This window comes from Archocentrus centrarchus, chromosome 16, assembly GCF_007364275.1.
Source record: "Archocentrus centrarchus isolate MPI-CPG fArcCen1 chromosome 16, fArcCen1, whole genome shotgun sequence".
Classification (NCBI taxonomy): domain Eukaryota; kingdom Metazoa; phylum Chordata; class Actinopteri; order Cichliformes; family Cichlidae; genus Archocentrus; species Archocentrus centrarchus.
This window is the reverse complement of record NC_044361.1, coordinates 14064407-14127826: the sequence shown is the minus strand read 5'-3', so window position 1 is coordinate 14127826 and position 63420 is coordinate 14064407. Positions and strand designations below refer to the sequence as shown.

General features: G+C 39.2%; 3 protein-coding genes across 6 annotated transcripts; 1 reads left to right on the top strand and 2 right to left on the bottom strand.

Moving 5' to 3' along the window:
• Positions 1-19831: 19831 nt before the first annotated feature.
• On the bottom strand, positions 19832-22917 carry LOC115795020 (uncharacterized). Of its 2 annotated transcripts, none has more exons than XM_030750773.1 (6): positions 22750-22917; positions 22355-22413; positions 22013-22146; positions 21754-21837; positions 20477-20529; positions 19832-20224 (listed from the first exon to the last, which is right to left on the bottom strand). In XM_030750773.1, exons 1-6 carry the CDS (start codon positions 22888-22890, stop codon positions 19853-19855), a joined length of 843 nt encoding a protein of 280 aa, XP_030606633.1. In that variant the 5' UTR covers positions 22891-22917; the 3' UTR covers positions 19832-19852. The 2 variants fall into 2 exon arrangements, with proteins under 2 accessions (XP_030606633.1, XP_030606634.1); XM_030750774.1 differs by having other exon boundaries at positions 20486-20529.
• Positions 22918-28633: 5716 nt separating this feature from the next.
• ccka (cholecystokinin a) lies at positions 28634-32664 on the top strand. The gene is made up of 4 exons (XM_030750355.1): positions 28634-28765; positions 30835-30914; positions 31224-31407; positions 31955-32664. The coding sequence occupies exons 2-4, from the start codon at positions 30837-30839 to the stop codon at positions 32086-32088; spliced, it is 396 nt and encodes a 131-aa protein (XP_030606215.1). The 5' UTR covers positions 28634-28765; positions 30835-30836; the 3' UTR covers positions 32089-32664.
• Positions 32665-38850: 6186 nt separating this feature from the next.
• Positions 38851-61593, bottom strand: mroh1 (maestro heat-like repeat family member 1). Of its 3 annotated transcripts, none has more exons than XM_030749982.1 (45): positions 61456-61593; positions 59351-59453; positions 59063-59208; positions 58353-58484; positions 58031-58193; positions 57386-57484; positions 57057-57208; positions 56179-56319; positions 55873-55965; positions 55023-55101; positions 54545-54658; positions 54207-54280; positions 53920-54042; positions 53358-53465; positions 52995-53139; positions 52763-52803; positions 52266-52407; positions 51979-52031; positions 51630-51737; positions 51129-51248; positions 50896-51018; positions 50647-50793; positions 49868-49894; positions 48594-48716; positions 48418-48497; positions 47958-48099; positions 47707-47802; positions 47314-47418; positions 46976-47111; positions 46568-46680; positions 46319-46471; positions 45130-45186; positions 44758-44855; positions 44416-44581; positions 44000-44169; positions 43757-43894; positions 43511-43625; positions 43177-43323; positions 43014-43080; positions 42775-42896; positions 42206-42355; positions 41928-42062; positions 41584-41686; positions 41316-41381; positions 38851-41222 (listed from the first exon to the last, which is right to left on the bottom strand). In XM_030749982.1, the coding sequence occupies exons 2-45, from the start codon at positions 59370-59372 to the stop codon at positions 41146-41148; spliced, it is 4911 nt and encodes a 1636-aa protein (XP_030605842.1). In that variant the 5' UTR covers positions 59373-59453; positions 61456-61593; the 3' UTR covers positions 38851-41145. The 3 variants fall into 3 exon arrangements, with proteins under 3 accessions (XP_030605842.1, XP_030605844.1, XP_030605845.1); XM_030749984.1 differs by having other exon boundaries at positions 59351-59431; positions 61456-61585; XM_030749985.1 differs by lacking the exon at positions 49868-49894.
• Between the last annotated feature and the right edge of the window lie 1827 nt (positions 61594-63420).

The following is a 63420-nucleotide window of genomic DNA, read 5'->3' as shown; positions in this document are numbered from 1 at the left end:
TTGGATGGGCTTTTTGGGGCTTTGTTAAGACAGAAGCTATAAATGGATGCACACATGATTAGAATAGTAGAAACATGCACAAATGAATGTACTGATGATGATGATGACTGCCCTAAAGATTAGTTCCACACAGATGGATTAGTAGAGTAAATCTATTTAAAGAAACACTGGCAGGAATCTTTACTCATGGGTAATGAGTCCTCAGCCTCAAATGTATGACAACTAAGAAGAAAATAATAATTCAAAACTTTACTAAAATTTTTTTCCAAAAGACACAAATATGTTAAATAGTATATTTGATGTATTAGTTGTATTATATATTACATAATAGATTAATACTTTTTGAAGCACTCCTGTTACAGAGGTTAGGGTTACTTTTGATGTGTGATGTCAGCTCATTTGTGCAAAAATATTTACAAATCACAATTTAATTTAACTGCAGATATTTTCCTGTCAGACATGATTTTGACTGATTACTAAGCACATGCACCCTTTCACAGCTTCTCTGAGAAGACTGCACAGGCAGCCAGTTAAGCTGCCAATGGCAAGTCACAATATGTCACTGAAGTTTGAAAGTGGTGAAAACCTAATGGAAGACCAATTATTTGCAATTTCTCAAGCCTTATCTAGTGACATCACCGCCCGGCCAATTAGTGGCATGCAGTCTGTTGACATCACATTTTCGGTTTGAGCCAGCTCACTTCGAACCCCGGCTGAGTATGTTTTAAAAAGTACCTGGTACAGGTACTACCACCTAGTGGAAAACAATAAAAACCAAGTTGAGCTGAGTAGGTAATAGTGGTCTCATCCAGCTGGCACACAACTTCACATCCCCTCCCCTCACTAGCAGCTGAACAATAGTCCTTATCTTTGATTTTAACCTGATTGGTGCACATGTTAACGTCAGCTACTTAATAATGAGCAATCATCTAATTGCCAAATTAGCCATCTGTTATCATTAAGGTAGTGGCTAGTAGCGATGGCTAATAACAAAACACTAGGCAGCCCATTTGTAAAATTAACAGAGTTCTTTTTTTTTCCTGCCGGGAGGTGTGTGGTTGTTTTTCAGGAGTTGGGCTCGGCTCCTTCGTTCCAGTGAAAGGAAATCTTAATGCTTCAGCAAACCAAAATATTTTTGACATTTTCACACTTCCAAATTTGTGGGAACAGTTTGGAGATGGCCCCTTCCTGTTCCAACATGACTGCACACCAGTGCACAAAGCAGGTCCATAAAGACATGGATGAGTGAGTTTGGTGCAGAAGAACTTGACTGGCCTGCACAGAGTCCTGACCTCAACCCGATAGAACACCTTTGGGATGAATTAGAACGGAGACTGTGAGCCAGGCCTTCTCATCCAACATCAGTGTCTGACCTCACAAATGTGCTTCTGGAAGAATGGTCAAAAATTCCCATCAACACTCCTAAACCTTGTAGAAAGCCTTCCCAGAAGAGTTGAAGATGTCATAGCTGCATCATATTGAACCGTATGGATTAAGAATGGGATGGCACTCAATTTCATATCCGGGTGAAAGCAGATGAACAAATCCTTTTGGTGTGTTTGTGTCTAAAAAATTTTTTTTTGAAGTGACAGACTGAAACTTAGAAAAGTCTAACAATAGCTACACTTTTCTCATCTTCAGTCTGGAACACTGAAACAGTCAACCTACCTTACTGTGATCTAACCCATGAGAAACACAGCACTACCTCAGAAAATCTAAGATTGTCTTTCTTTTTGTTTTTTCATTACTTAAGAGAATCTTAAACCATTTGTCATATATACACCTTACATTTGTGTAACTGTATTTTTGTATGTCAGACAACTTAAAAATAGTGTTGTTATAACAATAACATTGTTATAATGTTATTGTTTGTATTAATGTTCTGTTAACAGCCACTTAAATGTTTGTCATTCCTATACCTGTCATATAGACTTTTCTTCAGGTTTGAAGCTCTAATATTGTGGCAAACCAAGGTTAGAGTGGGTTCCACTAAAACACGGTTTCCTCAGATTTTTCTGAGGAAACCATTTTCCTCCGTGTCCTCTTGAGGAGTACACACAACTGGTGCATGCTTTACTTCACTGAAAATCAGTTAGAAATGTATTTCAGAGCCTGGAAGCAACACTCACTGTAAATCTCATATGACACTCTCAGTCTCTGGGTGTTTTGATATGATGACTGGAGTGTGGACCACACACAGATTCATCAGTACCACCCCTGTACCTTATGGCCAAATATTCTTTCCTATTTTTAGCTTTAGACAACATGCAACTTTGTATTCTCACTATCCTGATGGGAAAAGCCCCTAACGGCTCCTGATTGTTAACCCTAAGCATTAACATTCGTGTGGTACTTTTAAGTTCCCGTGATGCCACTTTGTGAGTCATGCCAGCAGATTGGTTCTGGTAGAGCCATCAGTCCACTGCTCTGGTGCATAATTATGTAAAGAATTATAACATGGATTGACATTTTATTTTGTGCAGACACCATACCTGAACTTTCACAAGATGTGTGAAAATCTTTATTTATGCCTCCCAGATGATTCATCCTATGGAGTATGACCCTTAACTCTTCCTCTAAATACTTTTGGTTTTCAGTATCACATATATAATGTATAGTATATATATGTATAGTGGTCTGTACAGAACTGTCTCTGTGCTAACCTTAATTGATTTATATATATAAAAATATCTATAGGCTCTCTATAAGCTTTTCTTCTGGTGTTTTTGACTATTTTTGGTCACTTGGTATTCTGGCTTTAAGCTTCTGGCTAGTGAGCCCCCTGTTTGCCTTGTTACTCGCTCCCACCCTGCTGCTCTGTTTGTCTCCACTGAACCAGTTAACAGCTAATCAGTCGCGGGTTATTTGAAGGAAAGCTGAATCTGACCCAAAATGCTGAAAACCGAAACTGACAACTTTTACCCTTTCCAGTAACTCAAGGATGATTCTCTTGCAAACTGCTTTAACATTCTTAACATTCTTGTCTGTCTTCCAGTGTTACAAACACTGGAAGACAGACAAGGTCAGCACACGACACCCCAAGTGAATGCGGCAGCACAGCGATTATACCACAGTGTGTTTGTCTTTTTAATGAGTATCACTGTCAGGGTGTATGTCAGATGAGTGTTTCTTTGTTCTCGGTGAAACACAAATGACCCTGCAGAGTGACTCAGACCCAATTAAGCCTCTCGCTATCTCACTGCGCCTTTCTTCTCCAAGCCTTCCCGATCATTTGTGTCTCCAATCACAACCTGAGACGTGCCCTGTAACTCCAATCATCCCTCTCTTTGACCCTCTTTCACAAATGTGTGGGAAAAATAGAGTATTTCAGCTTATTAAAGACTGCATTAGCGCTTTGATTAGCCTTTGGTTAACTGTGAGAAGAAGCATCATATAGAGTTTGAGGCACATAACAGCTGAGTACCTGATGCCCACGAATGTCTGGAGATTAAGCAGTCCCAGTCGTGACACAAATATGTAAATCTGTTTTGATCCAAGGAGAGAAAGCCAGATGCTGTCAATTTAGCCAAAAGCAATCAAGAGTCAAAGTCTCAGCTCTTCTTTTTTACTTTACTTTTTACTTTAGGAAATGGCTCACTCCCAAGTGTGAATCATTTATGAGATGCAACATGCCAAGTTATAATGATGGGCACTAAAAACTAACTGAACCAGCAATTTGCATGATGACAAGTGATACACTGATGACTGTTACATACGCCTGCTTACTATGTACTCTTAAGTGCAAACACTCACTGAGCACCAGTGTCGGGCCGTTATTCAAAAAAGTAACATAGTACACATTACTCTGTACTTTTCTTAAAAGTAATGCAGTTCGTTACTTAGTAACCAGCTGGAAAGAGTCATCCATTATGCCACTCGTTACATTAATTTCACATAATTCTGTAAAAGGACCTTAAGTGCATTGTTAGATACTTACCAGATAACAATATAATCTTATAGACACACACGTCAACACAAATCCCTCTCCTTATGAGGATGCAAACACAAATTTTAGTGTTTACACACAACATGAGTCATTCCACAGAAATATCTGCTTTTGTCTTTAAGTTCATTTCTTTATCTAACAGTTAAACTTAGATGTTAATGCCTAACTTGCTGACTTCATGTATACACACAAGTTACAGCTTAATGACTTTTATTGCGCATTTACTTAAAGACCACTTGTGCCATCATTTTGTGCCTGATGTTACCGTACTCCTTTGGCAGTTTTAAAGGTTTTCATGAAATATTTCTCCATCTCATGTAGTCAGAGCCACAGAAGAAAAATGATGCAACAAATCAGGAGATGTTTTTTTTTTTTTTATTTAAATCAGGTTTGTTAAAAGTGTGATTGTATGATATTTGTTCCTTTGCACAACCATTTATTTGCTATAACAATGAAAATTTTTGAAAAACAGTGGTGCGGCTCAGTGGATATCATACAAAAGTTTGGGTGGTTTTTGTATTGTGATTCAAATCCATTACTGAAAAAGTGCAGCTTTTGGACATCAAAGCTTTTGGACTTTTTGCCAGGAGCTGAAGAATAGATTGGATTGTATTGCCAGCGAATATTAAAAAAGGGGTTTCCTCTAGTTAAAGAGCCCATCCTGGAATTGCCACAAGCTCCTTCTCCTCCATTGAAATATCTTTTTTAACCATGATTGTACTTACTCTTGTCTTGCCACCTTGCGCTGAGATATCCACTTTCTCTTGGCACTACTGGGTTACAGGCACCACCCTACTTGAAGACCTCTTTAAGGGATAAGCAGACCATTTGCAGTCCAAACAATCAGCATAAGCACATGTCTTGGAGATGCTGTCACACATTTCCTCAAAGTTTTTGGAGTTTGAAAGGTTGAAATTAATTTGTCTGCCATGAACGGCAAGTTTTCGTTGGTTTCACTTACGTTAGCATGTCTCTTGGCCTCTCTCTCATTTGCTGTAACCACCCAAAATGGTCTCTGATGGCAGAGGAAAGCATAAGAAATCTGTGGTTGTTCTGACACATTTTTCTTGTGGAGGTTGAGCAAAGAATCAGACAATAGCCTCCTCTGTCTCTTAATCTTCCTGAGAGTTATTGTGTTCCTCTTCCCTGTAGTCAGTCTGCTGACGTTATCCTTGCGGAAAACTTGTATGACTGATTTTGCAATTTCCTTCTGTCTGCCGCTTTCATGGACTTGCTTTGTTTTTCTGGTGGTTTGAGAATCACAAGTGTCTCTTGCATTTATGTTGTTTGATCGCCTTCACAGAGAACAGCTGTCTAAGACTTTGTTTTAACTTTATATCTTTAAAAATGTTTGTACTTATGTTTCAGTGTTCCCAAAACAGCAGAGTAAAATTTAAGTTTTTTTCAGATTTTAGGTGTTGACTCACTGACCTTGAACAATTTTTGTATGTGAATTTTAAATAAATAAATAAATGAATAAGCCTTTTTAGCAATAGAGTAGTAAAGTATGGAGACACACAGCAAATGGTCTCAGGGCAGATTCAAACCTAGGCCTCCACGTTTACCTTAGAGCATATGGGTCACCTGATCAATCCAGTGAGCTAAACAGGTACTGTTTTTTTTTTTTTTTTTTTTCTTGAACTCTGGAGAGTTCAGAATTGCACACTTCAGTCATGTTTTCTCTGGAGCTTGAAAAAGGCGACTGGACTTCTTTTTGTTTCTTGAAGACGTTTCACCTCTCATCCGAAAGGCTTCTTCAGTTCTCAACCAAATGGTGGAGAGACCCAGGTATTTAAACCCCTGTGGGCGTAGTCCCCTGGAGGTGGTTATGACCCTCTATTGATCATGTGCTTGAACACATGTGTCATAACCACCTCCAGGGGACTACGCCCACAGGGGTTTAAATACCTGGGTCTCTCCACCATTTGGTTGAGAACTGAAGAAGCCTTTCGGATGAGAGGTGAAACGTCTTCAAGAAACAAAAAGAAGTCCAGTCGCCTTTTTCAAGCTCCAGAGACTACTATGACCTGGATAACTGAGAATCTACACAGACATACTTCAGTCATGTTTTTTTTTTTTTAAAACAAACGAAAGAACTTTTTCATATCTTCATTTCTGACTGATGAGCTCAGCTTTCTTTTTTTTTTTAAATTTCTCTGTTTCCTTTGTGCATCTCTCCGATGTTGTCTTCTCCCCTCGTGCAGTTGTCTGTAAAACTCAGTGTTTTCATTAAAAAAGTTCAGTCATGAATGAAACAGCCCATGCAATGCTGTTTCATTGCATGGGCGGTTTCAGACAGTAGGTACAATAAACCAATATAAACGTTTAGTTGGAGGACTGGCCAGGACGCTGCAGCCCGCTGAAGTCTGAACAACACATCCTGCATGAAACAACCAGATATCATATCTACCTTCTTATTTTGAATGCAGCCATGTGTTATATACATCTTTTCATCTAACCCTTAGCTTGACTGAAAATAATAGTTCCAAAAATAAGAAACTTTTACTTTAAATATACACATTTACTTCTATTAATGCTCGTAACCAACAGAAGTTAAAAATAGATTACTAAGTTTAAAATCCATGACTATCTAAACTGTTGACTAAATATAGCAATGCTGTGATAAATAAGTGATACTCAGAAATAAAAACTGGGGGTTAAAAGGTGAATGAGAAACTATGACCCTATTAACAAAACTGATACATCATGAGAGCGTGGGATCATTGAGGAATCTTTGTGCTGCTGATCCAGCTGCTCTCTATCAGATTACATAGAGAGCAGAGTAACAATAGCCTGTTGATCCACCAAGTCACACGCAATGGTCGTCTACATTATGAAGACTAATCACTAAACCAACACTGGTGACCACACTGTTTGATTTTGTGTGTGTGTGTGTGTGTGTGTGTGTGTGTGTGTGTGTGTGTGTGTGTGTGTGTGTGTGTGTGTGTGTGTGTGCGTGCGTGCGTGCGCCTGCATATAAAATACAAGTATGAAGTGCCTCTTGCCTGTCACAAACATATCTCACCTTTGTGGTTAAACAAAACTGAGAGAAACTATGTGTACGCCAGGGGTCTCAAACTCCAGGCCTCGAGGGCCGGTGTCCTGCAGGTTTTAGGTGTGTCTCTGCTTCAACACACCTGAGTCAAATATAGAAGTCATTAGCAGGACTCTGGAGAACTTGACTGCATACTGAGGAGGTAATTCAGCCATTTGATTCAGGTGTGTTGGTTCAGCGACACATCTAAAACCTGCAGGACACCGGCCCTTGATGCCTGGAGTGTGAGACCCCTGGGGTACGCTGTTCTAAAAAGTACAACTAAAGCTACTCGATAACAGGTGATGCACATTTATATAAGTGTATGATTTTTTTTAAAGACCAAAGTGCTGGTGTCTGCTGTTTGATAATAATACAAGTTTGACCACTTCAAAATGTGGCCTGGTTGATCCAGAAACACCTTTATTGTTGATTGGATATACCTTTGTAGATACTAGTACATGCCCATGCTACAGTATTGTGTTGCCTGTTTGTGCACTTGGCAAATTAATATACTTAATCATACTTCATCACATTGAGAAAAATGCTAAAAATAAATTAATTTAAAAAATGGGGGTGGTAGATGTTATTTATACACTAAAAGTTGGTCATCTTAGCCCAGTGGTTCTCAAATCCAGGCCTTGTAGCACAGTGTCCTGCAGGTTTTAGATGTGTCTCTGCTTCAACACACCTGAGTCAAATATAGAAGTCATTAGCAGAAATCTGGAGAACTTGACTGCATACTGAGAAGGTAATTGAGCCATTTGATTCAGGTGTGTTGGATCAGGGACACATCTAAAACCTGCAGGACACTGGGCCACGAGGCCTGGATTTGAGAACCATTGTATTAGCCCATTGCCAGGAGGTTGCTAGACATGCATAATTAGTTTTTAATTAAAATGATAAAATGGTTTCATATGGTGTGGTAGGTGCATAAAGGTTAAAAATAGGCACTTTTAGAGGCACCACTATAGCTCATTTGGTTGCACAGCCAACCCATAAGCTGTAAGACTGCAGGGGCCTGGTTTTGATTCTGCTCTCTACTGTTCATGTCCAACAAAGGCTAAAAATGACAAAAACAGTGGGTGATTTTAACCTGCTGCCAGGTAGTATGATGTGTCAAAATATACCATGAATAACTCTAAATAGCTTTTGTGGATATAAATGACATGTTATTGCTATGAAATAAAAATGTTACAATGCTTTTAGAATTTGTCGTAGGTGCATAAATGCTACAAATGTGTCATTCTAGTCTGTTGCTAGGTGGTTGATAGGCAGCCTGGTAACATCATAATATCAGCCATAAACAAAAACCTTTAAGGGGCTCGTGTGCCAAGTTTGGTTGCTCAGCTGCTGATGCCGTAGGAGGAGTTGATTGACAAAGAAACGAACAATCAGAGACTGAGAGACCTTGTTTATTATAGTGAGGTACATTTGCCGCTATTGTAGTCAGGTGACTCAAGACACAGCCTCAGTAGAGTAGGAACTAACAACCTTTATGGTTATTCAGGTTGGAGAATGTGTTGGTTCTCGAGAAAAATAGCAGAGAGAGAGCTTTATTCGTCACATACATATACATGCAGTGAAATTCATTCTCTGCATTTAACCCATCACACACATGGAGTATGTAGTACACACAGCACAGCATGGAGCAGGGGGCAGCCAAAGGGCGCCTGGGGAGCAACCTGGGGGGGTGGGCTTGCTCAGGGACCCACAGTGATGCCAGCCCGAGGATTTGAACCAGGGTCCTCTCAGTGATGAACCCTCTTCTTCTCCCCTAGGCCACCACTCCAGGTACAGTCTATATAGCACAGTCTATATTAAACTTCCTCTAACCTGCTCACAAACGTGCAAACCTCAAATGTGCATCATTGTTGAGGTAAATGTGTTGAACATTGATCTGAGTGTTCCGTGGCAGCCTAAAACCTGACAAGGGCTTCCTTTCAAAAATCAACAGCTATTTCACTACAATTTTCCATGTTACACTTTGAAACAATGATGAAATTTCAGATTTCATGTGGATGTCATCATTGTCTGTAACTCCGTGTCAAAACACAATTTAAACTTGTTTCCAGTTGCTGATGTTTTAGAAATGATGGCTTCGCGATAGCAAAAGCATTTCCTTAAAGTTTCTGGAGCATTCAGGAAGTACTACACACTGAGCAAGTCTCTGGGGGGCAAACCATCAGCCATGAGCTTTAATTACACCAGCTTCTAAGAGAGATGTGATTTCTGTTTCGTCTCTATTTGCCCTAGCTCTCCACAGTTATTGGAGGCATTTAAAACAAAGGAGAGCATAACCCTACATTTCTAACAAAGTGCAGCAATAACAGTGATACCCTTCTCTTCACGCACTTTGTAATATTACATGTATGCCTTGCTCTTTCTTCCTTTGCCTGGTGCACACAGGTGTGATGCCATCATTTCCCCTTTTCAGTCCATCTTTTAAATGGTCTGTCTCTGTCACCTTTTTATTGGTGTCATGCTTGCCTGGAGGACCACACAGACAAAGACCATTGCACAAAATACAGAAGCACCCACACACAGCCGTGCGTCACGCACCCTATGGGAGTGAACAATATAGCCAGCCCCTGCAGGTTAATCACAAAATGTTGTGATCGTTCTGAAGTCACTCCCTCCTGCACCTTTTGGTGGGCGTTGGGACTCGTATTGATTTTACACACACAGGGTGCTGTAAGAACAGATAGAAGGCAGTAACAGAGAATGTGTATGTTTGTGTGTGAGTCAGTGTCCTTGTTATTATTTCATTATCCAGCTGATGATGGCTCATGTACTGAGCCAGCCTACAGAGATCAGTCAGTCCTGTGGTGTTGCTAGCAGTCTCATTTGTACTGTTTTCCAACAACGCTAACAAATGACATGCAGACTGCCGTGTTTTTGAATCCCATTAACATTTACCTATGAGAGCTAAACAGGGAGCAAAGATACATCTGCTCTCTGCAACATACCGTAATTAAGGTGCAAATGGTATACCTGGTCTATTCTTTTTGCAAGAATAATGAGAAATAACGAAAGAGTAACAAAATCGGTCGGTCAAGGATTCATCCTACAACGAGCTAACAATCCAAAGCAGAAGAAAATAACAGGGCTGACTTCAAATCAAAGACCAGGATCCCAACAGGGTTTGGGATGAACTGGACTGAAGAGAAAGCATCCTTGGAATGAAACGCATCTGTGGGAACTACTGCGTCAGGATTACAGGAGTTTCATTAACATTACAGCAGTGGCTCTGACTGTGGGCCAGGCCCCACATGTGGGGCGCAGAGCCGCAGTAGGTGTATTGTGGACAATCAAGTGACAGATATGAAGGGAAAATAAAAACATATTTATTTAGGTAAAAGTTAGCATGGATCCTTTTTTTTATTGTTAAAGATGGGTAAAAACTATGGGGTGCAACAATATGAATAAATATGAGCCACAATGGTGGATGTCATCTCTTTTCCAGATAAGCCCATGGGAGTCCACATATTCAGTCTCCAGTGGGGGAAATAAGAATTTGATCCCTTCTGAATTTGTAAGTCTCTAATTTTTATGGTAGTTTCATTTTGATGAAGAGAGGCAGAATATCAACTGAAAATCCAGAAAAACATAAAAGTTACATAAAAGTTATAAACTAATTTGCATGTCATTAAGTGACATGAGTATTTGATCCCCAAGGAAAACATTACTTAATACGGGCTACAATCTTGTCCCTGACAAGCACTTTGGTCTTTCCCACAGTGGTGGAGAGCTTGGAATGGAAGAAACTGATTCTGTGGACAGGCGGCTTTAAACACATACTAAGTTGGGATCAGGAGTATCTGTAATTGATTGGCTGATTGATAGGAGCCAGAAGTCTGACTGGGCTGTGTTTTTTTTAATGGATTTTTGGTTAATATTCTGTCTTTCTCTGTTAAAATGAAACTACCATTAAAAAATGTAACTGAACAAAATTACAAATGCAGCAGGGACTCAAATAATTACTGCATTTGTCATTTGAGGTATCAGAGATAACAAAAGCTCATAAATATTAAATTGTAGCTATTTTTACATTTCACTAGGACTGTTGGTGAAGCTCCAAAGTGTTGATATTAATCAACACATACATATAAGTTAAAAAGTTAACAATGGATCACTCAGAGAGAAGCAATAGAGTTTTAACCCCCCCTCCCCCTTCCATCCGCCCACATGGTGCACAACTGCTTTTCTCTGCCAAAGGCAGAAACTCCAGAATCATAGATTTTTTTTTTAAACTAAATCTAGTGCCCAAGTAGTTAACGTGACAATAGTGAGGTGAACTGAAGCATGACTGGTTGGCGTCTACAGGTGTGATGTCCCTTTTCAGTCATTGCTCAAATTGTCTGCCTCTGTCACGTCTTTTTTTGGTCTGTGCAGTAACAATAATTTGAAGAGAAACACATTTCAATGGGAAAGCCTCCCGTTAATGTGTATGTGGACTTATTCCATAGTTTATGAGTCTTGTTATCTTCACATTTCTCTCAGTACTTGCAGCTGTTTGTGTGTGTGCAGTTTGTCACTATGCTTTCAACACATTTTTCTCCATTCAACCAGCTAAACTCTTCAATTTCCTGGCAGTGACAGATCACCTCAGGCCAGCAATATAATTGTCTAAAACAGAAGAGGAAGAGGTGGCGATGAGGAGAGTGTCTTTGGAATACTGGAATAGGATCCTCTCCTTTATTCCGAATAAAATTATATACAGACTGAGGGTTCTGAGTGATTTAAAATCTATCCCAGATAAAGAGGATCTAAGGCAGAGGAGAAAAGGTGACACTACCATTGATTTCTCACAGTTGAGTGGCATTACATGCAGACCAGCTTATGGTGGACTTCCCAAAATTGAAAAGCTGGCTAGACTGGCTACACTTAAGATTGGTCTCATTACCTATAAAATGATTATTCTGAAGATGTAACCAGAATACAATCAGCTGGCAACCAGCTGAGTTGAGTCCCCTACTGCCAGGAGATACATTGCAGATGAGATGCGCTGGCTGGCACAGACTTACTGCAACATATTGGCAATCTGTCTGTTTATAAATTAGAAGGTAATTCTTTTGCCAATGTCTGTGAGTGACTGCAGTCAGTCTGAACTGGACTGAGATTGTTTAAAGACATTGCCTCCCATCAGATGACCTTTGCAAACATCTTGTGATCAAAAGGGGTCGCCCAGCGGTTGAGGATATTGCATGCTCAACCTTTGCACAAGCAGTTGGTTTTTGAATGCAAAAAAATCCAATGTAAGCACCAGGCAGCCACTGAGTTTCCTAGTCAAGCAAGGAAGTTGATGTCCTATTTTTACTCTAAAGCCATGAAAGTCTGTTTGACTATAATAAACCTGATTTTAACAAGTTTGAGGTTTGAACTAAAGCATCAAACACCAAACCACAAAGATCATTTTTGGCTGGACCCCAAAATTGGACAATACAAACACAAGGTAGCTAAATATTGATTTCATGCCTTGAACGTTCTGCTGGGATCATACAAATCTTAATCTATGACATGTAAGGTACATCTGTGACATGTACATCTATGATATCTGTGACATGTAAGGTACACTTAAATTTTTTTTTTTTTCATATAGAAAGACTTTGGTTGAAATATTTTCCTGATGCCTTTGTGAAGTTCACCACACAGTCATTTTGTTTTTCCTGCTTTTTATGTTTTATTGCTGGTTATGTAAGACAAAAATGAGCCCACCCCAGGACAGCATTTTGCACTTCCTGTCTGTTAATACTGTAATTTCAGACAGTTAAAGATATCTCCCACATCCCAAAAAATTTAATAACATTTCAGAATGAACATTTCAGCTATCAACAACAACAACGACCACACAGTTTAACTTGCCGCTGCAGAACTTTATTCCGTTACTGTTTTACACACACAATGGCACAGATAAAGCGAAACATGTACCTGATACAGCGAGAAGAGTACACGCTCACACACTCGCGTACTGTTTTTATGGCCCAGAGAGAAGCATTAGTAGATTAAAGGACTTATTAGAAAAAAAGCAGCTGAATGTGGTCTCGCGTTATTTCCCCTGAGAAACTCATTCTTAAGAATGCCTCAATAAGACCTCGCAGTTCTGCACACCAGGCCTGAACTCACAAATTGTTCATTTTAATTCAAATGGCTTACAGCTTTTCATATAATTCCCAAAATGGGAAAAAAAATAAATTTATAATATATAAAAAAATATGTAATCACTATATTCCAAGATTTTAATTATCTTGCAAATGACAAATATGATTTAGTGGTTTGTTAAAAAGCTTCAGTGCCAGGCGTTGAAAATCAGAGAGAGCAGCAAAGTTCAGGAAGATTATTTTCTCTGAGAAAGCAGACTTCAGCAAGTAATATAACACAGCAACACGGGTGCACAATAACTCAAAGACTGTTCATTATTACTGCAAACAAAACAAAACAAAACAAAACATTAATGTTGGGGAACAGGACTTATGTGGAAAATTTTATGGCTTTGCCTTAAGTGCAGGACTATAATATCTTTGAGTGTGCTGCAATTTTTATTTTTTCTGCATTTTAATTCTGCCTTTAAAATGAACCTGTGTGGATGCTTTTTTATATCATGTCTGCCCATACAGCTTTTATTATTCATTCAGAATTGCCTCTTGGCATTTTTTTTTTCCTGTGTGTTTCAGGTTATTAGGAAAATGTGAGCTTGTTTACAGGCTGAGAACAAGGATTCACAGCAAGTGAGTGGATAGCCTCAGTGCTTCTTCCTGCATGCTCTAGTCAGGCAGCTCCATCACTAAAATCAAACTTATTATTTCCAGTAGTAAGAAAATAGCAGACAAACTATTTCCAGCTGTGTGCTATGGGCTTATATAGTGTTTTTTTTTTTTTGCTGTGGAAAACAACTTAGAAAGGCAGAAAGACCTGCCTGGAATCTTTTGGTCATTTTGTCCCACATATTGTCATTAAGCTCCAGAGACTTACACCAATTGCAAAGCCAGTAATTTCTAGGAGCACATGGTGTTTACACACCAAATAAAAGATACTTCAACTCTGTCATGGTTGGTAAAAATCTGAGAAACACATCTTTTTTTTCCTTTTTTTATTACCTCTGAAGAAGACTTTGGATGTAATAAAAGCAATGGAAACAATCCAGTTGATGAAGAAGAGTGTTGCCTCATGGCCAGAGGTGGGAAGTAACGAAGTACAAATACTTCGTTACTGTACTTAAGTAGATTTTTTAGGTATCTGTACTTTACTTGAGTATTTATTTTTCTGAGTACTTTTTACTTTTACTCCCTACATTTTTACACAAGTATCTGTACTTTCTACCTCTTACATTTTCAAAACAGACTCGTTACTTTTTAACACGTCAGGGAGAAGTTTGCGTTTCCGGTCAGTGCGCCGTCAGTCATCAAGCGATCTGAGCCTAAACGGAGGAATATTAACATATAAGAGACAATCGTACTGGCGTATCCTCCATCACCGGGGCTTATCGGGTACAAAGGGATTAAATACACAAACCCATATAATTAATGTCTCATTTATAGCGCTATAATCAGGGGTCACAGCGGGCCGGACCGAATCCGTAAATTATGCTCGCGGGACATAAACAGCTTAGCTAGCGCTACTGAAGAGGAGCGAGCATGAAGGGAGTAACGTGTGGCAGGTAAATGCAACGTTTTTAAATGCTCAACAAATATCAGCAAACACACAAAGTGTGTGCAGTTTGTCACACAGTGTGTCTGCTAGCTAAAAGAAGAGCTGCTGCATTTCAGGGAGAGCAAAGAGAGAGAAGTTCACTCAGAGATGGAGAAAGAGGACAGGAGAGGAAGAAGAGAGGTTAGAATTAAAGGTAAGGACTGGAAAATAAACTGAAGTATGCTGACTTTGTGTTATTCAAAGATTGGATGAAAATACTGCAGTTTAGTGTGTAATAAATAGGTTATCTTGTTGTACTGTATTTACAGTAAAGCTCTGTGTTGGTGCACTTTGTGTTCATGGTCAGAGTTACAGGTTACATCAGTGCAGCAGAGATGAGTTTGAATCAAAGCTGCTGATGCTGAGATTCATTCACTGAATCCAACATTTCTACAGTCTGTATGCTGTCAGTGTAGGGGATGGAGATCAGCTCAGATAGCTGTGAAATACTGGGTTACATCTTTGTGAGTTCACTTCATCCACACAGAGCAGTAAACCTCAGAGCAGCAGCAGCAGGTCAGCTGATCACAGCCTGCACACCAACATCATTTACTGCAGCTCACAATAGAAAGCTGTGATTCTTCTCCCCATGCAGAGTCACTACAGCTGATCTTAGGGTTCCTCCAGCTTCTGAATCCCACTGTAACCCCTGAGTATCCTCATGTTGGTGTTTAGGTGGAGGCACAGTCACCCTCTACTATGGAGGACACAGAGAACAGAGCTGTGCTTAAATTCACTTTCACAGTTTGTGATTCAAGCTGAGTGCATTCATTAGAATTAAAATTTAGGTTGGAATAACATTTGTGTTCTCATGTATTATTTTATATTATTACAATAATATATAATAAGGTTCAGTTAGCTTTACACAAAAATAGCAGGTAGAAACGTCCTCCAAAGAGCTACTTTTACTTTCTTACTTTGAGTAAATTTCAGAGCCTGTACTTTTTTACTTTTACTTAAGTAAAGAAGTTGAACCAGTACTTCGACTTTTACCAAAGTATTTTTTAACACAAGTACTTGTACTTCTACTTAAGTACAGAATGTTAGTACTTTTGCCACCTCTGCTCATGGCTGGAGACATTATGTTAGTTTTGAATGTGATTTCCTTGCTCTTTCCTTGAGTTCCCAGATTTTTTTTCTTTTCATTTTGCTATTCACATTCACATTACCAAAAACAGTGGGCTGCAAAACATGTTACTGCTAAAAAGCATTTCAAAAGCAATCAACATGTTTTCAAGAGTATTTGATTAATGCTTTATAATCATCATCATCATGTTTGCCCCCGTCCACCCCCCACCCATCCCTGCTCATCTCTGCACCTAGCCTTCCCTTCATGTCCAACAACAGAAAACACACCAGTTGATTAAAGAATGGAGGGTCTATCTACTGAAGAGGTTTGTGACCCACACACCACAAGGGTGCAATTAACTCAAGTACTGTGACTCACTGCTGGGAGTAGGAGGGACAGAGAATAAATGTGAATACATTCCTTGAAAATCTGTGCGCATGTATGTTTTCTTTGATGCCAGAAGTGATGTCTTTATGAGCCACAGGCCTGTGTGTAACACCTTGTTTGGGTGTTTTTTAAAAAGAGAATAATCACTGAATATTGATGTAATATGTTGTAAGTGGTTCCGAGTGAACTTGGCATTAGGACAAATCTGTGTTCAGGACCTCTTATCGAGCTCTTATTGAATGCTACTTTTTTTACAACGTTAATGCAGTTATAATTACTGTTTTTTTTCTTACCTGTGAAAATCATTATGTTACAAAGTGACCATGAATGGCTTCAGTTTAGTGGACCATAAAGAGCTGACATTTAAAGTCCAGGATCAACAAGCTTACCGCACCAGAGAGCCACAGGGCTGCATCATAACTGTGTAGAATCCCAACAATGTGCAGACATTATGTGCATTAAACACAGTGGGGAAAAATATGCTGTCTAGTGAAATTAGATTACAGCTCATCTGATATGCAGAGGCAGGTATGCTAGGTATGAAATATATGCAGCAGTTTTACCATTTCAAACAGTCTGCAAAGGATCTCTTTTTTTCATATGGTTAATAGAGCCAGACTCATAAAGAGCACATGCATGCACTTAAGCTCAGAATGGCAGAAAGTCTGACAGCAGCATCTACCACAGAACCGGAGCCAAGCTGTTTGCTGGAAATTGGATGAGGAATAATATGTCAATCTGACTCATAATTGAGCTTTGACTGAGTGATACAGTCTAATTCTTAGCTGCAGGTTGTTCTATGAAAAATGTTCGGCTGACTAACCCAAAAAAACATTAACATGAGGATGTGAAAAAGGCTAAATTAATGTTATGTTTACAAAACTAAAGCCCAACACATCATATAACCCCTTACCCAAAGTTTGCATACATCCATTCAAACTGAAGCAAACAACAACCTCTAGGGGTCCATTTCAGTGTAGTTATATTTTACCACAGCATAAATTAGCATAATGAGCATACAGAGTGGAAACCAAAAGAAATGGAAAATTTGCACATAGCTTGGGCAGATGGCAGCTATAAAACAGCAGTTAGTTAGTAGAAAGCAAATGCCTTCACTTGGCCTCACAAGCACAGAGCAGCATGTGCATAGGCACAAATACGCAGGCAAATAAAAGCTTAAACAGGCAATAGGCAAATTTAAATGGCTGAATTGATGCAGCTAAAGTGATGCAGCAACGCTGTCCCAGGGTGGAGAGGTCCTTCAGATTGGGTCCAGTGTTGCAACATGGACAGAAAAACATCCTTCTAACTTCACGTGTGACTACTGTTCACTGAAGCCACATCAGACATGGTCTCGGTGGAGGGGTAGCTGTCAAGAAAGGGAAACATGGAGAAAGAGCTGAGGTATGCCAAATTCCACAAGGAGGAGGAGGTCATGAGAGATGGCTGCAGACACAGTGAGTGTCTACAGCCATTGTTTGTGTGTGTGTAGCAATGGGCAGCAGGGGTGGGCTGCCCATTGCTACACACACACACACACACGCATGCACACACGCACACAGCAACAACATTGTTGATTTGTGTATTCATTTTGTGTTTTTCTTTTTCCAGGTGTTGTTTCTTGTCTGTGTTTTCGTGCAGGTGCAGCAGCTGATGATGTAATTGTCTTTTCTCGTATTTTCTCCCCTTTTTTCTTTTCTTTCTCTCATAGTCTTTTTTTCCTACCTGTCAACTCTGATATCGCTGTATTGCAGATGTATACATGTGAATAATGATGAAACTGAATAAATAAATAAATTAAAAGAATAAATTAAGAGTTTATACTGTAGAGCTCATCTTGGAAAAGCAAATGTGTTTGACACAAAAGCCCACTGAGATCACGATTCTGATTGCAAAAGCTGCCAGACAGGACAGGTTCTTTAGATAAATTAAAAAAAGTTTAGTTTCAGTATTGTTTTCATTTATTTCTGTCAGTTTTAGTCTTAACTTTTCATGGAACATGGAAAAGCCCATCAGAGTTGTTTCAACCAACAAAGGTGTATTCTGAGTACTTTAGCAAGTGGCCTTCCAAACCTCAGCTTAACCTTCACCATTCCTGCCATTTTAATTACATTACAAACTGAGAAAATGGTTACCCTTAAACCTATCAGATTTAGCTGTTTTAGGACCCAAATGCAGAATGCTGCAGATGTAGGTGAACATTAAGTGAGCATTTATTGCAGAGCATTAATCACAGACAGAACACAATCTAGGAGTCACAAAGAAAACAGAGAAACACTACAGAGAGCACAGCTAAGAGGGACAACTTGAGGCTATGACAAGAAGTACACAAGGTGATGAGTCTAGAGGAAAACAGGTGGGAAACACAGCAGGAACAAATCAGGGGAAACAAGACAAGGGAAGTTAAACACAAGGCACACGAGACGAGAGACCATAAAAAGAAACAGGAAATAATTAACAAAGGGCATGTTACATAGATGGGGACTTAGCCAGACAAGGAAACACAAAGGAGGCATTAAACTCTAAAGCAACTTGGAACTTAGAACAGAACTAAATACACTAAGAAGAAGAATACAGAAACAGTATAACCACTAAGCAGACCAAGACTCTCACTGAATATTCAAATAAACCAAACTAGAAGTCCAAAAACTCAAATTCTGAGAAAACAGGCACAGAACCATAACAAAACCCTTATAAGTAAAAATTTCCTTCCCTGGCTTTTCCTAACTTTTAGTGAGATCAAGGCATAGCCATGTGGACTTTTTTTTTTTAACTTCACATTCATCTTTTTTCCCCCCAAATAACAGAGAGAACCTGTTTGATGAGGCTCACAGCTGGACTTTAGTAATGAAATCCTGTGGGAGGAGAGTGGATTAGTGAGCTTCCAGTTATCTGTTCACATCTGCCCATTTGCTGTCGCAGATTCTGTGAAGTAGATTTTAAAAAACAAAGGCTGCAGACCTATGTACACAGTAAAATGGGCAGTGTTAATGCAACACTAAAAGAGTCAATTTTAACACTGAGCCAGTGAACATATGGTCCCGCCCTGTACAGTGTTAAAATTACACTGAGCTCAGTGTTACATTTTCAGAGTTGATTTTACTCTGATTAGAGTTAAATTTAGCTATAGAGTAAAATTTAATCAGCACTCACATTGTTAATATACTTTTACTCTATGACATAAATAACACTCACAGTGTTATTTAAATATGACACTGCTACTTTAAGTGTTATTCTAAATCAACTCCTACAATTTTTTCTTAACAAGTGTAAGATCTATTTAACTGTTAATTAAATTTAACTCTAAACAGTGTTAATGTGTAACCAATTCAGTCAGTGTCAAAAAAATTTACACAATTATATACTGTTTTTATAAACCTATTGTTAATATTTCTTACGACATACAGCCAAAGATATTTGTAGCACAAAAAGAACCCATCTTCCTTGTCTTATTAATTTATTAAGTTCAGTACAAAAATAAAATGCACTTAAAGGCTTCTCTGCATTTTCAGTTTGATTAGAAAGAAAAAACTTTTCTAAGACAATGTGAATTTACTGGAACATCTTTATCCATTTATCTAAGAAATACATATTTTTTGAAGAACTTGACATTAGTGCCATTTTTAACAAACGACAAATATCAATTGGTCAGTGACAAAGTTAAAAGCACCCATTTTCTTAAGGTCATAAAATTTTACACAAAAGCTTTTCAAATTAGATCTTTAGATTACCAGTGACCAATTAGGAATATGTTGTTGCCGATGAAATTCTGTAGCCCCAGTTGAAAGTAATTTTGTGTTTGACATGGAGAGAGAGAGTGTTCACTACAAAGTTCTGAAGCAATTTCAGCACCTTCCTTTAACTCTCCAAGTTCCAAGACGTACATGTTGTGGAGCATTTGATTATAAACAGTTCCAAATACGAAGTGAAAAATTTCATCAAAAGCTCCAAGTGAGCTGGCTGACTTGCATGGTACGACCTGCTTGTCCAGAACAATGAAGAACTCATGAATGGTGCTCCTCTTTGTCCCAACAGCAAGTGGGTAGGGCTGCGTAGTGGAGTTCATGGCATCAGCATGTTCCTGGACACTTGTTCCACTCTAAGTATGAAAAAAAGGAAAAATAAGTGGGATTTAAAATTTCTGTCAAAAACTGCCAGAAGCTTTCCCTGTCAAAGTTCAAATCAACACCTAACCAACACTCTCTGCCCCCAAATAGAAGAATTCATAGCAATAAAAGGAATGAAATTGGTTCCATATAATTTTAAAACAGAATCCATTTCATATATGAAAAGAATCATAGCAAAAGAGGAGAAAGGGAACAGGTAATAGTTGTTGCAAAAATTAACATACATTACAAACCTTCTGGAAGACCACATGGTGCTCCTCATCCTGGGATGGAGAAACTAGGGTTTAATATTTTTCCCGAAAATGACATGAATCAAATCCCGGGAAATGACGAGCCATTTCCCGGGAATCCCGGGAAAAAGTTTATTTATTTTTTTATTTTAATTAGGCCTTCTGTAGCCTGTGTCGGCCTTAACCTATTGTGATATTGTAGAGGTAGCTTTCCAGCTATGTCCTGTTATGCCCAGTAGGGGGCAACGTCGGCTTGATTAACGCAATAAAACCTACATCTGGACATTCGAGTGCTCGAGCTATGCGGTGTTGTATCGTTCCTCAACACTCCCTTAACAAATATAATTCGAATATTCCTCCATTGTACATGGAATTATACCAAGCTATTTTACAACTGCTGGTGCAAAACAATACGGTTCATCTCCACAGCATTGATAAAGGCTCAGCCACGCTGTCCTGGCGACATCTGTTGCACTATATCTCCACCAGTGGAACGCTGTAACAGTCATTGAAAAGTTAACTACCGTACTACACTATAATATGACATAACACAGGGCCTTGAGTAATGCACTACGACTTGGTCATTGCCATTCTGGCAACAGCAAATTTATAACACCGTGTCTGAGGGTTTAAGTAGGTTCGCTGTGAATCGTCTATTGAAAAACTGGCCAATCCTTATAGCCTAAAAAATATACATTTTACTCAACTCCATTTTAAAAGCGAAATATGTTAAAGCAATCTATTTCATGATAATTTCTTCACCCATTAGGCCCGTATCCTAATTCATGATTGTTAGTAAGCCGCTGCAAACGAGGAAAAGAAACACTCGAAGTTAAACAGATATTTCTTTATTGTTCAGGGCAGGCATATTTTATAGGCTATATAATGCAATATAACAATATATAATAATATAGAATTATATAATACAAAATACCTTAGGGTAAACACATTGCCTACGATTTCAACAAATTAAAGAGGAAAAAAGTACAACTGTTTAATACCTCTATTAAAACGCTTGAGATGAAGGCTGAAGCCTTAAACGGAGGCTGAACGTGCCTGAAATGAAGAGTAATGCTTTTCGCATTAAACGAACCCTTCTCTCAATATTTCCTTAAATTTAACTTTCTGAAGCTTTCTTTTCTTTCTGAAAGTCAAATCGACGCGCGCGACTTTTTTCCCGGTTTCCCGTCTAACGTTTCCCGGGAAACGGGAAATGGTTCTGATCGCATTTCCCGGGAATCCCGGATCCCGGGATTAATCCCTAGGAGAAACCTTCCCACGTCTTTTGTAACCCTGACAGGAAGGAGGAATCAGGTGGAACAGGAGAATGATGGAAGCAAGATCACTGTCCCAGCCTGTGAGAACAGAAATAACACAGAACATGAAAATAAAGAAAAAAAATTAGAAGGCTATTCCTTTAAAGCCGAAACATAAAGAAATCCAATAGAAAATTCAATTAAATAAAAAATTCTTTACAATTCCTCCAGCTACTATTAATACTTAGGTTTAAGTCCTACAGAATAAAACTACCAGAGGTAAGGGTCTCATCCAGTTCCTCCTCACTTGAAGCTCCTTCAGCACAGTAGATCACTTCTTCAAGGTCGGTTGAGGTAGGGAGAGTCTTGCTCTGCTGGATCACTTTATGCTTGAAAACAGTCGGCCACCTAAAGTAAAAGGCATTCTATTAATTGAGCACAGAAAATAAGACAAGAAGTACAACACTCATCAAAAATAATAAAAAACACATTGAAAATAATCACTGCAAACCATACACTACCATGTTGAAAAATTATGTAAAATAAAAACAAATGTATTCCAATATAAAACGAATGTTTGCAGTTTATGGGGGAAAAAAAAAATGTTGGCACTAACCTCTCCAAAAACCTGGTAGCTACATCTTCTCCAAATTCCAGAATGAAGTCTTGATCAATCTAAACATATGGAAAAAGAGCTTATTGCAATATAACACAAAGCCAATTCATCTCCAGGCCTTTATTTCAGGGGCAGGTTTGTTTAAAGAGGTTATTAATTTAAAAAACAAAGATCTTACTGGATTGTGTGATCAACTCATGATCAGAAACTAACTTCTTTGATTTAATTTTTTTGACCAAACCTACTTAGGTAAAGCATCAAAAGTAAAGTGTGGAGTTTGCCCAAAATGAGATGTATAGCTATTTTAGAAGGTTTTCATTTTAGAGAACAAGTCAATTCACTTATGAACACACAATTGTACATCAACAGGCTATTTGTGTAAAATGCTGAATTACCAAGCCTCTGACATCTCTGAAGCGAGGAAATTCAGTCAAGACGCTGGATGATCTGTTTTCGTCCAGGACCATCTTGCAACGGTAATCAAACATCATCTTCATTTTGTTCCTGATGGCGGCCTCATCAGAAGAGTATTTCATGAAGGAATTAGCTTCCTTATATGGCTCTTCTCTTAGGGTCACCTCAGGGTTAAATGAAACATCTCCTCTGGCTGTTGGTCCACACCCAGTCAGCTGACATGATGATCTTCTCCCCTCTGATAAGGTGCTCTTCCTCTGGATGGTTTTAAGCCTCCATGCTAAGTAGCCACTTTAACCATAATAGAAATCTTCCTTTAAAATAGGTTAACAGGCTATTTTATTAGAAAGGCAGCATTTGGGTCAAAAGATAAAGAATTTAAAACAACTTGGATATTGGATTTAATACTTACATATCCATTTTTGGAATAAGGATCACGCAGGTTTGGGAACTTTTCAATCATGCCTTGAGCATACATCTCTCTCACATGTTGTGGTGGTGCTGTCCTAAAGGAGCAAATTAAATTAGGGCTGCAACTTTAGTAATTAAGTATTCTATCGATAATTCCATTGATTACTGAAGTAATTGGATAAGAATTACAGTTCATCTGCATATTTTAACTTCCGTACAGCAGTTTTTCCCTGTGTGAAACAAACAGGGTGGATGAAGCAGCTACAAAGTTGTCTTTTCTTCACTTGCTGATCAGGTGGTTGATGGAGGACTTCCAGCTGCTTCCCAGTAAACGTTTAATAGTGGGTGGTTCGGGGGGGGCTTCTTTTGGATGCTAGAAAAACGTCTCCTTTTGCTCCACCTGAGCTCACGTCTCAGTAAGGGCTCCGCCTCTTTAGGTGTGTATGAAGCAAGCAGCAATAATAGCAGCGATCTAGCCGGTGTGGAGTCCGCGGGGTGTGCTCCTGTCTGCTAAATGCTGTGACAGCAGAATTCTGAAAGTAAACCGATTTTCTCAGCCCAGTGCAAGGGCGTCTCAGCGCCTGGCGATCAACGACTAAAACACTGTTTTGACTCAAGAATTACTTTAAACAAACCACAAACGTAGTTGATCATTTGATATTCATCTGAGGACGATTTCATGTTCGTTGATAGTAACAAGCATAACTTTAATAGAATACCATTAAAAAGTAGAAATAGCTGAGATTTAATTAACACCGACGATACATTTCATGCTGTTTCAGAGGAACCGCAGCTCCCGCAGAAGGAGTTTCCCCCGAGGCAAATTGAAAACATAACCCGGGGGAGCTCGAGGCAGGTGTCTGAAGTCAATTCCCAAAATCAGCCCTGAAGTATATTTTATAGGTTCCTATCAACGTTTGGAAGCGTAGTGACCCGTTAATGCAATTTTATGTCTAAAATGCCATCTTTATTTAATGCTAAATATAGGATAACATTTTGAAGGTTTAAGCTAGCTAACAACTCCTCAAACATCTGTCACGTGAAAAGCATATTTTTTTCTGTCTGAAGAACCATGTTATTTTAATATGCTGCTTTGAGTGTAACGACAGTGAAAATTCAGGAAAAAAATGAAAAATTGAGGAAACTTACCGAGACTTTTCCAGCAAGGCGGAGAAGTTGAAAATGGCGCCGATAAAATTCTCTTCGGTCTGGCACAAAGTGCAAGGGGGCGGAGCTTTTTAGAGTACTTTTTTACACTCAGTTTGGCGAATTTTCATTAACACTGCATTATAGTGTTTTAGTAACTCTAACCGAGTGCATTTCCTTTAACACTTGACAAGTTACACTGTAAAGAGTTATTTTTAAAAAACCTGTTTTAACTCTGAATATTTACACCAACACTGCAGAACATAAGGAGGCATTTTACACCCACTGGTGTTGAACTGACTCTTATAGAGTTTACATGTTCTGACACTGCTTATTTGACACTCAGGATTTTACTGTGTAGTGGAACAGATAACGGTAAGTTTTTGCCATAAAATGTAGAGATAACTAGTAGAGTAAAAAAGTATTGTGCTTCATTTTCCTCACTGTTAGGTTATCATTCAACTGATGTTCAGATGGTTAAATGTCATTGCACCCCTCGGCCAATCAGATAGTTTGAAAATGGCGAGCGTTGTGTTTGTCTTTGACAGAAGGTAAACAGGCAACACTGTCAGCCTTTGGGTACAGGGCCTATCAAAAGTTAAAAAGCTCACAATGGTTTGTGAGACAGACAGGTGGCAGCCTCATTTACATCCTGGTGAAGAGCTAAATCACACCAGGGACAGACCCAGATTGTCTACTGGCAGTCTCCCACATATAACACAGTACTGGACTTTAGTGTAATTTGGCTGAAAGTGAGCTAACGCACAATCCTTGTCTTAACTATCTGACACATTTTTCATTTCCTTTTCTTTAGTTTGAACTGAAAGATGTGTTTTGCTCATTTCAGAGGTGGCACCAGTGGCTAGAAAATGTTCATTTAAATATCCTCCCAGTGCCAGGTCATAGTTCACATAAAATACAAGAAAAAGTCTGAATAGGAATGAAATGGAAAGGGAACAGTTTGAAACAGTTACCAATAAGAAACAACAAAAGAAGAATTGCATTAAAATCTGTTGTGCATATACAGCAGCTAATCTGAATGATTGGTATATTGTGAATGTTCAAATTTACTGTGGTCTGGAAGCGAGTTTGTCTGTGCAGCTCCACAGGCCTGACTGACATTTAGCAAACATTGCACGACAAAACAGAGCCACAATATGGAACTTCACATGTTTAAAGTGCCAGAAAATATCCTCAGGGTAGTTACATTTTTGGGGCAGATCCAAAGATTGAAAATGTGTCTCAAAACTAATTTAATGCCTTCCTGTGACCTCAGCAGTGTGTGAACTAGTGAAGAATATAACATGATTCAAACAAACTCTGAAAGCAGATGATTTTTTAAATGCACCTGACAGATGTGCCCCAGTGATCCCAGGGGCTATGTCGTCCAAAGGCTTTTGCCCCCTGGTAGGGTCTCCCAAGACAAATTAGTCCTGGGTGAGGTGCCAGACAAAGAGTGATTCCAATGACCCTTATGGCAGATACACCAAGGGAAGAGTTTATCCTGCCCAAAATAGGGTTACCGGGATCCCACCACTGGAGGCAGGCCTGGGGAGGGAGCTCAAGGAAGAGCGCTTGGGACTGGGCCTTAGCCTGCTGGGCCTGGCTGGGCGCAGCCTGAAGTGGAGACATCCTCCTGTAAGCCCATCACTTACAAGAGTCGCCATAGGGGTCGGGTGCAGTGTGTCGGGCAGCGGCCAAGGGTGGAGCCCCTGCCAGGCTGATCCTTGGCTATTGAGACTGGCTTTTGGGACATGGAACATCATCTCTCTGGTGGGGAAGAAGCCTGAGCCAGTGCATGAGGTTTAGAGATACTGGCTAGATATAGTCGGGCTAACCTTAATGTACACCCTGGACTCTAGAACCAATCTCTTGGAGAGGGACTGTTTCAGTCTGGGGTTGCCCTTGGTGAGATGCAGTGGGTTGTGGAGGATGTGGTGGTGGCTGAATCTAAGTAGTGTCCTGTTATTTGACTTCTGCGCAAACCAGTTTTCCTATAACGAACACCGTGTTTGATCATAAGGGTGTCCATAAGTGCCCATGGCACCAGGACACCGTAAGCTGCAGGTCAATGATCAATTTTGTAATCACATCATCAGATCTGCGGCCATATGTTCTGGACACTTGGGTGAAGAGAGGAACTGAGCTGTCAATTGATCACCACCTAGTGGTGGTGGTGGTTGTCAGTACTCTGACAGGTACCGGCAGGCTAAGCGGAATGCGGCTGAGGTGGTGGCTGAAGTACAAACTTGGGTGTGGGAGCATGGTGTATAGTGAGGGTGGGGCGATGCTGACTTCAACTGAGACTTTAGGAATACTTTGAGGACTCATTTCCAGTGGGTGTTGGACTTCACCAGGGCTGCCTTTTGTCACAGATTCTGTTCATAATTTTTAAATAATTTAATTTCCAGGCATAGCCAAGTGGCGAAAGACTTCCGCCTTGGTGGCCTCAGAACCTCATCTCTGCTTTTTGTTGATGATGTGGTCCTGTTGGCTTCATCAGGCAGTGGCCTCCAGCTTGGACTGGAGCAGTTAACGACCCAGTGTGAAACTGAGGGTATGAGAATTGGCACCTCTAATTCTGAAGCCATGGTCCAAAGAGTGGAGTATCCACTTTGGATCAAGGATGAGTTACTACCCCAAGTGGAAGAGTTTAACTATCTTGGGGTCATGTTCATGAGTGAGGGAAGAAGGGAGCGGGAGACTGACAGATGGATGGGCTGCAGCTGCAGTGATGCAGATCCTGCACTAAAGAGAAAGCAAAGCAGACCCCAGGCACACCCAGGACACTCTGGAGAGATTATACTGTATCTCTTGGCTGGCCTGGGAACACCTTGGTGTTCCCCTGGATAAGCTGGAAGAGGTGGCTAGGGGGAGAGAGGTCTGGGTTTCTCTGCTTAGGCTGCAGTCCCCACAATCCTGCCCCAGATGAGCAGAACAAAATGACTAGATGGATGCACCTAACATGTGTAATGTAACTAAGTTACATTACACATGTAACTGAATCCTGGGAGGGGAGTGTTGCTGTAAGTTTCAACTCCTGTACATTGGCTTTTTTACTCAAATAGCTACACGATTTCACTGTTTCAAAAAAAACATAATAAACATGCAAAAATAATGTAGTGAGGACACTTTGGTTTGAACTATTTGATTATACAAGGTAAGATCGATAGTTGCAGCTTTAATGAGCTTTTTAATTCATCGTTTTTTGGGGTATTATTATTCCAGTGCTCGTATCTGTGAAATATATGAAAGGACCCCCTTGTGCTTTTGCTTTTGTGCTGGCCATCAGACACCCAGATTTTTAATTTTTTTTTTTTAAATCAGACATGAAAAACCTGAATTTTATTTCAAAATTTTCTCTTATTTAACTTTGACCTTGGAGCTTGTTGCAAACTCAGTTTCTGTTCAGGGTTTTCAAAGAGATGTCAGACTTTCCTAAACCTCAGTACCAATACCCCATATATTCTATGAACCCTGCACTTTCACACCCATTATAGTCAGTGGATCAGTGTTTCATGTATAAGTGTTGTACCCATTGGTGATTATGATTTCTCTTTAATTAAGTACTTCATAGACTGAGAAAATTATCCCACTTCTATAGTTAATTAAAGAATTTAAAGACCCATTGGATTTGCTATCAACACTTGGGGATGTTATTATAGCTTAAAGAAAAACTGCTGTTCACAGAGCTCATACACATCTATCACTGATGAAGGTACATTCTCAGATAGGAGACAATGTCAGCTGTCATATCGTAGGTGTCCCTGATGACAAATCTCTTGACAGGCCTTTTATAGTTACAGTTTTCCATGAGATACAAGTAGTAACATACGCATAACATAAAAGATTAAAAGTCTCAAAGTTTCCTCCTTGTCCACTTCAAACTCATTCTGTCATAATTTCATCAGGGATCATCAGTGGTGTGAAATCTCAGGGTGATTTAGTCTGTCAGACACAAACTAAGTCCCTGCATTTGATCAGCTAAAGCCATTTCAGCCTAGCTGCAACTGGTGGGGCACTGAACTGCAAGCAGTGTACCTCATGTTAAAGATGCCTTCAGTTCCTTTATACTGGATTCAAAGTATCAGCACAGTTTGTGTGTTTCTCTTTGTTTTTCTTACACAGGTGTAGTCAAAGCTGCCACCTTTCAACTGAGCCTCTCTCTCATAGTTTGGTGTGTGTGCATGTTGGAGTGTATGTGTGTGTGTGAGAAAGAGTTCATTAAGCTTTTTAAGTTTGTATGCTTGTTTGCGTCTTCACTGTCGTCACTGCTGTCACTTTCTGCGCCTCCCACAGGCCGAAGCCCCTCCCCCTCCCTCTCTGTCAGTATAAAGTGTGGTCTCCCCTCTCTCTCACATACTAAGTCACAGCCTCATCAGTGGAGCAAAGCTCAGCATCTTCAAATCATCCTCTTCTGGTTTACTTCAGCAGCTGCAGGTAAGGATAAAAAAAAAAAAAAAAAAAAAAAAAAAAAAAAAAGCTCTGCAGTTTATTTTGCTTTCCTGTCACGGGGGGACACCCACTAATGCTTTGCTAAGGTGACCAGAGGGAGTTTCTCTCATTTTCCGTTATCTATATGTCTGAAAATGAGAAAACTTTAGAAAACTGGAGCCTGAACTGTTATCCATATAGATAGTTATCTATATAACGGTTTTTTCTTTTACCTTTTTATTGATTACCTGCTTCATTTGAGTTTATTTAAATTTAGGCTTTTACTATTATTTTCTTTCCTGTTTAGCTCAGTGATTTGTGTCTTTAAAGGAAATAAAATAACATTCACACAAGCAACAAAAATGGAATTACTGTCAAAATATGCAATATTTATGATAAAAAGTGTTTAAAAGTAATAGAAAAGTAAAAATAGATCCATTTTGACGTGAAGGAGAATTATTTAGCTGCCAAATTTCTGACATTAGGAAAACATTAGAAATTAAATTTTTTAACTCTGTGTTTGTGTTTTCAATTTTCATGCATAAACTGTTGGTTCTGTGCATATTATTTGTCTGTTGTTGTGAATATTATTATTATTCCAAGGGTTGGAATTAAAAACAAAAAAGTTGTAAAGAAATTTCCATAGGAGTTCATATTTACATATCTCATCAACTTAGCAGTGACATGCATTTGCTTCATTTTCTCTGAGGAGAAGAGAGCTGTCACATACATTACATTACCACATCATTACCAGCCCACTGAATAATGAATGAGAGACAATGACCAGCTGCTAAAAGGAATTATATTAGCATCAGCACAATGGCTATTTACACCACCACTGTGTCAGTTTAAACAAATTATTCAAACCAACCGTTTCACAGTGATAAAATTACAGAACAAGAAATTCTCCCATTCATTTGGTTTAAAGCTGCAAAGGGGGGCCGATTTCAGCTCAGTTAGCTCAGCTGCACATCTGTAATGAGAGAGTTTGACCAGGGAACAATAACTAAAAGACGTTCTGGGCAGTGATGAACACAAAACAAAATGTTTTCTTTGTTTTTGTACCACTGCAAAGTTACAGCCCTGCATGTGTTTTCCTGTATATGTGTGCTGTAAAAAGATCACTCCTTGGCTTAATAAAAAAAATCAACACAAAGCGAGAATCAGCAGAGTGCTGCAACACTGAGACAGACTGAGGCAATGAGGCTTTTGAATTATTGGAGATTGAAAGCCCCCCAAGCAGCTTGGGCTGTTGGTTTTATCTAATTGGATTTTTTCCTTTGGAAGAATTTTCTGGAATAAAACATCATTCATCGCAGCTAATATGCTGCTTTGGCAGACTTCAAGACAAAAAACAATATTAGATAATTATTTAAACTGAAAAAAAAAGCTCTTTTTTACACTGATGTACACCTGTTCTTTAATAGATGAAATATGCAAAATCTAAGTAGATTATATTCAAATGTCTATAAATATATGTATGGTATTGAATATATATGTTCATATGATAATAATATTACATAGAAAATGAGGGGTTAAAAAGGTTTAGTTTCTTTATTCAGTTTTCCATTATAGCTACTGGTGGTTCCACAAACTTTATTGTGCTCTTAATATGAGCAAACATAATACATTGACTCAGTGCGCCACTGCCTCTCATGTGAATCCTGTTCAAAAACAGCACACAAATCAACATTATAAATATAAAGACAGTCATTCCAAACAACACACAGCTACCGAGCATATACATATAAAACTGTCCTGTCACTCCGGCAGAGTAGGGTAGTATTTATGAAACATAAAATGATATTTGCTGTAGTTTCAGGCAGAACCATTAAAGCGCCGTCTCTTTCTCAGCCGATGTGTTTAAATGACCTGAAATTGATTTATTGCTGCTTTCTGCAAAACCAATATTGCCCACGTTGGTTTATTTTCCCTCAACAAGCTGAAGGGAGACAGTGAAAGAGAGAAGAGGACAGATGAGAGACAGTAAAGAGCAAATAAAGATCTAACAGGAAAAGGAGCCGAGTGTAAGTACTGGGTTTGTTTAACTGTTCTCTCTCTGTCTCTCCGTACAGCCATGAATGTAGGCATCTGTGTTTGTGTTATCCTGGCTGCTTTGTACAGTGGTTCCCTGAGTCTGCCTTCACAATCAATTGTAAGACACACACACCCACCCACGCACACACATTCACTCACATTATATGTACAACACACCATCATGTGATACCGATCTGTACACTGAGTACAAGTCAAATTAAGGGAAGTGGCACATGACACTGATTACACACATTAAGTGCCTCCACACATTATATTTCCCATCTTCCACTGGAAGACACACATATTCATATTTCTTAAATTTAAAAAATGTAATTATATATTCAAAAGAAACTATCTATGTAATATATAGAAATATTGTGTGTGTTTTTTAATGTGTTAGTGCATAAATGGGTTACTTTTTCCACAGACAGCAGAGAGAATGGCTTTGGTTTCAGACAACGGATCCCTCCCTTCTCCCAACCTCAAACGGCAGGCTCGCTCAGCTCCAGCGCCCCACTCAGGGCATCTCGCCAATTACAACCAGCCCCAGGAGGATGCAGACACTCCAAACAGTCTGAGCCAACTTCTGGCCAGGCTCATCTCTAAGAAAGGTGCGATCAGACGTATGACGTGCGTTACAGGACAGGAGAGAGAAAGATGGAAAGAGAAAATGAAATGATGCCTTTCTCTTTAGTCATCTCATCTCATTACGTACTCATATTTCCCTCTTCCCCACATCCGTCCTTCTGCAGCCTGCGTTCATTCATGCTGTGTTTCAGTCCCACCATCTGGCATCTCCCACCTCCCTCTGGCCTCCTCTCTTCATCTTTCCATGCTTGCTACTCCCCATCTAACATTTCCGTCCGCGTCCTCCATCATTTCCTCCCTTTAGTCGTCTGCCTACCTCCTGACCTCGCTGTCTGCTCCCTCTGTCACTGTGCATCGCTTTTTGTCTTTCAAGCAAACACTGTGTGACTATGAGACCTGCTGAGCTCACAGACACAAATAGAAACACAGCGAGTCAGCACGAGTTAGTTCAACAGTCTCATTTGGAATATATACCGTAGATTATCATCGTACAGTATGTGTAGGCAAAAAAAGAATCACAACAGTAGTTTAATGAGTGTTTTTGTTTTTCTAAATCCATGTCTCCTCTAGGCTCGACCTACCAGACCAGATCCTCACTCACCAGCAGAGCCAGTGGTCTCGCCCCCAGCCACAGGATAAAGGACAGAGATTATCTTGGCTGGATGGACTTCGGACGACGTAGTGCAGAGGAGTATGAATACTAGTCCTCAAGGCACTGCTTTGTTACTTCGAATGCTGAGCCCAAACCCCCAAGATCTCCAGTTAAAGTTGGGAAAAAAAAATCTGAAGCCCTTTTCACACTGCACTTTCTGTAAACCAGGGCTGACTATACTAGTAAGAGGCATATTTCAGCACATATCCTATAATCTGTGAACCACAAAACTTAGAAGGATAATATTCTATACAGTATGTTTGTTGTCGTTAAGACCAAAGCCAGCAGTGCTTGTCCATCCCTCAGTGCTTTCTCTTTTCTCTCAGCCTGTCTGTGATTTGGACAGAAAATGAGTCAGAAAAAAGTTTGTTTCATGGAAAAAGAGGTGCTTTGATTTCTTACAGTATGCGGTCATTTCATTAAATTTAAAAACAAAAAACAGAATTACAACACTGATAAAGCTACATGAGATGCTACATGAGCATCATTCATAGACCACCTGTTATAAAAACAAGAAAACACGAATGTTTCAGAAATCTGTCAAAAAACTGTAAATAAAGTAATTAAGCGTAACATTCAACAATTAAAACAAAAGTTTCTGTTCAGGAATGCAAGTAAATAACTGTAATTTGGCATCTTAATCAAATAATAATAATGTGCTTTACTTTTTTTTTTTTTAGCTTTTTTTGTAAAACAGTAAATTTGAAAAATCCCGGATAACAACAATAATTATATTTTAGCAGTAAAAATATCATTTTGATTAAAAAGCTTGCACCTACTGGTGGATTAGCCATTACCAAAAAATTGCAAAAAGCTTAACAGCCTTTAAATATATTTCCATTGATAAAAATCAGTGTCTCAGGATACAGGTAGATGTAATTTAAAGTAGTGTTAAAATGTCTAATTTTACTGACACCTAAGAATGTATCTGTAGCCTTTCAATGAGCCTCTAAGGTGTCTTTGACAAAACGCTGCAGACGTGTGTATCGTTTGTATCTTTGAGTGGTACGGTAATTCATTTCAATTTCATCAAAATACACAACAAAAATTTTTGTTTCATGTCTTCAGCATTCACACTAAAAATATCCTTGACTTGAATGAAGAGCAGCTGCAGCGAACCCTGGGCTCAAACTGTGCAGTGTGAAAAGGACAAAATCGGTTTTGAAAGCACGCAGTGTTGTCTGTATGATGCTTGGGAGTCTCCCCAGCTCTGCATAATGGACTTCAATGGCAGACACAATAAAATCAGGATGGTGCGGATATTAAATCTACAGATTAGAAGGCTTTGTTCTTTTTTTGTTTTTGAAAGACCTTTATTATATGTATGCACTATTAAAGGTTACGTCTCTGTATTAAATCATATGTTTCTACAAACTTTCACATTCAGTAAAAGTCCAAATAAAGCTTTGTTTTCCTCCAATGTCAGCAAGAAAGGCAAATGCCTTATTTTCAGTCTCATGATGTTATGCTTTGGGGGCACAGTTGGTGGCATATCCCAAGGACTTCATGTAGCTGCTGCCCATATGAGAGCAGTTCTATTATATATTAGATATTAGAGCATATACTCGTAGTATTATATTTGAGTGCCACAGCAGAATAACAATAGATGCCTGTCTTTTAATGAGCATTTGGTGTAACTCACTGGGGCTTCTTTCAGCACATGAAAGCCAAGACACTTTCATTTGTGCACATTGTTAGCAAAAATCCAGCTGTCCCAGGATTAGCAGTGGGACAAATGAGCTGGTTTACAGAAAAGGGCATAATTTAAATAAGACTTCAGTCTCAAAGAACTCATTTATGCCTTTAAAGGTGTTTGTGTAACACACTGGAGTTCATGACTAGGGATTAATTAAAAGGGATTATGTTGTTAGTCTTAACTCAATGATGTTAGAAGAGTTCCATGAAATAAATAAAAACATATATTAAGCCCTGAGTCTGCATAGAAACTGTTTCTAAATAAATTTGTGCTTGATGTAAATCTTTGTGTGTGAAACTGGATGTAAGTAATGTAAATATACATATGTTTCTGCTGGTTTGTATACAAAATACACATCTTACGTTTGTCTAATAAGCTAACATTTATTTTGGCTATTCTGACTTTTGGCCAATATGCACTTTAATCATACTCTGGATCTTGTCCTAACATATGGCATAGAAACTGAAGACTTAATAGTATTTCCTGAAAGCCCCCTCCTGTCTGATCATTTCTTAGTAACATTTACATTTACTTTAATGGATTACACAGCAGTGGGGAATATGTTTTATTACAGTAGAAGTCTTTCTGAAAGTGCTGTAACTAAGTTTAAGGATCTAATTCCTTCATTATTATGCTCTTCAGTGCCAACACAGTACAGAGCAGCTACCTAAACTCTGCTCCCAGTGAGGTCGATTATCTCTTTGGATACTGTGGCTCCTCTGAAAAGGAAAGCTTCAAATCAGAAGTGCCTGACTCCGTGGTATAATTCACAAACGCACAGCTTAAAGCAGATAACCCGAAAGCTGGAGAGGGAATGGCGTCTCACTAAATTAGAAGATGCTCATTTAGCCTGGAAAAAGAGTTTGTTGCTCTATAAAAAAGCCCTCCGTAAAGCTAGGACATCTTACTATTCATCATTAATTGAAGAAAATAAGAACAACCCCAGGTTTCTTTTCAGCACTGTAGCCAGGCTGACAAAGAGTCAGAGCTCTGTAGAGCCGAGTATTCCTTTCACGTTAACTAGTAGTGACTTCATGGATTTCTTTACAAATAAAATTTTAGACATTAGAGAAAAAATTATTCATAACCATCTCAAAGATTATTCTTCATGTTCGGCTGCTTTCAGCACTGCTGGTATTTGTTTAGACTCTTTTGCTCCAGTTGATCTTTCAGAGTTAACTTCAATAGTTACTTCCTCCAAACCAGAAACATGTTTGTTAGATCCCATTCCTACTAGACTGTTCAAAGAAGTCTTTCCATTTATTGATGCTTCAATCTTAAAAATGATCAATCAGTCTTTATTAGTTGGCTATGTACCACAGGCCTTCAAGGTGGCTGTAATTAAACCATTAATTAAAAAGCCATCATTTGACCCAGCTGTCTTAGCTAATTATAGGCCAATCTCCAACCTTCCTTTTCTCTCAAAGATTCTTGAAAGAGTAGTTGTAAAACAGCTAACTGATCATCTGCAGAGGAACGGTTTATTTGAAGAGTTTCAGTCAGGTTTCAGAATTCATCACAGTACAGAAACAGCATTAGTGAAGGTTACCAATGATCTTCTTAGAGCCTCTGACAGTGGACTCATCTCTGTTCTTGTCCTGTTGGACCTCAGTGCAGCTTTTGATACTGTTGACCATAACATTTTATTACAGAGATTAGAGCTTGCTATAGGTATTAAAGGTACTGCACTGCAGTGGTTTGAATCATATTTATCTCATAGACTCCAGTTTGTTCATGTAAATGGGGAGTCTTCTTCACACACTAAGGTTAATTATGGAGTTCCACAGGGTTCTGTGCTAGGACCAGTTTTATTTACATTATACATGCTTCCCTTAGGCAGTATTATTAGAAAGCACTGCATCAATTTTCATTGTTATGCAGATGATACTCAGCTTTACCTATCAATGAAGCCAGATGATGCACATCAATTAGTTAAACTGCAGGAATGTCTTAAAGACATTAAGGCCTGGATGACCTCTAATTTCCTGCTTCTAAATTCAGATCAAACTGAAGTTCTTGTTCTCGGCCCCACAAATCTTAGAAACATGGTGTCTAACCAGATACTTACTCTGGATGGCATTACTTTGGCCTCCAGTAACACTGTGAGAAATCTTGGAGTCATTTTTGACCAGGATATGTCCTTCAATGCACATATTAAACAAATATGTAGGACTGCTTTTTTGCATTTGCGCAATATTTCTACAATTAGAAACATCCTTTCTCAGAGTGATGCTGAAAAGCTAATTCATGCATTTATTACTTCTAGGCTGGATTATTGTAATTCATTATTATCAGGCTGTCCTAAAAGCTCCCTGAAAAGCCTTCAGCTGATTCAAAATGCTGCAGCTAGAGTACTGACAGGGACTAGAAAGAGAGAGCAGATTTCTCCCATATTGGCTTCTCTTCATTGGCTCCCTGTTAAATCTAGAATAGAATTTAAAATCCTTCTCCTCACATACAAGGTCTTGAATAATCAGGCCCCATCTTATCTCAAAGACCTCATAGTACCATATCACCCCAACAGAGCACTTCGCTCTCAGACTGCTGGCTTACTTGTGGTTCCTAGGATACTTAAGAGTAGACTGGGAGGCAGAGCCTTCAGCTTTCAGGCGCCTCTTCTGTGGAACCAGCTTCCAGCTTGGATTCGGGAGACAGACACCCTCTCTATTTTTAAGATTAGGCTTAAAACTTTCCTTTATGATAAAGCTTATAGTTAGGGCTGGATCAGGTGACCCTGAACCATCCCTTAGTTATGCTGCTATAGGCCTAGTCTGCTGGGGGGTTCACATAATGCACTGTTTCTTCTCATTCACCTTATTTACTTTGTTTATACTCCACTCTGCATTTAATCATTAATTGATATTAATCTCTGGCTCTCTTCCACAGCATGTCTTTCTCTCCCCTCAGCCCAACCGGTCGCGGCAGATGACTGCCCCTCCCTGAGCCTGGTTCTGCTGGAGGTTTCTTCCTGTTAAAAGGGAGTTTTTCCTTTCCACTGTCGCCAAGTGCTTGCTCATAGGGGGTCGTTTTGACTGTTGGGTTTTCTCTGTATTATTGTAGGGTCTTTACCCACAATACAAAGCGCCTTGAGGCGACAGTTTGTTGTGATTTGGCGCTATATAAATAAAATTGAATTTAATTGAATTAACTTGCCAGTTCAAGTGTCCATGTTACAACAGAAATCTTTCACCAGCTCCACTGACAGCCACAGAAAATTAGTCCACTGTTGCAAATGATAACATCTAGACCAGAAAAGTTAAAGTTTAAAAAAAAAAAAAAAAAGGTACACTTTAAAATATGAAAATGCTGTGAATTAAAAATCTCAGGTTCTTCACCCTCACATAGTTTACTTAAGTGACTGACTTAGACATTAGCTAATGGGGAGTAATAATGTTAACACCAGGCCAGAAACATCATACTTGCGTTTACACCTCCCACAGGATACCCCGAGGGTGGCGGTTGAATGCCTTCTCCAAGACCACAAAACACATGTAGACTGGATAGGCAAACTCCCATGCACCCTCAAATAACCTTGAAAGAATAAAGAGCTGATCCAGCTTTTCACGACCAGGACGAAAACTACATTGTTCCTTCTGAATCTGAGGTTCAACTAACAGATGAACTCTCCTTTCCAGCACGCCGGCATAAACCTTCCCAGGGAGGGTAAGGAGTGCGATCCCCCTATAGTTGGTGCGCACCCTCTGGTCCCCCTTCTTAAAGATGGGGACCACCACCCCAGTCTGTCAATCCAGAGGCACCGCCCCAGATCTCATGTGATGTTCCAGAGGCGTTTCAACCAAGAGTCATCCTACGGTTTGCCAGAATTGCATCGAGGCAATCCAAACCACCAGGACAGGCACCAACCACTTTGCACCTGTAGCTCTGTGGTCCAGTCAGACTCAATGTCCTCAGCCTCCCTCAGAATGCTGTCAAAGTTCTGCCGAAGGTGGGAGTTGAAGATCTCGCAAACTGGGGCCTTTGCAAGGTGTTCCCAGAGCACCCTCACTATAAGTTTAGGTGTGCCAGGTCTGTCCAGCATCCTTCCCTGCCACCGGATCCAACTCACCACCAGGTGGTGATCATTTTACAGCTCAGCTCCTCTCCTCATCAGTGTCCAGAACATATGGCTGCAGATCTGATGATACGATTGCAAAATCGATCATCAACCTGCGACCTAGGGTGTCCTGTTGCATGGTGTTTGTTATGGACAAACTGTGGTCTGCACAGAATTCCAATAATTCCAACCGATGAAATGTCCCAGTAGGACGACAGTTGGCGCACCCTCAAGCACCCTACCCAGTGACTCCAGGAAGGCTGGGTACTCTGAACTGTTGTTCAGTGTGTAAGTGCAGTCAGGATGCACTCCCTGGTCTGAAGGCACAGGGAACAACCCTCTTGTCCACTATTAAAAACTCTAATGTAGTAGTAGCAGTAGTAAGCCCATATTTCCCCAACAAATACAGATGGACAAATGTAACATATGACAAATTACTGTTGGTAACAATTTGGTACACCTCATGTTTGCACTGAGAACATGATGAATGAGCAGACAACTCAATGAATACAATGAACAGTGAGTGAAATATGGTGCAGTTAGCCTGGTAGCATTGTTTGACTCATTATTACATTGTTTCATTAACTTAAGTCTCATCTGTTGTGTTGTTGCATTAGGACAGATTGTCCTTGAGGTGCACTTGAGAATTGAGTGAATGAAACTGATAACATACTTTGTGGCAGGCGGCTCATCTAATACGAAATAATATTGTCCATTGGAGTAATCAGAAATTTTTCACCTTTGAAAATTTGAGAGGTTTAAAGACCATAACATTTTATTTTCTAACATTTCCCTGCATGATTACTGAAAACTACACATATTTGATTAGATTTTTTTTGAAATGTCTAAAATATTTTTATTAATAAGCATCAAAGGATGGCAATGTGTTGTTTGCACACAGAGAAGACAAAAACATACCTGGATACAGATGCTGGTCTCTTTACAATAGTGAGACATTCAAGATTTACCCATCCAGCATCCTACAAAGTCTTGATATTAGTTGATCTGCTATAGTAAGAGTATAAATAATTTAGAAAAAGAAAAAAAAAATACAAAACGACAAGTTATAGTATAATGGGTCTGTTTATTTATTCATATTAGATGCACTGATTGCCCTTGTCCACGCTGTGCTGAAACGAGACATGCACACACTTGCGCTTCAACACAGAGACACAATTGAAATAGCCGTACCGCCATCTAACATTCATAACAACATGTTAAAAAAAAAAAAATCAGGAAGACATGAACAATCTTATCAGCGGTACAAAGTTTAAAACAACAGAGAACAATACCAACCACCCTAAACCAAGCCATAGTGTTACAAAGTGCAGGAGGCCTTGAGTCCCTGTTTGCAGGGGTAACTATAACAGATCCAGGAGCAGCTTATGTATGCGATTAATACATTTATAGTGTGAATGTAAGCATTAAGAGACAAATGGGTCTCAATTATTATTAAGTGCAAAATAAACATGAAAAAAAAAAAGACTTGTGATGCTGAACATTGGAAGAAAATTAGCAGAGGTTTGCTGACCAGGTCCCCAATCAGGGACTGCACAGCAGAGCTCAAAAGTGCAACAGAAATATTGGAGGTAAATTTTACAACAAACAATGCACTGCTGTCACCTGATTTGGAGTTTCTGGACATGTCTGTCATTAAATCAATCTGAACATGGATACACATTGTATTATTTTCACCTTGCTGCCTTTGAGCGCATTAATTTGGAGACATAAAAACTACAGTTCCATGTAAAGCCATTCTCACAGAATATACTACTCACACACATATTTACACACAAACCCACAGCAGTACCCTAAAACCGCACAGATGGAGGCAATAACTGTAAAACTAAACAAAAATTAAGTGCTTTCAAAGTTAGAAAAAAGGAAAATCATTAACAGCATCTCTACAATATAAGAAATGATATCTGTAGACATTTGGCACTGGTTTCATCACGGTTAAACTGGACTCTTCAACAAATCAACACTGGATAGTAATGATTTTATTGGCTAGGATTGTCTTGTTGAGAATTCTAAATTGGAGTTGAGTTAGTTTCCTAAATAATGTGAGACCTCTCAGATTTATGGATTGATATCATTTGGCTGGTGTTTTTATGAAGGAGGTTTGGCAATGATTCTTTTATGCAATTAACTTAAGTGCAGTGAGTAACTGTTGTGTTGAGTAATGTGCAATTAAAAAACAAAATTAACCGTGTGCTGATCAAACAAGAAAGCAATCAAAGCAGCCTTAAAAGCCCAACTAAAGACATGACTGTTACGGCTGTAGAGATGGCAGTGATTTATAAACAGCATCGATATGCTTAAAGAGTGACTGTGAGCTAGACACCAGCTTATCAGTCAAACTCTTACTCTGTTCTCAAAGCGCCTGAGCTTGAGTCCTGCTGGTTATAAAAACACTAACAGTTACTGACTGATTATTGCTGGCTGATTTAGTGACTTAATGATATGGATTAAAGCAGCAGCTTTTACTCACATCCTCCAAACATACTGACAACCCTCTAAATCTGGCATCTGCTCTAGCGCTCGTGCATTTATTTTTATTTTAGGCTTCACATTCACACACACGGAACCACAAATCTAACTGATCTAAACACTTTTCACAGGGTCTTGACTGAGGGCAGGAAAAAAAAAAATTCAAAAAGGGTGGGAGCGGGGTCTTTAGCACACTAAAACCAAGCCTACTACACTGCAACTATCTTTAACGGAGATTTTCTGGAACTAAACTCCACATATCACTGAACCTATTACAAAATGCTGGCATGACTATACACACACACACACACACACACACTTTAGCTACCAACCACACTCACGTGGAATAATCGTACTTCAAATGTGCAACTTTCACTTGCTCACATATTCAAAGAACCTAGAATTATTCTAAAAACGTTTTACTTCAAGCTCAAATGTGTTTTCATGTTCGCACTAGAAACTTGCAGGTATCGCATATTCATTGAGAGAACACAGTGTATCTCATTGACAGAATGCTACAGATGAGGTCTATCTGTAAAGAGCAACACAGTCCTGGGTCATTAAAATACAGTTAAGAATGAACACTTTCTTCAAGTACCATTATAAAGGGTTAGAAGGGCGAAACAAAGTTGCTAAATGTATCTGCATGTGTGTTTATGACTGTGTTTTCAGTTTTCATTGGTATGATCATGTGAGCGTTTGGCTTCTTACTTCCTCCTGTTTTGGTCCCTGGTTTGGTTTTAATGGAAGTCTGCACTTAGTTTATTTGGATCATTTGAGAATGGCTTCACACTCTAACAGTGTGCTGAATATTTTTATTTAAATTACTATTTTTATGTGACCAAGCATTATAAATTTGTGTGTGTGTGTCAGTGGAAGTGTCCCATGGCCTCAGCAGCCTTCACTCTCACAACAGGATCTGGATCTTGGAGCAGCATTACCAAACCTGCAAAGGAGCGCACACAAAAAAGTTAAAACCAACAAGCAAACAGAATGAGATCTGAGTTTTGAAGGAAATGAAGGGACTTCTTCGCTTCACCTTTAGTGATGGTGCCCATGTTGAGGTGGGTTCGATGCTCCTCTTGAATATTTCCCAGCAAGAACCCTGATGACAGATACCCAATCATTATGAGCACGGCATGTAAGACCCTATGTCATCTCTTCAATTTGTAAACCATATGAGGACGACTAGCATACTTTAAACTAACTGATGCAGAAGCTGGTTTCCATCTGAAGCCTCCTGATTTTGCTCCTAGAAGTTTTAGGAAATGTATAATATGGAGTGAGTTTAGAGAGTGCAGTGATACCTATAAACATGGCAGCTCCTGCTCTGACCTCAGGCCAGTTGCTCTTGAAGAACTGGATGACTGAAATGTGGTAGAAGTTCAGCATGCCAGGAAAGTCCTGAATCTACAACCCACAAAACATGCAATGAGCATCACCAACAAGCATCTGTCATGTGCTTCGATAATGTCTTCTATTCTAACTTAGCAGTGGGAAAAGCAAATATCAGGAGAAAATGCTCATAGAATCCAAATCAATCTAATTTCAGAAAAAAAACCATCTGAATTATCTCATATTTTTTAAGGTGGGGTACAATTTCCTCACATTTAAACAAGCTTACAGTAAATGAGGCTGTCTCACATCTCACCAGATATTTTGTGAGGTCATTGATGAACTCTCCGTAGTGCAAGCTCTTATCTTCATGGAGGTGGTTCTGAAACATGGCTGTGATCTGCTCTGATCCCACCACAGGAGCGCACACTCGCATCGCATATTTGCAAGCCTAAACAAATAAAACAAAAATTAAAAAAATGAAAAAACATTAACTTTTGCACAACACAATTTAAGTTTACCCTGTAGAAGTACGTTGTATCTGCATTAAGAAAAAAAGTTGCTGTCAAAGTTTGTGTATCCTCCCAACTGTACCTTGACCACCTCTGAGTTTGGGTCAACCAGATGTAACAGCAGGCTGACCAGAACATTGTGGATCTGGTCTTTGAACACTGGCTCTCCTGAGCCAAACTTGGACAGATTTCCCATGAGATGGATGGAAGCACAGCGGATATCATCATTCTCCTGGTTGAGAGTCAGAAGCTACAGTTACCTTTCTGTCGAGACAATTTCTGGAGAAATTGTGGGATTGCTGCTACTGTCAAGACACTGACATGAATTTGAAATTTCATAAGACATACAAACTTTAGTAGGCACAGCTGTGTGCCTACTAAAGTGGCCAGCCACAAACATACCCAAAAAAGTGGCCAGTCACATATGTACTTAATAAAATGGCCACATGTGTAAAGTTAGCATTGTGTCTGAATATTTAAAGTAATCTTCTCGCAGGACTGAAGAAAGCTTGAGGAATCTGACCTCAGATGTGAATGAATTAAAAAAAACAAAAAGACAAAACAAGGCTGAAGTATTGATACAAAAAAATATTGACACAAAAAATATTGATACAAAATACAAAAAAAAAAAAAAAAAAAAATTAAACTTACGCTTTCCAAGAAAGGTTTAATCCTCATGAAGATGTAGACTGCAAGTAAGTGGACATTCTTCTTGTCTAAGTGGACAAGAACTTTGGACAGGCCAGACATGGCCTCGTGTGTAATCAGCTTATCTGTACATTTATTGAAAGAGAAAAAAAAAAAAAAAGATAGATTTGGTGAATGACAGTAACATGTTACCTTCAGGAACAGCTGCAGTGAATCAGGTAAACAATCTTCACTTGACTTACCTGGATCATCTTTCTCCTCCATTCCTGAGCTCATGGCTGCCAGCAGCTCCTTGGCATATTTATTCACCTGGTAGGGAAGTTATACAGAGAAAGCTCTGAGCGACTTAACCTTAGGAACACTCACGGTAGCACCTAGAGTGTGAGCGCTCTTGTGTATGTGTACCTTTTCAGGTGAGCCAACAGCTATGTTGCCCAGCCCTCGCACAGCCAACATGCGGACTGTGCAGCATGGATCCGATATCCTCTCCATCATGTTATTCATTAACACATCTACTAACATCAGCTCTGTGACCACATGATGGTTCAACAGCTGGAATCAGAAGATAAGAGAGTGATGAAAAAAGCAAAAAAAAAAACAAAAAACCAAACATATTTTTGTCCTTCACTTAGATTATCATACACTATAAAAAAGTCATTTGCAATTTAGATATAACGATAAAAGCTGGAGGTACATAAGGTTCATTTCACTGAGCTCAGTGACACACTGTGTTTACCACCTCAGAAAAGAAAGCGGTGACAGTGATTCTCTGACATTCATAGATGTTGTTCAGTAACGGACACAGACACTCCACGATTGCAGGCAATCTGGGACCAGCATGCTTAGCCATCGCCCTAAAGACAAGACAGACAAACCCATACTTACAAAGACATTATAATACACTTAGAGTACATTTACTTTAACATTGTAATCCCTAACAAGACTGGGTTGGTGCATATTTCTGACAGCACCAAGTTATCCGTACCTTGCTAGCAGTGTCACTCCTTTAACATGTGTGCTGGCTTCCTTCATTGCATCCCAGGCATTATCCTCATCCAGTCTTTTCATCACCTCATCTAACTGGACTCGTGCTAATAAAATCCTCAGTGCATCAGCTGCTACCCTGAAAACGAAGAAAGGATAACAAACACTTGAAATCTAACTTAATACACACACACACACACACTTTTTTTTCCCAATAGATATAAAATTAAACAAAGATATGCACCCTGCTACGTGGATGGAGGCGGTGTTTTTTGAGTTGCTGTCCCTTGGAGCCGAGACTCCGACGCTTGCTCCCAGTCGGACAGTCAGACAGGAGAAGAGCCGAGGGAACAGACTGACTGCTGGCTCCTGACTCTGACCATTTAATAACAGCTCCTTGAGACCACATGTCATCTAAATCACACAAATCACACAATTACATGTGGACACCTGAGAAACACCCTCCATCGATTGTCTGCGAGTTTAATAATTATCTGTGGTATATTCATCAAGTTTCAAATCAGCACAGGAAAGTGAACATGTGTTAAATTATTTTTTATGAAATTACTTTGAATGTCTATCACATGAGGGGTGTGTACTGTGTATAGTAACTGTGTCTGAATACAAATGTAGTCAGTCACATGTTTGTTGGTAACTTACAGCCAGTGGCTGACTGGTAGCCACCTTTGTTGTTCCTCCTCTCATCAATGACTCCTTCTTGTCTACGTAAGGTGCCATGATGCTAAGTTTCTCCAATACCATCTCTATAATCTGATTAGCTATAATGGGGTCTGCTCCCAAAGCCATCCACATCTCACCAGTCCAGCTGCGCAAACAAACACACTTCAAGTTCACACATCTTCCAGAAAGTTCCAAAGAAACTTCTGTTACAGCTGAAATATGAGGAATTCTTTCTTATATAAAGACAAAAAAAGAAAAATCCTAAAATAACTGGCATGTGGTCATGCTGAGGTAGAGCACTTAAAGGATCTGAATACTTACTTGTCATACGGAAGCGGCTGGTTGACTAGTGTATTGATAACAGTCTGTAGATGCTGAGAAGCCAGGATTAGTACTGTCTGTCCAACTGCCACTCTCACCTGAACACAACACAAAGAAACAGTCGTTATCATCAAGTGAATATTAAACAGCTGATAAACAGATAACCATCAGGTACAAAACACAAAGACAGTTATGCAATAATCTGCTCATAATTGTAAAATAAGGCTCAAAGCTATTCTTCCAATTTACATTTTGTTATTTTAACATAAGATAAACCAAACAATAAAAGCTTTTGAATGACAAATGTTGATAATGACTCTTATGAATAATTTAAAGGAATGCCATGAACTATATACTCATGTTTGTCCTTACCTGCTCCTCTGTAATGCTCTGCAGACGCACATGTAGCACCTCCAGCATCTCTGGGACCTACATACACACCAAACAACATAGAAAAAGACAAAAACAAACAAACAATCACTGTGTTTGGTAATCTAGTGGTAGAATTAGGTAAAACACTTCATGTCTCGATAGTTACTATTGTACAATAATGTTTGTGAAATGTTTGGGTTTAGTAGGACTTCTGAATTGATAACTAAAAATGCAAAATGAGGATCGTCAACATAATTTTAGACAAACAGGATCTAATGAAACTAATAACATTTTTTTTATATCTTCAGTAACTATTTTATTTTTTTTAACTCTCTGAAATATTTCATCAATATTTTTTAAAGTTAAAGTCAGGACTCTGACTTGATCATTCAAAAAGCTGAATTTCCTTCTTTTTTGAACCAGTCTGGTGTTTATTCATGTGTGCTCTCTGGGTCTGAGTCTTACACTGGCATTCACCTGTAAAACCTCAGGATGCAATTTTCAGTTTATTGCTGCCTCATTGATCAATATTTCTGGGCCTTTTTTTTGCAAAGCAGCTCCAAATCATGAGATGAGGTCTTTTGCAAACTTTTCCTTCAATTGGGACTATTCCTGTTCAGTGTTTTTCCATTAGTGGATACAGGAACAAACACTTTAACAGGTTTAGAGATCTCTGATGATGTTTTGCTGTTGTTGTTGGGTTTTTTTTTTGTTTTCAAACTCCCACGACTCGGGGTTCTGCTCTTTGATGTCTGAAGGACGCCCACTCCTAGGAGAGTAGCAGCAGTCTTGAATTTAATTCACTTGTAGGTGATTAGTTCTTTGTGTGGACTGATTAACATCCACATCTTTAGAGGTGCTTGCTGCTCTGTAGTTGCTTTCCTCCTGCTTGTGGCATCTCTATTTATAGGGGAATATGCACTTCTATAAGCCACACTACCAACCTCTTAAAGCACTAGCATTTTTCCAGCTTTGACTATGACTGATTACTTAATGTGTTCAAAAAAGGCAGGAAAAGTAAAACTACTTCTGTGTTATCACCTCAGTCAGACTGTAATTACATTGGTATTCATCTACATCACAAAGAGTTTATCATTTTTTCCTTGCAACTCCATGTTATACATAATGACTTCATAGACCTCTGCAAATGCAACTAAGGGCTGTCCAAGTGTGAGTGTGTGTGCGCTACCAGGTCTTGTAGTCCACCTCCTCTGTTCTTGAGCAGAGTATTTAGAATGACAGTTGAAGCTCTACAGCAGTTTGTCTGGCTGTCGACGAGCCCTTCAAACAGCATGAACACCACTGTCGTCAGCTGCTGCTGAGGCAGACGCTTACTCATCACCTGATACATGCAGGGAAAGATGCAGTTACACACCACTGCACTGTGAAGGTTCTTAACCTGTTAACTTGGCAAAGTTTTCAGCCTTCCTGAGTGTACCTTGGTGAGGTCTGAGCAGGTCTTGTACAGAATTGAGTGGTCGGGATTCTCCAGCCGATCCTTCAAAGGCAGCAAAGAGTCTACAGATTCATCCTTGTAATCCAAGGAGAAGCCTAGGAACCAGGAAAAATAAATAAATAAATAAAAATCAAGTCACCACAATGGAAGGAAAGTTTGAGGTAGATAAGCATTATAGAGGTTCTAATAGAAATATTTAAATAAGTGGAAATTAACTTTACAATGGCATAACTGTTCACAGTTCAACTTCAGATTAGCAACCCTTTTATAAACTAATTACAACATAAAAGGAGGGTCTCGTTAGTGCCCTGTCTTAATGTGGGTACACTTAATCAATGACATAATACTTCCTAAAAACAATAAAAATGTCATAGCACTCTATGTCTATACCTTCATATCGAAGTTGTATATAAAGCAGTGTGTGTATACAGTCGATAGCAGCGAAGCGCACAGCGGGGACAGGGTCCGAACAGCGTGGAGACAGTCGGCCCAGCAGAGCTCCAAGGTTGTGGAAAGATACCATGTTCTACACAAAGACGCACAAAAACACAAAAACTGTAACGAGCAAATGGCGATTACTGAAACAGTGCTGCTAAGCTGAGGCAAAGGATATTTGTTTTCATTTAGGGATCAGCTGAGCTGTGTTTAAATGGTAATTACATGATTACCTGTTTAATTACAAAACATTTTTTGACACCAATGTATCTGCCCTATGTCTGTGTGCATACCTTGACAGTCAGGTTATCCAGATAGTAAGCCAGTATGTGAGCTGTGGCTGTGATCGCTCTCTTCCTCTCGTGGTCCAGTCCAGAACTCAACCATGACTCAATGTGCTGCACAAAGTCATGTCACATCAGACAACACATAATACATACGATACGATTTATGTATCGCAGTTCACGATATGATGAGGAGAGAGAAATAAGCTATTTGTGGAACTGGAGTACAGAAAGAGTCATTTGTATCATGTGCTTGCTTGATTAAAAACAGAAAGAATTAGCACCCCAATCCAATGATAAAACAGTCACCATTTATTTAAAATAATAACATAAAAAATATTGAACAGACAAGTGAAATAAGGGCACATTGCTAAGACAACACAAAAAACAAACAGAATTTACCTTGAAGACATTCTGCAGGCCATCAGGTGTGGGATCTCTGGCCAATATGCTCTTCAGCAGCTCCTGCAGAGCAGCCATCGTGTCTTTGTACAGCGCCTGTGGAGATATGCCAGAACATGTTGGACTGACATCAGGAAATGTGCCACATGGCCATAGTGAGGGGCGAAGTTTGTTATCCAGTTGAGAGTTTAAAGATTAGTGGTGGTACAAACAAACTGAGACGCTGCAGATCTCAGTCTGTGTCACGTCACCTCTCTCTGCTTGGGATCGAGTGGCTCCTCCTCTTTGGTTTTCTCTGGAGTGCGTGTCTCAGGCGGCAGCGAAAACACACTGCTGACACACACCTTTAGCAAGTCAAAGCTCTCATTCTCAGTCATTGGAGGGTCCAGTGGCCTGAGGCATTAAGGTCAAAGAGAAAACACTGGGAGATGACAGATCTTCAGCCACTGATGAGCCATTTCAGGTCAGCAAAGTGCTAGTTCATATTGGTCTTCTGTGGAGCACCTTTAAACTACCAAAGGAAATAACTCCAAAATAAAGTTCTACAGTTAATTAACTACAAACAGAGAGTACCATTAAACTACTACACTCATTTATGAGTAAGCGTTCTATACATACATTTGGCAGCTGTTAGTTACCATTAGTAAGGGATGTCTAATTTTTGTTGTTTTACACTGCAAATTTCAGCTTCTTTCCTGAAGTGAAGGATACATAAGGTTGGCACATGTGCTCATCACAAGCTGGCGTACTGGAGTCCTCAGTGAATCAGCCTGCTCTGCCTTAATGAAGTCCTGACCAGTGAAGGAACAAAAGATCAGAAAATGTCTGTTGTTGTAATGGTCTGCAATTACTGTGTAATAAAAAGTTGGCTCTTAATTACCACTGACCAGCATAACAGTAATCAGTTCCTGCTTGCGAGAGAAGATGTAGCCCTGTTTCTTCACACACTCGCTGATGGCTTTGGCAATGAGGCCAACACTCTGGATCAAACTGAGCTTCATAGTCAGGTCCTGTATTGAGAGAACACAGAAAAGCAGGCGCACAAAATACAAAAAGAAAGAGAGAAAATGATTCAGGTCAAGAAGCATGCTCCATTGTCAACAATGAACAAGATGCACTGCAAACCTGTTCAGCAGGTACAACTCTACACAAAGCTAAGCAAAAGCAAATAAAAACAAACATCAGTCCAGTAAATCAATCCAAACTGTAGATTGTAGATTGATCCTCCATGCCTACAGATGGATAGAAGTCACGTTAGGAGATAAGAGCCACAGCAAACCATCTGCAGGCTCTGATCAGCTAGAAATTGCAAAAGCCTTTCACACTGAGGGTGAGTCACTGGTGAGTAATTTAACAACAATCAACCTTTAAGCACCTAAAGACACAAAGGAAGAATGAGAGCCAAGAGTGAAGATCACAGAGAGACGAATCAGGAGGTATTATCTATGAATGACACCCTGGCTTCACTCCATGTGAACACAGCTTTTCCTCCAAATGATTTTCATTACACAAAACAAAATGTTAACAGCGTAACAATAAATAGATAATGCATTATGATCATAGACCCGAATATTTTTTAACAAGGATGAAAGCAAAGGAGGTGGTCTGTTTGGTCACCATTCATGCTTTCATGGGCTAAGTATGTCATATATTTTCAGTGATGTATCACTTTAAAGCTACATTCACAGATGCAGACCATAGTCTCTTATCACAATAAGCAGCACTACTCGAGATTGTTTCCCACTGATCAAAAACCACCTTTAGCTGTGACACATTTTTGTCTCTTAAATGACTGAATGTAAAAGAGTTCTCAAACTGCATTTTAAAATCAACGCGGACTCCACCACCACACTGGAAACATATTAGTGATTAATCATTCATGAATGCCTTCAGAGGACACTAAAGTCTGATGCTCTTCCACTTTGAAACTTCACACAGATACAGCCAAACTGGGTAAAAGCTTAAAGAAAAAGCTGTTTTACTGTTCAGAGACTTCTCAAATTGAAGACATTCATGTATGATTTTAGTGACAATATCACCAGAAGTATGCAGAAGTGAAGACAAAATTCATTAGGAAAGGAGGGTGAGACAAAACTGAGCAAAGAGGAAATGTTAACTAGCAAGAATTAAAGGCAAAGCTCCTGGAATCCTGTGACAATACCTTTGTCTCTACTTTAATCCCCAGAACCTGTATGAAAAAAAGGTGATAAGGAATGAGCTTGCATACAAATACAGTCCTGATTCCTGCAAGATTAAGTTGTAAAAATCAAATATGCTCATCAATAAACAGGTTAAATGATGTGTAACATTTCTAGGGCTGCAACGATTCCCCGAGTAACTCGAATAATTCGAGTATAAAAAATACTCAAAGCAAATTTGTTGCTTCGATGCTTTATTTAAACTCTGCAGCTCAGGGGTCTCCATGTAAGCGGAGCATTAGCAGAACAGATTCCCTTTAACACAAAGAGTTTTGTCTCTTACACATTACACTAGCGATCGTGTGGTACCAGAAGAACTGAGGGGCTCCGTCAAAATAATTTTTATGCCTGATCAGCAAGTGAAGAAAAGAGAATTTTGTAGTTGCTCCATCCACCACTGTTTGTTTGACACAGCATGAATGAATGAATGAAAGGAAGTTAAAATATAACTGTTAATACGAAAAAGTATTTCTTATCCGATTACTCGAATAATCGATGGAATAATCAATAGAACACTCTATTACTAAAATAATTGATAGTTGCAGCCCTAAACATTTCCATGTTCACCCACAACTGCCTGATCACCTCAGTCAGAGTTTGTGACAGCCGGCAACAACATCTCAAATAATGGCATCCTAAAGTTACAGACTATCTTTTCATTAGTATCAAATTATAAGGTGATTATAATTTCCCTGCACAAACCGCTCCTCTGACTGCTTTGTTCCTTTAATATTTACATTACCTTGGTGTTGAAGTGTTTACTGATGCAGCGAAGGATGTCCTGATCAATGCGGTTCAGAATCATCTCTGGAGGGGCGTTCACAGCAACCTGACCATAGCACAGGATTAACGTGCTTTTCACTTTCTCCACCTCGACATCATTTCGCTCCTGTGGGAAGACAAAGGGGGTACAGTTAGTTTATCTGAACTGTACTGAAACTTGGCATTTGTACAACACATTTTCCCTCTGAGACATAACAGTAATTTTTACTTTGAGCAGGTTGAAGATGCTCGGTGACTTCTTGAAGGCATCTGATTTCCCAAACTCATCCAGCTTAGCCAGAGTTCCCTCTAAGTGGCTGTTGGCACACAGACCAATGCCCATCGCAACTCCCTGAGAGACGCAGATTACAGAAATGTAAAGTTAGACCAAGTGTTGGACAAACACCATATAAACTGGTGTTCTGTATGAAAGAATATTTTTAAGTGACGTGTTTGAGGTACCTCTCTTTCAACTGCATCATTGTGTCGCGCTGTGAGGAGAATTTCCTGCAGCTGTTTTTTTACCAGCTCCTTATTGAAACAGTGCTGGAGAGTCGCTCCTATACATCGATACAGGAAGCTCTAAAAATAGACAATTTTGAAATCAACCAGTTTAGTTTTGTGAATATTTTTAAGCTTCACATTCGACTCAGTGTATTTAACTTTTCACCTTTCTGTATGTAATGTTCCTGGCAAAATAAATAAATAACTGTTTTTTTGTGTCAAGAAACCACATTGTTTCACTTTGCAAGGCTGTATCCTGCTAAGCATTCCTTGCAGCAGACGACCTAATCAAATTATACCTTGCAATTGGATTTACGAATGAGGAAGCACACTAAAATGTGCACATGGTACTCCCTGTGCTGTGCGCCGTCTGTGGTGTGACTTTTATTTCAGAATATTACAGTTTCAGGTCTGTTTTGAGGTTTTATCTCCTCTGCAGTTTAATAAAAAGGTACCTACCTTCTCCTCTAAGGCGTTGTTATATGTAGAGAGGTATTTTGTTGATTCAGCTGCCAACTGACATACCCACTTGTCATCATCAAGCGCTGTCAGGGTTTTAGACAAGAGCTGTCGACAATTTTAGCACATTGAGAATGACTGCCTAAATGAACTGATTTAAATATTTCCTTACAAAGCAGAGATCTTAACAGTCCAACTATACAAACAGCCTAATAAAGGTGACAACCATCATTCACTCTGTTCCCAAATATGTGGGAATTATCATATTGGGACCACATTTTAGTTTTGTTCAGCTGCAAAACACTGACGCATTCAAATAAGAAAATATCTGAAAGTACAAAAAACACACCTCCAGTAGCTTCTTGTCCCACTCTGTCTTATCCAGACTCTCTGCTGTTGACTCTATCAAAACCAAAAACACAGTCAGACTGGTCCACCAAAGTGGAGACAAATACTGTAAATGAGGAAAATGAAAAACTGTATAAGAAAAAAAAACTAGCGTGACAAACACTGAAGGGTAAAAGTGCCAAAACTTTAGCATCAGTTGGTGTCACTACAGCAATGCCACATTTCCTTCAAAGAAATTATATAATATAAATAAATGCATAAAATAATTATGTCCAATTATTTTCATACCCTCGAGTACTGTAACCAGTTGAGGTACTTCTTTGTCCCAGACTGTCTCTGCCTTGGGGTGAATGTTAACACTGAGGATTTGGAGGAGAGAGAGGGATGGAGCTCCATGGCCTCTGTTGTTTAATGGAAAAGCTGCATTCACCTACACAAACACAAACCAAGATACAAGCAGATACCTGTCACACATACATGCAAATGACAAACCTACAGACTGCAGTAAAATCTGTATGACTTGATTATTATGTTATTCTCAGCAAACATGGTAGAAAGAGCCAGAAATATAAACACAAATACAAAGAATTTTGTATTAAAAGTCACAGTGTGTGAAAGAAGTAAAAATGGCAACTGATATAAATAAATATACACATATACACACCACTGGATTATTTTAGCACAATAAATCCATAGAATTCATTTTTTACATTTTATTATAATATGTTGCTGCAGCCAGTTAGCTGACAATGGTCCACGTTTGTGCTCCTTTTGAATTTGCTTACCAGCAGTCTGATCATCAGTGTTTGGGGAGATGGTAGATTCACTGAAACACAGAGATGAGACATGTTTAACTTAAACAAATTATTCAGAACAAGAATTGTAAGAACACATTTCAGTGCTTTAAAAGTTATGTATAATGTTATTTTTTTTCCACTTCTACACACAACATTGAAACATAGACCAATTGAAGCAGACTGCTTTTTATACTTCAGTAAACTGTCCATAGCCTCGTACCTTCCTGTGTAAAGTCTATCTTGAAGCTGGGCTCCTGGTTATTTTTCTTCTTGTTGCCCAGCACTATAAGACTCTTACAGAGAGGAGTAGTGGCATTGCTGTACTGTGTAGGGGTCAGATAGTACAGCAGCTTGGGCCATAGTACCTTCAAACAACAAAATGCATATGTTAAGTATCGCAGCAATGCTCCTCCAATTTACACAAACAACTGACCTAAACTGCTAGTCAGGAAATCTAAGTTTCACACATGCACAGCACTGAAAAAGTCTTCACAAACTCCTGCAGCTAACAGTGTTTCTCTGAACAAGAGATGTTAATATAAGCAGCATTAGATCAACACAGACAGGCAGAAACTGTACATACATCAGCTAGTCGTCCAACAGTGGTCGTGAGAAGATGAAGGGTGTTGTCACACATTGATCTGAGTGACTCATTAGTCACCTCCTCTGGATCTGTGGGCTTCTGGCTTCGCTAAAGAGACACGTGCACAGTTGGGAACACATATTTTACTTTTAGCATCTTCAACGGTTCTTTCCATACAGCAACATTTTTTTTACATTTCTTTAATCTGGGAAGTTAAAGGCCTCAAATTCTGCAGGTTTGAAACATCCTGTCACTGATTACCAATAATTTTGGACTCTGTATGGTACATTAACCTTATGGTAAAGTGTTAGTTTATTTGTACTGAATGAAAGTATAGGCAGGTATGTGTCTGCCTGCTTAAATGTCTATTTTTGTACCTTAGTCATTTTAATTAAGCAGAAAATGGAAAATTACATTTGTTTTTACTGTCCTGTGCAAATAAGCCACTATACCAACATACATATAAAATATTGAAAAAGCAGCTTTAACAAAAAACTTCCACACAAATGAGAAAAGAAAAAAAAAAAAAAAGAGAGAGAAATGAACACTAAAGGAGTTGTACCTGATATGTGTCATGTAAAGCACAGTGTTGAACTATGAATCTAACCAGTAACTCCCCTCCTTCTAACTCCAAGTAGCCATGATGAGCCATGGCACTGATCACTTGGACCACACGCTTCTTCACCTGAGAAACACAAATATGCTGAGTCAGACACAAGAGTAAGCTGTGACAATGACTGGAGTACTTAAAGACCTAAAAGCTTAAGGAAAAGGGTAAAAAAAAAACAAGAGCAACAATCAATTCATCCACCCATCATGATTCCATTTAACAGCAGGATACTGTGTTACCTTGTTGCTATGGTCAGCCATGGGCTGTCTGATGCTGGCCAGAATCAGCAGCTTCTTGCTCTCCATAGTAGAAGCTGTAATAAACATGCAGAAATAAAGTAAAGACTCGAAAAAAAAAAATCAGACAACAAAACAAAGTAAATAAATAATTATGTGGTGAGCATTTATGTGCACACATACACATAAATTAATACTATGGAATCATTTATGGAAAACTGACCAACTTGGTTCAGTTTCTTCTTGAAATGTCTTGAAATGTCTGAAGAGTGACAGACGCAAGCGTGTGTGATCAGAGAACAGCTAATGTCATGTTTGGGTCTGTTATCGTAATTCCTTACTGGATGAATTGATGAGGTGACGAAGCACAGCCAAGGAGCCCATCCTGCTTCGCTCGTTACTGTTCTCCAACTTCTGAAGAACAAACATAACCATGCGATCTGGGAAAGAGTTAGCTAGACGTAGAGAATTGGAAGTTAAAAAAAAAAGAAAGAGAGAGAGACAGAAATTTAAATGTGAAATACGTATTGTGTCAGAGAAACAAAAAGGAGGTCAAAAAAAGGCAAAGACGAGCAAAGCAAGAAAGAGGAAGAGTCCACAAACTTCCAGTTAATCTAATTGCCTTATGGTGGAAACTGGGTCTAGCACTAATGCATGATCTCATTACTGCTCTTGTGACTCCCTAGAACTAAACCAGATAGAAAAGCCTGGAGCTGCCGGACAACATTCAACTGTCAACATACACTTAACATGAACAACAAGAAGACATTAAATAGAGAGATACTGTATACAAATAAACACACACACAAAAATCAGTACCAAGTAAACTGAAGCAGCGCAGGACCTCATTGTGGTTCTTGACAGTCGGAGGGTTATTGTAGTCAACAGGGGCAGACACCTGATAGAGACCAAGGAAGAGTTATCATGTTGTCTGTAATAGCAAATTATTCTGGTGAGTTTTAGTTAAATCAGGAAAATAAATGGCTCACCACAGCGCAATTACTACCCATGAAGTACTATTCTTATTCTTCTTATGAATATTGTTACCACTGCAGTTATTATCATTACAACAACAACCGCGGAGAAAAAAAAAAACCAAACAAAAAATTAAACAGTATATATGCATTCGGCATGGGCCAATCATGGGTTTCTAATGCGGTTTCTGTGGTTTCAGATGTCATGGTTGAAATGTGCTTTTATATGGTTGCTGTGAAAAATGTTCCTAACAGATTTCACAGCAACCATATAAATTCAGCAAATGTGCTTTTAAGCAGTGTTGTATATTGCAGTTATAAAATGAAGCAAAAGATTACAGGAGGAACTGATAAGTGCAACCGCTGTAACTGACACCGTTGCTGTAACATGCCATCGCTCCCATCGGGCCAAGTGTCAGCTGAGTCACAAGGATATGAAATCATCAGACCACAGTGATTGTGACTGTCATTTGATTCATCACAAAAGAAAACAACATGGGTAAACAACCTACAAGAAATAACCCAGTCTACTCAGCCACAGATTTGGGCTTTCAATACTGTAAGCAGTTCTCACACCCAACAGAAACAATACAACACAATTCTTCTAACAATTTGTTTTCGACCACTACACCATGTTATCAATGAAAACAATATATTACTACACAAAGAAACAAAGAAATGTACTTGAAGTGTACCTGTTGATGCAGTGCAAAGAGTAGTGCCTCCAGTTGTGTCTCCAGCACCCTGCTGCCCATGTTGACAGAAGCATCTAAGACTTGGCACAGACTCTGGTTTAACAAAACAAACAAACACACACACACACACACACACACACACACACACACTTTAAGATAAATTCCTACTTAAAGCCAGGATAGAGTTTAGAGATGGACAGAGAGTGATGGCCCCTCATTTCCTCACCTAAATGATTCTAAATGACTTTTTTTTTTTTTTTTTACAAAAATTCATAATGACCTCTGCATTAGAGCCACCGCACCCACCTTGCTAATGACGTAGTGCTCGTTGTTTTTCTTGTACAGGGAGAGGATGGCAGGAACAAGTCTGGGAATCTGCTCCTCCAGTTTATCGCTGGCCATCAGGTGGCACATTGATCCCACTGCCTCAGCCACCGTCAGCCTCAACTGGAAACCAAACATACAGAAAACGAGGCAGAATATGAGGTGGAAGACATGACGTGGGGAGCACTTGGGACATGTTAAAACAATTAATAATATGAATACCCTACAGATCAACAGCCTGTGATTACAGTAAATATTCTGTCACAGAACAAGTATCTTTTTGATAAAGAAGATAATAAATAAATAATAAATGAATGGTAGCGCAATGGTTTAATAGTTTGGCTTCGTAACACAAATTAATGAAGACTCAATAAAAAAGTAGTGACGTCATCCTCTTCTTATTAAGTGTTGTGACTGTTGCAACTATTTTATTGACAAAAAAACAAAAAAAACAAGCAGCACCTTCCAGAATACTCAAAAACTGCCTTTGTGGTATTTCCCGGTAAACCAGTGTGCCTCCATGATGGGAGAAAACTGCACAAAACAGAGCCCCAGGATGCTACTGGATTCTAAATGGTTCCAAATTATTAACAGACAACCTCCGGACAAGTGGAAGAAAATGGATGGAAAATTACACCAAAAGTGTTTTGTCAGTACATTTTTGCAAGCTGAGAAAATGTATTTGTTATTATTGTTGGGGTTTTTTGCCACTTTACATGGCTTACTTCTGCTTCCTTTATGATTCAGCTTCCTTCAACACTGCCTCAACTCGTGACTTCATGAAAGTTGCAGGTAGTTTGTCACTTGTATGGTCTACTGTAGTTCAGTTTATAATGCTCAATTCACAAAAATCAACCAACCTTGGGCTCTCTACTTTGCAACCAGTTATTGAAGAGGATTTCAAAAGCAGCATAGATTTCACTGGAGAATGTGTCTTTTCTGACCGAAGGATCTGGAGCCTTGTCTAAGTTGGCCAGGTACTCCAAGATGCTGTCGCTGAAATGACACAGAGCTGCAAGAAGAGAAGCAAAACAAAGAGGGAAACAGAGGAAGATGGGAAGAGAAAAGCAGTTTGATTACAAAGTGCAGGGAAAGGGAACATGTGAATGTTCGGAATGTGGATTTTTTTGTTTAGTTTGTTCAGTTAAAATCTAAGAAATTGCTTGAAAACAGGTAGGGTGGTTCTTACCAGAAGAGAAGACCCACTTCATGTTGTCCTGTTTTGCCATGCTCAGCATGGGTAACATGGTTCCCAGAATAGCATTCAGAAATGGTACCATGCCATAAACTAGAAAACATAGAAGATTACACACTTAGTACATCCCACTTTCTCTATAAAAGCAGTGAGACATACATTGTATTTTTTTTCTGCACTATCCTCCTAATGTTTACACACTGCAAAGGTACAGAAAGGTTCTAAGCAAATGGCATTAAACATTAATGCATGCATCATTTAAATGCATCTTTCTATTGGGTTATTTGGCTATGGCCACAAAGGACTTCCATTCAGATATAAGTGTTGCAGATAACTGAGACTATTTTTTTTTTTAATTATTCAGTATTTTCATATTTCATTTTGTTGAGTTTCATGCCATGAAACACTGATTCAAGTTTAAATGTAGCATTAGTAACATCAGCCACACTTTAAATGCACCACAGACTGACAAATTTTACCTGTAAGTCCTGTTACTCTGCAGGTTTAACAGGTTTACCTTTTTCTCTGCAACTGCTGAATGCTTTCTTTGTGAGCCAATATTCGGACCTGGTCTGCATGTGGGCTTCCTTACAGTATTAGTACACATGTTTCCCCTTCCTTCCTTAAAAATGTTCTTACCATTTGACTCAGAGAGGCTTGCTAGTGTTTGGACTACAAAGAAGTGAGGCAGGACCCCCGGCTGGAACTTGTTTAATATCTCCTCCATGATATCATTGATGTGCTTGTTACCCACCGCGACCAAGATATTACTGGCTGCTTGCTGCCAGTCCGGGATGACCTCCTGAATCAACCAGGATGGCAGAACAACAATAAAAAGGATGTAAGACAGGGACTGCATGAGACTGTATGACAGTAAGGGGGATATTATCTGAAACTAAATCATGTAATGCCCACACTCTTTAAAAATATAACCATCAATAAATAAAAGTAAATATTCTACCTTTGATCGGGTCATTTCATCTGAGGCGAGGGAGATAGTACTCTTTATCCTGGGGAGACTGATCTCTTCTATCCTGCAGCCAACAATCAGCTCAATAGTCTGAAGAATCACAACTCTGTGGCTCACCACCAACTACACAAAGATCAGATGAAGAGGAGGAAGACATGAAGAGGAGATATAAAAAGATGAAAAAGAAAAAAAAGGACTAGAGGCAGGCCTGGGATTGGACAACATCAGCTGCTTTGGGACCACACAAATAATAAGCCTTCATTTTGACACAGGCTGACAGACTAATAATGTGAAAACATTACCAGCCTCACTGATGAAGCACTTAATAATGGAGAACAGGAACACAATGGAGCAAAACAGAACATTTAAATGGTGGACCAGTAGTTCATCTGTAACACAATACTGTAACTGCCTTCAAATAAGCAAAGAAAGTATTAATTAACATTTTACACCATCTCCATAAGAAAGCCATCAACTAAAAAACTGAACAAGGTCAGTGGCTACAACAGTATCAAAAGACTCTGCAGCTTAAACAATCTCATTGATTGCTGTGCAGTGAAAAAAATGTACAAAAACAAAAACCGTATTTAACTGTTCATATTGCTTTTAAACACTGAATAAAATTTGCAGTTGTGTTTTAGTTAAGTAAATTATAGTTGATGTCTGTTTTAGTACAGACTCTCACTATTCTGAGTTGTTACCTTTGGATGTTTCACTAAGTAGTCCTGACACATGGCCAACACTCGGTCTGGCTGCTGTTTTCCCAGAGTCAAAATAGACTTCCTGACCTGCTCCTGGACCTCTGAGTCTTTATCAGTGGCTGCATCAAGTAGAGCCAGGGTCACCTCTAAAAGGAAAACACAATCTCAGAGACATATCGGAGTAGAAAAGGAGTAAACACAAATGGATGGACAACATTTTAGAAACCTGAAATGACCTATGTTAAATACATATAGCTTAGCCTTCAGAAGAGAAGAGACAAGACTCACGTTCAACATCTGTGTCATCCATGGTGGACACTAAGGAGCTCTGGCTTCCAGGAGCTTGAGGGCAATGATGGATTGTTTCTCCTAGGATACAGATGGGCTAGAGCTATGGAAGACAGCAAACACTGTTCTTGAAGCTACCATTTTGTTTTTTTTTTTTAGTGGAAATAAGCCTCAGTTTTTAGGAGCAACCAAAATGATTTATTTCTCACCTAAAATGTTAATATTACCATGCCAGTAGGATGTTCCTTTATAAAATATATATACCAAGCGCCCTATGTTTGCAGTAATTATGCAGAAACATGACAACCAGGGGTTAAAGTGGGTCGGAATTATCCGGAATGACATTTCAGCACCTTCAGTTAATGATTAACTCAATCTGATAGGCAGGTTAGTGCATTCTATGCATTCTAGTGAGTTAATTTTTCATGTGCTGCAGCCTGGCTTTGCGTCCAGTGATGGCATGGAGATACTTGTTCAGTAATAAAAACAAACAAAACAATGACATCCAACTGTCCACTTACACCTTCAACACACTTTTTCCTTTTCATCCCTGTGATGCATTCATGGTGCTGGTGTAAATAAGGTTTCGGTCTTGGTACTCAGCATCTAGTTAGTGCCACAGAAGAGGAGTGAGCACTGTTTTTAAATGGCAAGTAATTTCAATTTTAACTTTTCAAACAGCTCAACAAATATCAGCAAACACCCAAACAGTCACAAAAAGCCAAATGTACAGTTGCTGTACATTTGTTGAATTTCCCAGGGAAAAGGAAAGAAAAAATGTGTGACATTAATAGACTGAGAAAGATGTAAGAAAAACAGGACGAGAGAGGAACATGAGAAATAGTTTTCAAAGCACAGGGCCTGGAATTTTATAAACTGAGAATTTAAGTCTTATACGCAGTGTTAGAGTTTTAAAATCAGATACTGGATCTACATGATCCATCCAGCCATTCTCTTCTGCTTATCCTGCTAAGGGTTTTTTTTTTTTTTTTGGGAGGGGGGGGGGGGGGGGGGGTACCCGGGAGAAAACCCAAGCAGACATGGGGAGAACATGCAGGCCAAGGTGAAATTGAACCTAGGACCTCCTTGCTGTGAGGCAAGTAGTGCTAACCACCATGCTGCCCGGATCTACGTGATGTATTGCTGAATTATGTTTCTGTGATACTTTTTGCAAAACAAACTGAAGTATACCAACTTTGTGTTATTCAAAGGTTACATGAAAATACCAGTTTAGAGCTGGATAAACTGGTTAGATTGCAGTACTGCAATAAAGTTTATACCAATGCACTATATTGGACTGATAACATCTAGGGTACTGCTACTAGGTTAAATCAAGGGTAGCAGACATCAGTTTAAGGTGCTGCTGATTAGATTAACTCACTGAATTCTGCCTTTTATACTATTAACAGCTGTATATATCTTGTTGAATTCAGATGGCCAAATCCACAATCAGAGCAGCATCAGTTCAGCCTATCAGTCTGTACACAAAGAAAAATCTGCTGGAGCTCATAGAACAAATAATTATTTTCCTCATGCTGCACTGCTACTGCCCATCTTAGTTCCAACGCCTGCCAAATCCCACTTTAACCCCTGACAACAGCTTCTCATTTAGAGTTAATTATATTAGGGGAGATGGTTGATATTGACCAATGTGGCAGGTTCATGTCTGAGACATGCTAACATCTATTAATGAGTTTAATGCTGTATTCAACCAAAAGCTGCCATTATCCGTGCAGTTGTACCTAACTTTATATCAGCCCGCCACGCCTGCTCTGCTCACTGGTTAACATCATTATCAGCTTAAACGTTGCTGCTAGCTTGTTCATTTTTATTTAATTTTACATTGCTTAAGCCATAAAGAAAGATGACATCACCGGCAAACACACCTTGTGGGCGAAGCTAAATAAAGCGGTTTGAGTGAAGCCATTTGTAGATCGTTTTACTGTTTAACTTTTAACTTTAACCGGCTTGGGTGGTGATGCTGCTGTCGCAACCGACCCCTAAGACTCGTTAGCGTGCTAACCTAGCAGCAGCAGCTGCTACGGAAGAGCTACTAGCCTCCTTACTGAAGCAAAACAACAGCCTTTCTAATTTGGCTAACTCACCAGCTCCCAGTGAGCGTCTGCCAGACTGCAATCTCACACCACACTGTCAAGTCTTCTCTCGGTGTTTAAAAAGCAAAAAATTAACGTTAGCGCTGTAAGCGCCTGACTAAAGACTGCAGGTGTAAACACGCCTGGTCATGTGCTTTCAGTCAGCAGGGACGTATCAAGCAGGGGGCGTGGCCAGGGTGCAGACCTGAGACCCACAGAGCTGCTGCCACTACTGCTGCCGCCAGGTCTGCAGACATGACTCAAGCGTGAAATCTGTCTGTGGAGGAGTGAAAACGGCTGCAACGGTGGATAAAGTGGGTGTGAGTATTTAATGTAGTTTAGTTGAAGAAACTACATTGAGTGGGATTTCACTCACTTTTCACTTACTAACAAAATAATAATAGGAAATATCTACATGCCCGAATAGGGGTGGGGACGGGGGGTGGGGACAGGGGGGGTGTTCTATCTACAGAGACAATCCTTGGGTCTTTTAGGACTTTAACAGTGTTACATAGAGTAAAAATGGATGCAAATTCCAATCTTGTCTTGGACCTACCTGTGAAATAGTATTGTTATAAAGAATCCAGTTATTTTGTGTGACATTTAGTATCTCCGATAGACATGAATATTCTACCAGACAGGTTACAGGAGGAGCACAGCAAGAACCAATCCAATTAAAAGAAGAGTTTTATAGAGCTATGAAGAAATTGACATTACATTAGATATTTAACACACTTTCCAGTTTATATCCAGTTTCCCTCCAGCCTTTCTCTCATGTTTAAAAAAGGGCAATAAATTAACGTTAGTGTAATGAATTTCCAGTGGAATTCATCATGAACATGTAAATTTTTAATTGATTATTATTTTTAAAACATCTTTCTATTATTCAAACTTAACCTAAAAACAAGACTAGCTGGGCCTGGTATAAGCTTATTCTTATAAAATTGTTGGTGAAAAAAGAATAAAGTATTCAAACTAATTTTATTAATTTCCTTTAAAACCTTAAAGCTGGAGCCACAAAGAATCACAGCAAAGGACACTTTCTGACACACAGAGGACATACAGATTTTGTCCATTTACAATGATGCTACTGCCAGCCTAAATGTCATCAACAGTCAGTAAGATGCATTAGCATCATTTTCTATAATTATGCTTTAAAATTAAATTAAATACATAATTTAAGGGTGTTGCACGAAAGGACACCAAAACCACTTTCAGTGGTCTGAAAATAAATCTTTCTGAGAGGAAACACTTACCATACACACGTCATGGGCTTCATGGGGGGTCTTCAGGGACATAACCTTGAATGGGGTCCTTCAGCTAAATATAGTTGTCATGGAATGGCCCAGTTTAAAAATCGGGATATGGCCTCACACCATGGAACAGTGTTTTCAGGGACAAATTGTATGATGACATCTACTCCCTCCGACTAACCATCTGCTGGGACTGTGCTGGCCGGCCCCCTCATAGCCCTGTGACTGTCATATTGTGTACCCTGCTGCTCAGGTTATGACAGGTCCCTGTGCCCCTAAACTGGATAAACTATTGAAAGCTATTAAAATATATATAATCTGCTAACAAAAAATAAAAAAAATTAATCTACTTAAACAATGGATTGACACTGTGAACTAATTCAGAAAAAAGTGAAAGCTCCCTGGTTCAGAACAGGGAGGAGACACAGATCCCTGTGGGGCTATGTCAGGAAGGGCATCCAGTGTTCATGCTCTCAGACGTAGCAATTATACAAAATAAAACTCACATATGCAAATTAATATTTGACTTCTTTTTTTTTTCTTTGTTATCAGAGGGTTCAAAAAACAATCCAAAAAAAGATTTTTCTGACAATTATTTCATGGCATTGACCTTTTTCTGAGGTTCGCCATATTCATCATTGCACAGCATTGCCTCTCCAAACAGTAAGATGTATGAGTTTCACTCACTGTTTTCTGGTCATGAAGTTCTGCTCAGCAGTCTGCA

Coding starts and splice junctions, on each gene's coding strand:
- LOC115795020 (XM_030750773.1), bottom strand. CDS start 22,890: ATGAAATACTCTTCTGATGAGGCCGCCATCAGGAACAAAATGAAGATG. Junction 21,838..22,012: donor GGATGAGACCCTTACCTCTG/GTAGTTTTATTC, acceptor CTGTTCTCACAG/GCTGGGACAGTGATCTTGCT. Junction 20,530..21,753: donor TTACAAAAGACGTGGGAAGG/TTTCTCCTAGGG, acceptor ATTAAACCCTAG/TTTCTCCATCCCAGGATGAG.
- ccka (XM_030750355.1), top strand. CDS start 30,837: ATGAATGTAGGCATCTGTGTTTGTGTTATCCTGGCTGCTTTGTACAGT. Junction 30,915..31,223: donor GTCTGCCTTCACAATCAATT/GTAAGACACACA, acceptor CTTTTTCCACAG/ACAGCAGAGAGAATGGCTTT. Junction 31,408..31,954: donor CAGGCTCATCTCTAAGAAAG/GTGCGATCAGAC, acceptor TGTCTCCTCTAG/GCTCGACCTACCAGACCAGA.
- mroh1 (XM_030749982.1), bottom strand. CDS start 59,372: ATGGATGACACAGATGTTGAAC. Junction 54,659..55,022: donor GCGCTGCTTCAGTTTACTTG/GTACTGATTTTT, acceptor CTCTACGTCTAG/CTAACTCTTTCCCAGATCGC. Junction 43,081..43,176: donor CTGTTGGCTCACCTGAAAAG/GTACACATACAC, acceptor CTTCCCTACCAG/GTGAATAAATATGCCAAGGA.